Below are 62,760 nucleotides of genomic sequence, written 5' to 3'. Positions count from 1 at the left end.
AGATGTGTGCCAAAAGTGAAGATAATTTTATTTTTTCTCTATATATTTGATTGAAAATCGCATATAGTTAAATTGCTGGCATATGATCAATTTTTGTCCAATCTCATTATTTATTTCAGTACTAAAACCAAAAAATGTGTAGTTATTTTTTTCTAAAAGATCATTACATATTTAGTTGTTAGAAAAAGATAGTTCATCATTTACATCAGTTCTAAAATTCAAGATCAATGTTGACTATATAATTCATTGTGCATATATGATTTAAATTTTCATGTTGCACTTAAATTACAACATTTTTTACATATCGATGCTGATCAGATAAAAACTATTGTTTTTATCAATTATAACAATTTCTTGGATTATCAAGAAAATTGTGGTAAAATCTGTCAAGAAACGTTGTCATTCCAGTGATTTTACAAAATGTTGTTTTCAATGAAATATATAGAGAAAAAAATAAAATTATTTTCACTTTTGGCACACATCTGTAGCATCCTCAGGTAGTGTAGATTCAAGTTTGTTCAAATCATGACCCCCGGGGGTCGGGTGGGGCCACAATGGGCGATCGAAGTTTTACATAGGAATATATAGGAAAAAGTCTTTAAAAATCTTCTTCTCAAGAACAGCAAAGCCATGATTGGTCATATTTACATGGAAGCATCCTCAGATAGTGTACATTCAAATTTGTTCAAATCATGACCCCGGGGATAGGGTGGGGCCACAATGGGCAATCAAAGTTTTACATAGGAATACATAGGTTAATTCTTTAAAAATCTTCTACTCAAGAACAGCAAAGCCATGATTGGTCATATTTATATGGAAGCATTCTTAAATAGTGTACATTCAAGTTTGTTCAAACATGACCCCTGGGGGTCTGGTGGGGCCACAATGGGTGATCAAAGTTTTACATAGGAATACATAGGTTAAATCTTTAAAAATCTTCTACTCAAGAACAGCAAAGCCATGATTGGTCATATTTAATTGGAAGCATCCTCAGATAATGTAGATTCAAATTTGTTCAATTCATGACCCCCCCCCCCGAACCACTTTTATATTTAAACTTTTCAACCTTTCAAGACTGAACTGATTTCTGCTTTTTCCTAGCCATAGTGCTCAGGTGAGCGATGTGGCCCCTGGGCCTCTTGTTGTATTCATATGAAGCAGAATTTGTCCAAAATCTTATACGTGAAAAGAAGAATACACTTCAACTCTACATTTAGATATATCGACGACGTATTGTCAATTAACAATGGTTATTTCCATTCTTATGTCGATACGATATATTCCGGTGAGCTTGAGATAAAAGATACCACAGAGTCTGACACATGTTTCATATTTGGATATTTTACTTGAAAAAGACGTTAATGGTAATCTAACAACCAAGCTTCATGATAAACGCGATGACTTTAACTTTTAGATTCTATCAGAATTACATTTGTGTTCATCGATGAAAATCTGCCTCTTTAAATTATCTTATATATGTAGCTTAACTACATTAAATTTTTCTATATATTTGTAGTTAACAGAATGTACTTTTCATGCATGCAAATATTGAAATTTGTGGGTTTTTTTTCTTTTTTCCTTCGTTTATATGGCAAGGCTAATGTCTGTGAAAAGCTATTGAAGATGTACAGAGCCAAGAGCTACATGCTCAAGAATAGTACGGCCTGATGGTTCTATGTCAGTTTACTGTTTAATGTTGTTGCTAAAGACGGCAAAGCTTTTTGAAAAAGCTATACTTGAATTATGTAGAAAATGAAGCATCCAATTTGAAGTCATTTTAAAAGTTATCTGAATACCTATATTCAATCTTATATTATTGTAAAGAAGACAAGAACATACAAATTACTGTAAATCTGGTTTCTTGGAGACTGTAAGCAATGTGGATGCATTTGCATGAGACAGGAAAAAAGTCCCACATTGTAGCTGATTTTCTTCATTTTCCATTGAAAATTGTAGCTGAAAGCACATTATTTTGTTGTGTTTACCGACAAAAATATGTCTTGGTCCACCTTATTCAACCTAGTCAGGGTAATTAAGCATCATTCAAGGAGTTCATTACTCATATTTGAGAAACTGTAGGCTTCTTTCATTTACTAGACCTTGACATTAAGTTGTACCTCCTAAGGGTTTGGGTGAAGCCAGAATATTGGGTGAAAATTTTACAAGGGAATAAACAGGAAAATCTTTTAAAAACAATCTTACATGTATGTAGAACAGCAGGGCCACGGAATTCTCTTGTTTTATGTATATACAGTGTACATATAAAGGGAGTTTTGACTCAGTAGTAACAGATATGTATTTTCTCAGAAATTTATAAACAAATAAATTAATAACATTCGGCGAACAGTATAGTTTTGAGCCTATATTCGATTAAGTCTGTGGTTAAAATACATTCTTGCGGAAGTTCATGTGCACGTTTAAGGACGCGCTAAGAATACACTACGGGGAAGCAAATAACTTACAACACACAATCATTATCTATTTAAAAATGAGCAAACTTAAGGAAATATCTTTATGTAAATCGAATGAATACACACTGAAAGGTAAAGTAAGATTTACTTTAAATCTTTGGCATTAATATTTATTCGTTTTGCGTTTGGTGCTTGTATTGCTTCTTCCTTCAATCTGTACAACAGAAACATAACACGGATTTGTACTTACCGATTTAAGACCAAAATTGACTAGAGTCATAACCTGGTACTAAAAAATACTATGGTAAACTATAGTTTAAAGGGGCCTAGACACAGATTTGAAGTTAATATTAAAAGTTTCTGTGCAATATCATGACTTATATGTTGCTATAGTATTTCACACGGAAATATAATAAAAAAAAAACTGTTTTATCTGGAAATCATTGAAACTAGGAATTTCGGGACGCGTTTGATTGACACATCCTTGCACTTTCACAAAATAAACTTTATCCTTAATACTTACGAAAAGTAGAAATTTTGTTTTGTATTAATGAAAAATATTAGAAATATATTCCAGAAAATTCAGAGTAGAAATGTGAGAAAGGAAAACCAACTCGCCAGTATTGTCAGTCCGTGCTCAGTGATGTGTGCAGAATTAAACAAATAGAACATACCCGGTGAAACGTAAACTTTTTTTCTTTCTTTGTAAACAGGACATAATAGGGTCTGTTATTGGTAATGTTTACAATAATTTCCAGATAAAATAAGTTTTTTTGTAATATTTCAGTTAGAAATGCTCTAGCAACATAAAAGTCATGATATTATTCAGAAAATTTGAGAAAATATTAACTTCAAATCTGTGTCTAGGCCCCTTTATATAAACCTCACTGGTATAAAACAGAGATTCTCCAGAAAAGTTCTAAAGTTTCATAGCAAATCAAAGTATTAAAGAATGAACCATAGCAAATTATAATTAACTTAAGAACCTATAGTTTAATATAGAGATAGAGTTTAATGTTAGGGAAGGTCAACATACATGTATACGATTGTTACCCCCTTTTTGCACTTGCATAGATTTTGTGTGTGTGTCTATCGGTAAGGAAAAAGACGGATGCCATTGCATACAGTTACACTAGAATTTGACAGTTGCTCTAGATCAATATTCTAATGCACACTATGTTTTTTTTTACCTACCTGCATAATGTAAAGATACAAAGGGGTTGAACTTGGAAATATGATGTCAAACTGATCGTTTCACTTAAAACGCTTTTAGTTTGATAATTTTTCTAACTGCATCTTGTCATGGTTTTACTACACGTTGTCCCTCAGTTCTAACCTAATTATATTTTTATTCAATCGATGAAAATTTGCATTTTTTCATCTCATAACTAAATAAATATTTTTCACAGATAACAGAAGAAGACATATATATGAGACACATAAATATGCTTTATGGGAAGTGACAGTTTCTGAAGTTGTTTGTTTATGAGATTTTGTACTTATAAATTACTTATCCTCCTTATAAAGACAATTACACTTCCTTATGATACCATGTAGACATTATTTTTCATTGCAACAATACATTTCCAAAATGATGCATGCATGTCAGAAAGCCAAAAAAATTCACATTGCGAATTTTGACTTTTTTTAAAAAATTTTAGTCCAAAAAAGCACTGGGCGATCTGATAATAGAATAAAGCACTTAAACATGGAATCCAATAGCATATTAAATTATATCAGTCAAAACATGCGGCATTGACATGATATCTCTTAACTAAGTCACGTCTCTATATGAGTGAAAAATTCTCGAATGGGACGTAAAACAGCATACAATCAATCAATCTTAACTAAGTCACCGTATACCACTAGGATAACAGAAATACTCAAATTTATACATAATCAATGGAAATCCTTCAAATGTTCAAACTAATTCAATCTTAACTATTAAATAAAATAAAGTATGCGTACTTAACTAACTCAAAATGTTAAAATATATTGCACTCGATATTGCAGTATTGCATTCTTACAGTTGCAAAGACAAGTCAAAAACAAGATGTTCAACCTGATCATGAAAATTAAATATGAAAACAATAAAGACACTTTCTTTTAGAGTAAACTTCTGCAAGAAAATCTAGGACGTACTACTTAATTTAGTTTGAGTCTTTTTAAAGTGGATTTTCTGCACACTTTAATTGTATAAAGATCGAGCTGTCGGCCTAGATTTCCACATAACGTTTTACAACATAGATACATGTAACTTCCTGTTTAGTCATTTTATTTCACTTTTCTTTATTGTTTTATTGATATATTCAAAGAAAAAACGGAGAAAGTACAACACTCAGATTTTGTTTTATTTGTTTTACAGATTAAGGAGTTTGAAAAAAGTGTATGGCGACCGACGACCGTAAGTAGTTTGACATTTACAGGGATACTTTGTTTATTTCTTGGTCTTTCTGTCTAAGTTGACATAAATTTTCTTGTCTTTAAAGTGCCAGAAGGAAAACCATATGTATCTAAAAGGAAACTCAAGCTAAAACACATAATATATCAAAGTGTGGATTTTTTTGGTTATGAAAGTTTGCTTTAGATCTGTAGAAAGTAAAAAATACTGAGCACATTAAAACAGGAAAAGCTGATCATGTATCGACGAAACCTGTATCCGTTTGGAAATATACTTTTAATACTGTTATATCATTTCAAAATCATCCATAGGACACAGTTCACTGTTGTTTGCAAAGGCTCTTTTGGTATTTTTTTTCCAAACGTGACTGTGACTATAACATTATATTTAGTTGGGGGTGGGAAGTATCTCACATTTAAAATTGGCTTACAAGCTTGAGTGATAGAATAAAATAAATTAACATTTGCAGTCAATTTCACAATGGATCTAATGATCTCTGATTTTGAAAAAATTAAATATATAAGAAATTCTGTTTATGACATCTCTTCCCACTGACTTGGTTTAATCATATACTTTTTTACGTATACTTTCCAAAGGCAAAGTTTTCAGAAGATGGACATAATACTTTTCCTCTGAAGATAGTTTTCACATCATATATGCAAATTTCTCAATTTGAGGATTTTATTATTTTAGGGTTTGGAGTTGCTGCCTCCGATTTACGTGGCTGCACCGTTCGAGGCTTCTTGGATAAGAAGAGACCAAGTAAGTGGAATATGTACGCTTACATACATGTACATACACAAGCAGGTACATTCTCAACCTGCTTCGTCACAAAGTTCAACACAATTGCTCAGGTCGTCATGCATTATGTAAACTGTACTTATAATTGTATACTTTATCACAAATTGTAAAATTTTCAGTGGACAGGATTGTAAAAGGTAAAGATAATGAACATTAGTCAATCTCATAAATCCAGTAAACAAAACGAATCGTGGACAGGGCAAAAAACACGGAACCCTGGAAACACCAGAGGTGGGATCAGGTGCCTAAGAGGAGTAATCATCCCCTGTCGACCGGTCAAACCCGCCGTGAACCCTATGTATTGCTCAGGCAGACGGAGCACTCCGTAGAATTGGTTTTAAAATTGATCGTATTCTGATGATGCTCATATGTTTGAATTCAATTGGGGGGACATAAACACCATATAGGTGGAAGTGATCAAGGAATAAAAAAGAATATATGAAAATATGGTTCCAGCAGAAAATGTGTGTAACTATATTTTTTTTTATATTTGTAAGGCTCATTCTTACAACTGTACATGTATGTTTTTTTAAGAAGAACTTGATGATATTATACCACATACATGTATGGTAATCCAGCTCAACCTCGCAGTTCCCTTTCTAAGGATAAAATGTTTCAAAATCACTTTTCAGTTTTAAATACTTTAGAATAACAGTCAAAGGAAGTGAACTTCACCTAGAATAAATTATTTACTCTACCTATAGTGGATTCTAAGACTTCATAAAAAAATCTAACAAACAAAAATACAATGCAGGGTCCTATTAAAGTTCAACCAAACACTTAGCTTTACTAACAAAATGTTAACTGACATGAAGGAGAAACAAAACATTCAAGTGGTGTTAACCAATATGGATTCTCAAAAACTCCAAAGAACCTGAAAAATATAAGAAATCACATTTTTTTTTTCAAAATCGATAATATAATAACTCATTGCATTACAACCATTCCTTATGATAAATTAAAAACCATGTGATGGTACATTTTGTTGCCCTGTACCTACTGTCGCCTCCGACAATACCTAACTACCCTCACTGCATATTTGCTGTACACACTCACTGCACATACATGTATTGCCTGTCACGGGAAATAGGTACCATCATAGACCAGGCTTTTGACATCATCAAAAACTCTTATGACAACAAGGAAATTTTCGTATCTTGAAATTGGACATCTTCAAAATAAGTTTTCTTGAAAATTATTCTGATTCTGCACACAAGTTCCCTTACTTTGATAATAACAAGATGTTTGAATTCCTCATGAATAATATCTATGTAGCCTTATCACGTCTTACAACAATCTGTTGGGATACCCATGGGCGATGGACACTAATTTTTCTCCTTGATTAGTCGACCTATTTTTGTATTGTCATAAAGAAGAAATCATTCAAAAACCTTTTCATAGGAAGAGGAAGAGGAAACTTCTTGTTCAGACTTTCAGATCGACATTTAGATATATCGCCGAAATTTTATTAATAAATCGTAATTTTTACTCATACGTCAACTCGATATTTCCCAGTGAACTAAAAATAAAATTCACCATAGTATCTACCACATTTGTTTCATATTTGGATGTTCTGTCGACTTATGATAATGGGATGACTTCAGTTTTTCCATCTCCAACTTCCCCTGTTTATGTACAAGTACTGTTACAGTAGTAACATTCCATTATCACTTTCATATGCTCTTTCTGTCTCGCGGCTGAAAGGGTATGCAAGAGTATGCATTTATTTTAAGTCGAAGGCAGGCTTCTGAAAAATAAATTGATGTTGCTTGGCCTTCAACAGTCTCGAGCTCGTTTTAAGTCCTAATTTTGCAAATTCTGTAGTCGTTATAATGACAATTTACAAATACATCCGATCTTTAGGGTCACATGTTTCTTACGTGGTTTTCCCTGTGTTTTTGTCCTGTTCACAATTCGTATTGTTTGCAGGGTTTCTTTTCATTGTCTTCAAATTTTACAGGAAGCAATATGTGTCACATGTAGCTTTGAACTTTCAATTTAAACTGCAAATGAAAAAAATTGCAAGAAAGTTTCACGTTCACAATTTGAAGCTTGACTTTCTAAACGTTTATTCGATTTTTTAATGTCACAATCTAATTTAGAAATTTTAATTTCCAAAAAACATGTCTAAATATTTAATAAATGTTGGAATGAAATATATTTTCAAGCATAGACTACAAAGTTTGTGCATTGGCACTTCATGGAATATATAGAGGATATTCAATGTTTTGTAGATGAATATGGAATTTATTTCACGAGTGGGACAGGATTTTTTGATATTTTCACGAGTGCGAAGCACGAGTGAAAATATCAAAAAATCCTGTCTCACGATTGTTTATTACATTTTCTTTGATTTTCCCTTTGCCTCTGTCTTTTCCTAACACAGTGTCATAGGCCTGACGTCATAGTTGAGCGGTTGAGACGTCATAGCTTAGAAGTTGTGTGTCAGATTGAAAACATTACATAGCATGGATTTTAGCAATATATTTAGGAAGAAATTTGCAGTTTTAGCTCTATCAAGATGCTTAGTTACTATCTCTATCTTATGACAGGCCAGAAATTATTTTTTTACTTACTTTGATATCCTTTCACACTGTGAGAGAATATCATTTTTGGTATCCTTTCACACTGTGAGAGAATATCATTTTATTCAATGAATAAATCACAGTATTTCACTGTTGAAAATGTAATAAATGACTACATCCAATCTAACTCGTTGAATAATCTGTATTTCAATGTTTGGTGTAAGTTTTTTTTTACGTACATAATGAATACCTACTTTTTTTCCTTTCTAAAGTATTTAATCAAGTACATGGCGGTTTCAGACCACAAGAAGGTTTTATATATTAAGTAATCAATTACGCCACATATTAGGTAATCACTGTTTACATATCAATCATATTCATAATTCGACTTCATTCTGTTGTGAATTTTTGATACAGATAATAAGAAGTTAATTAATAATTTTATGGATTTCTTGACCAATTATTACATAATTAATTACAAGTAATTTCTATAATTAAAGTCACATTAGTGGCAAAGTGCAACATACCTAAGTGTTTTGTTGTTTATGAAAAGCGGTTTCTCAAAATTCTGCGATAGTACAATAACTGTGAATTGGGTTCATGACAGTACACGGAAATGTTAAAGAATGAGAAGTTCCACAGATTAGTTATTTTATCAAACTGAATTTGCATTGGCAATTGTACATAAAGTATTTTCTTGAGTTTTTTTTTTTTTTTTTTTTTTTTTTTAACACAACTTTTTCCTTTTAGTAATTACGAGTTATTTTATGTTATGATTTTTGTATGGTACATGTATGTACACCCATCCAGGTAAAATTAAAAAAAAACAAAAGAGTATATGCACGATGGCAATAGCTTACACAAAGTAGTGTTTAAATAAAAGTTTATTGGGGTTGCAATGTGCTTGGTAAATACTAAACCAAAGACTTACAGATACAGTTAATGAAGGAGTAGTTATTTGTTCTGGGTGTAGTTATTTGTTCTGGGTGTAGTTACCTGTTCTGGATGTAGTTACTTTTCTGGGTGTAGTTATTTATTCTGGGTGCAGTTATCTGTTCTGGGTGTATCTATTAGTTTTGGAATACATGCTTTTGTAATAGATTTGATTTATTATGAAATGAAGTATTTTCTTTACTTTAAACAAATACCGTATTTAAATTAATTATGAAACAAGAGAATAAACAAACAGAAAACTTAAGCTTCATATAAATGTTCAGAATGTTCGATGTATTACCATTTCAATATGTCCATAAATAATCATATCCAAATACAAAAGCATTTTTGTTTACTTTAGGTAAGAAACTTTTGTCAGTGAAATACCAAAGACGATGGTGTGTCCTGCACGACTCCACCCTGTACTACTTTTTTGACCCCAGGGACAGAAGACAAAAGGGATCCTTCTCTTTGATAGGCAAGTTATGTAATTCAACTAAGGAGTAAAAAGTATCAAAATAAGGATTACATCATCCAATTTTGGCGGTCCTTAACCGAAATTTCTTATCATCACAACTTATGACAAATAGTACTTGAATATAAATTTTAAAAGTTTATTATAAATATATTTTTTATTTCCTATCATTAAATATTGCAGGTTACAAATTTTGGCATGGAGGAACAGAGAACTCTTTTTCACTGGTGGCAAGTGGGAAAAGAACGTATGATGTAGGGAAGACAAATCTTTTTTTCTCTGTACAAATTTTCTATCCGCCACTCTAGAAAAAATCCTTTCTTATTTAATATCGATTCCTTCATTCTTAAGCTCTTCTGGTCGAGGACCAACAGAGTGTGAATTCTAAGTGTCTTGCTTTTGTCTTTTCATGTTCATTTGTTGGTAAAAAACGTTGCCCTTTCAGGATTTGTTTGATTTCAGTATTTAGATAGGGAAGTAACTTAAAAAAAATCGAAAGTAGTCCTGTTTTTCAAAGAATATATTAGGTGATATTTTAAAATTCTACATTTTAGTTCATATGTCCAACAAGTGAAGACTTCGAGAAATGGAAAGCTGGAATTCTAGCAGTAACAGAAAATGTCCGTAAGTATTTAAATTCTGTATAATTCAATTACGTGTGTAGATGTATTTAAATAGGCTGGGTAGAAATCTAAATCACAAGGTGTCAAATCGAACATCCTATTCAAATAATCATTTTATATTTTCTCCAGTTTTTTTTAAATATCTTTGTTCAAAAGTGTTCTGGTTAAGTTTTCACACATAGTGATAATTAGGAACTGAGATTAACCAGATTTACTTGCACAGGTCATTTTGAATAGATATGAATATCGAAGTTCAAAAATGTAATAATTATATTTGTCAATTTTGAAAGCTCTCGGACACGAGGTATTTGTAAACAAAAAGTCGATGCATAACAATATTACCTCCTCGCCTACAACAAACAAAAAGACTTTAAGAAAAAAATCGTTATCACGTGAAAGTTCGAGTGACAGTACAGACATGGAGATCCCCCCGTCACGACCCCCTCCTGTGACAAGACCCCCAAAGAGGCCACCGATGCCCCCGGTACCAAAAGCAGGTAAAAATTATCACTATGAGAGCAATATTTTCTAAATAAAAACTAACTTGATGATATTTATTTTTTAACAAGCAAAGAATACAAACTGGTTTTTACTTCGTTTTCAGGGAAAACCCCCGTTACAAAGAAGCAGTCAGAGCCTTCTATAGATGTATATGCTGCAGTAAACAAGTCACAGCTAAGCAGATCTAATACTGCTATTCCAATTACTACACCCAAAACAAATGGTCAGTTTTCATTTACTCAGAGTAATACATTTGTTAATTTTTTAAACAAACGATAATAATACATATATTTATATTAACAATACTAATAAGGATGATAATAATTATAATACATGTAATAAAAATAATAGTTAATAATAATAATAATAAGAAGAAGAAGTTACTTCTTTTATAATTAACAAATTAACAAATGTATTTTATAATCCACTTTAACTGCAGAGTTTGACTCGGACCATATCTTTGTAAGAATGCAAAATGTGTAACTATATTATTAAAAAATAAAAAAATAAAAAATATTATTAAAAATTTTATAATTATTATTGTAACTTTTAAAACAATGTTTTATACACTTTCAAGAGGAAAAAATCAACAGCAGACCTGTTTGAAAGATTGTCTATTCAGAACATATCATACATGCAAAACTACATGTATAGACTCACCACATGCTTTGTATATAGGCTATTTGTGATAGCTGTAATACTACTGATGGATACTATTTTGAGCAGGGTTTCTGAAAGACTTTAAGTACATAATGAAAGGAGTGTTGACAAGAACTTAAATATATGTATCATATGAGCCGTTTTGGTCTATTTCAAGTATGATAAACTAATAATATGTACATAAAAGTACCGTTTTAAAAGATAATGACTGAAAATTAAAATCTACACCAAATGAAATAATTGAAGAAGGAAAAATGACACGATGGAAATTGACAAAAAAGCTTTTTTATGCTATGTCCTATCTATAGCTTAAAACACTGTCGTTACATACGAAGAGATGAAAACATTGTAATAAAATGAATTTTTTGTTACAAAGGTGTCTACATACATTGTATGTCTTTTATAAAGATTCATTTCATTCTTAGTTCTCTAACTGAGTAATGAATCTACAACTGTTTATTTGTTCAGAAACAGATGATCTTGATGATTATGACGTGGTAGAAAATCACATGCTACAAAGTGACGTCAGTAAGTTTATTTTAATAAAAATTAAAAATTGAGTATTCTGGAGAGACAATCATTAATACTGTAATGTTGTAGCTCCGCGTCAGATCGATACCAGCGTTTAAAACTGTTATTGGTTATTGATATGCAGTACAACAGTAGATGTTTTGACCTTTTTACAATAAATTATAGGTTCGGCTCTTAAAAGAATTTATACGAAGAGTTGTGTTAAACCCTTTAATAGCTTTGTCTTTCTATGAACGGTATCACAAACTAAGTTTAAGTGTGATAAGCTGGTCAAAGACCTTCAAGGTGTTCTTAGCAAGTCTTCGAAATTAATTGCTAGCGCGAGAGAGTGAGTCCTCATCGCTTTTGTCCGAGGTTAAATCTGAATTTGGAACTCAAGCTATGGATAGTGAAATATCGTTAAAGTAAAATAAGATTTAACAGGAGCATTAAAACTCATTAATTACCAATCAAATGTTGTAGACATAGATATCTGTAGGTCAGATTAAAGTAAAAGCATTGGATACCAAGCATATTGATGAAGCAATATACCATAAAGTCATGTTTGGTTTGAAAACCATAATGATTTGATTAAAAAATAAACAAATCTAACTTTGTCCTTCTGTAAACATGCAGACGAGATACAGATGGACAGACAATTTAAAGACAAAGGAATCCAAGTTTGCTTGTGTAATATCCTGTTCGAATTTCGAATTGTACGATAAATATCATTCTAAAGGGTTTGTTTTTCTAATCTCATGTACTAAAACACTTTTGTTTATTATGCTCAGAAAAAGATGATCTTGACGATTATGACGTGGTAGATAAACACATGAAACACAGTGACATAAGTAAGTTAGCTTAGATAATGAAAAGTGTAGATCTCTTTTGTAAGACAACTTCTACAAAAACTTTAAACGTTGAAAGTTCTTGCCAATACTGACGACATTTTTGCACTGAAGGCACGGACTCGGACGATGAGATTTATGATCGTGCTGGCGACCCACCAGAACCAGTGTATTCTTTTGCTAGGCAGCACAGCACTCAATCTGTGTCCTCGTCAGGTAAACAGCCTGTGAGAACACTAAAATATGCTCTTATATATACCTGCTACGCTTTCAGAGCTTGCTTTTAATTTGCTTTTAACATGGAATAGCGCACGAGTTGTGGAATTGCAAATGTCATAGTTGGTGTTCGCATCGTTTTTCGGATGGGAAAAAAACTTCTAGATTTATTGCCTTTGAACAAATCAATCCAGGGACGGACGCCATTTGTGCATAATGATTGTGACTTTTGTACTAATCATGAAATGTTTTACTTTTAGTTTGGAACCATCTAGAGGATGTGAAATTAGATTTGAATGCCTTAACTTGGGTCTTACAGGGCACCTGGTCAAATTATTAAATTTTGTAACCCCTAAATAAGGTCGATCCTTCGAAAATTAAAATATTTAAAAAAAAAAAAATTATTAAACTCCTGAAAATCTAACAGCCAAACTTCTAATTATCTCCATCTACCAAATTTGAGACTGAGACATTATGATCTTTGTCATTCGTTATATCATGTATAGAAAATGAAGAAATGTTTTTCTTTTTCAAAATCGTTGTACTTTATTAACATATACTACATGCAGTCATTGCATAGATAAAAAACAACATTTTTTTAAGTTTTAAGATAAAATATGGAGATAACGAGCAGTATTCAACAAGCTCATAGTCCATTTAAACAATACAAATCGGGAGCAGAGCAAATACGGACATCCAAAAACATCAGAGGCGGGATCAGGTGCTATGGAGGAGTAAGCAAATCCTGTCGACCGGTCACACACGTCGTGTGCTCCTTGTCATGATAAGGTAAACGGAATAATACGTAGAAACTTGCATAAATAAATTAAGGCCTTACAAGTCCTTTTTTCAAAATTTGAAATAATATGTCAAAATGTTGAGCCTAGAAGATAATTGCCAACTACACTGTAATAACAAAGCTGTATGACGGAATGATTTCGGCTTTTCCGTCCTCAACTTTTCTTATTTATGTAGCAATATTCCAACATCATCTGCATGTGGTGTTGATTCGATTTACAAGAGCATACTCTGAATACGATCAATTTTTAAAATCGAGGCAAGCTACTAACATCAAATAAGTTGATGTTCCAAGGATTTCCACAATTCAGTTTAAAATAAGCTCTTCGCACATTTCACGGTCGTTATAACGGTATTGTTTGTAAACACAACCTATCCTTGGGTCGTATTTTGTCTGACATGTTTCAAGCCATTTGTTAGGTCATTGCTTTTATACTAAATTTGACCGCGGTGTACTCCATCTACCTGATCAATGCATAGCGCCTAAAGCGGGTGTGAGAGGAAGCTTTATTACGACGTATTATCAATTAACAATAGTTATTTCCATTCAAATGTCGACACGATATATCCAAGTGAGCTTGAAATAAAAGATACCGCAGAGTCTGACACATCTGTTTCATATTTGGATATTTTACTAGAAAAAGACGTTAATGGTAATCTAACAACAAAGCTTTATGATAAATGTGATGACTTTAACTTTTCAACTTCCCTTACTTATGCAGCAATATACCCTTATCACCTGCATATGGGGCGTATATCTCTCAGTTGATTCGATACGCAAGAGCATGCTCTAAGTATGAACATTTCTAAAACGAGGTAAGTTATTGAGAAACAAGTTGATGAAACAAGAATATCAACAGTCTCGTTTAAAGTCATCATTTCAATGTTCGATTCAATGACCTTGTAGCAAATACAATCTATCATTAAGTCATATGCTGATTGACGTTTTTCATACTAATTGTTAGGCCATTATTTACACACTGAATTGTCCGTTATTTACCGATCATGAAAAAGAGCACACGGCGGGTTTGACCGTCACCGGTCGGCAGGGGATACTCACTCCTCCATGATACCTGATCTCACCTCTGTTTTTGGAAGTCCGTGTTTGCTTTACTCCCGATTTGTATTCTTTTATTGGACTTTGAGCTTGAATACTATTCGTTATCTCCATATTTCATTACTCCTCCTAAGTGTTTTCATGGGTCCGTTATTTTTTCCCTGTTCACGATTCGTTTCGTTTACTGGATATATTTGATTGATCACAGTTCGTTATCTTTAACTTTTATATGATACAACGGGTTCTTGGGAAGCAATTTCAGTTTAGGTGGGCTCTACCAAGCAAAAATTCATTGACAAGCAAAAAAAAAATCATCAGGCGTAATTATTGAGGGGGCATATTACTAGTAATACAGTAGATTTGTTTTCTATGCTATATATCCCCACCCCGGCTTCTTCGGCCAAGCACAAAGTTACTGATTTATTTCTTATAAATTCCCTTTCTCAACTAGAAATATTTTCAAATTTCTTCACGTACTTGATAAAGAATTTCATAATTATGAAGATACTTGTCTGTATTGAGATCAGATTTGTGGGCATGTGGAGGTTTAAGTGAAAAGAATATTTAGGTGGTAAGTGGCCATCAGAAGGATAAGTGTGTTGTGGTGTAGGTGGAAATTAGGTGGATAAGTATATTGTGGTTGTCTTAGTTTAAATCCAGGTTTGAATGGGTACATTAAGTCTTTTGTGTGTGAAATTGAAATATGGCGGATGAAAAGAACTTAGGCGATAATGGAACTTTTTTTGTGATGTTGCTTGCATGCAAAGCTTTATATCGTGTTTATATGTACACTTTTGGATTATGCACGATGGATTTCCTTTAAGAAACTATACGATATTGTGATCATCGTTCAGGCCTTTGGACCTCAGCTTTATTGAAATAATCATTTTTCAATCATAGCAGTTCTGTACACATGTATCCATCTTACATACGACTACGTGTATTCATATTTAAAATTGATAATTATAAGTTCATTACAAATACTTCAATACATTTTGCCATGGATTTGCACCGTTAGCATCTAATAACAATGACAATTATAAGTAGCTATTACATATACAATATATTTTAAATCTAAGGTGGAAAGAATGCTACCATAACTGGAAATACATGTATCCCTAAAAGTACATGTATGTTTTTGTCTTTCAAACTTTTGACAAGCATACACATGTACATTCTTTCTGCATTATATTACATATAATATGTAGTCTTCGTGATTTAAACAAAGTTAAAGATGAATTCCATTTTCTATTATAATGTAATCTGTGTAGGAACTGTCACTATACGAGGGTCGTTCAATAAGTAATGCAAAAGGTCATCAGAAAAAATAAATAAATAAATAAGAAAAGCACTAAAAGCAGTTCCTTTATATATCTTATCCTTCACAGTATTTCCTGTTAATCTTTACACATGTCCCAAGTCTCTTTACCCATAACCGAAACACCTAACGCATACTCTTCTATGGGGTAACCCAAAAGAACTGACGGACAGCACTCCCAACGACAGATCTAAAATAGTAGCGTCTTCCTTCGCTGGCTTTCTTGGGTTTTTGGAATTAAAAAAATTGAATTCAAACATGCTTTCTCGTCAGATTTTTCTTGAGTGTTAAGAATAAAATGTCACAATGATTGAGACATAGCAAATAAGGGGGATAGCTACATGTAAGCCCTGTAAACGTTCCACTCTTCAACATTTGCTTTACATCTCTATGCCTGTGACAATATTACAGTGTATGTACATTATAACTAAATATAGTACCCATTTATTATGTACATCAGCGGCCTCAGTAAAATAGAGTCTGATTTTGTACAGCACCTAAGCGATATAGATTACATGTTTGCCGCCATTTGTAAACCATGACACGCCATGCTGTCTTGAATAAACACTCCAATCTCCTTACGAAGACATACTATGACATTGATACATGGTGTCAGAAGTAAAGTGAGTACCGAACTTCGTTTTAATTAACGTGATAGTGTGTTAATTCACAGTAAATAATTGTTTCTGGAGTGCAAAACGTGCTGGACCGAATTTCCTCGACTAGTACGTCCATGTTCCACGTTAGTGCAAATTATACAAGTTGTAGCGAATGAGTAGTGAACCCAGAGACGTTAGTGAATATATCAGATACCTTTACGGAATGGAGAATCAAGCAGCAGCGCCGGCATCGGTCATGCAAAGCCACATACCGCTCCCGCCAAAATTAGAGTTGGCCGGGAATATCGCAGAGCATTGGAAAAGTTGAAAACAGGTATGGGATTCCTATGTCATCGTGACGGGACTTTCAGACAAAGCCAACGCTTACCAGGTAGCAACTTTTATTACGTGTATTGGCCCTGAAGGCCTCGAAATCTATAACGGACTTCCATTTAAAGATGAAAATGAAAGGAAAGACTGTTGGCAGTTGTAATTTGACTCTTACAAATCCAAAAAATGGGGAAACATTCAAGGAGAACTTTGTTGTTGTGAGCAGTGGGTTACACCCTATTTTTGGCTCAAGCACAAGTCAGCGAATGAACTTGATTTCAGTCCAACATGAAATATCATGGCTATCGAGAACCCTAACACAAACAGTCACCTTGATATGGACACAATTACAAAGAAATTTGGAGAGATCTTTACAGGAAATGGATGCTTTAAGGGTCCCGTGCATCTAGAAATAGACAAGACTGTCCCACCTGTGAAACTACCTTTATGCCGTGTCCCAGTTGCAATCAAGCCACTTTTGCAACAAGAGCTGAAAAGACTAGAAGGACTACAGGTCATTGAAGCTGTCAACAAGCCAACTGACTGAGTGTCTAGCCTACTAGCCTTCAAGAAGCCGAATGGAAAATTACGCATCTGCATCGACCCAAAACCTTTGAATAAGGCTCTCCGTCGAAGACACTATCTCTTACTGTGATCGAAGACGTCTTGCCTGATCTAGCAAAGGCTCGCGTTTTCACTGTGTGTGATGTAAAGAATGGCTTCTGGCATATGGAGCTCGACGAGCAGCCCAGCTACCTTACAACTTTCGAAACTCCGTTTGGACGTTATCGTTGGCGCCGCCTACCTTTTGGCATCTCTCCAGCGCCTGAGATTTTCCAGCATCGCTTGGAACTAGCCATACAAAACTTACCTGGAGTCAAAGCTGTTGCTGATGATATCCTTATCTATGGAGAAGGAGACAGTGATGCAGAAGCCACATGCGACCATGACCAGAAACTTGTCAGCTTTTTGAACCGTTGCCGTGAGCAAGGAATCAAGTTGAATAAAGTTCAAACTGCGATTAAAGGAAATGCCATATATAGGATATGTTCTAACCCCAATGGACTCAAGCCTGACCCTCGTAAAGTACAGGCTATTATTGAATTTGAAACCCCTAAGGTTGTTTCAGGTGTGCAGAGGTTCTTAGGACTTGTGAACTATCTGTCCAAGTTCATGGACAAATTGAATGATATGTGTGAACCAATTCGTTCCCTTGTCCACCGAGATGTAGTTTGGCAATGGACGCATGAACATGAAGAAGCGTTTCGTAAACTTAAAAAGACAATATCGCAAACACCTGTTCTACGATACTTCGACTCGAAAGAAGAAACCACACTTCAGTGTGATGCATCAAGCACAGGACTTGGCGCATCCCTCTTACAGCAGGGACAACCAGTCGCTTATGCCAGCAGAGCAATGACGCCTACAGAACAACATTATGCTCAGATTGAGAAGGAGCTTTTGGCTGTCGTATTCGGAATGGAACGATTCAACCAATACACATACGGCCGCAAGGTACTTGTGGAAAGCGACCACAAACCACTTGATTCAGCGCCAAAGCGTCTACAAGGTATGTTTTTACGACTCCAGAAATATGACATTGAGATCACATACAAGCCTGGCAAGAAAATGTATGTGGCAGACGCATTGTCCAGAGCACATCCCAAGAGACAGACTACAGAACTCTGCACAGAGGAAGTATTCAAAGTATTTGAAGATATCAACATGGTGGAATAATTACCTATTTCACAAGCAAGGATGTTGAAGATACAGCAGACAAGTGACATAACACACGACTTACTTAAGCAGACTATTCTAGAAGGAGGGCAAAGAACAAGGAAAGTGCACCAGCTGAAGTGCACCCATACTTTCATGTGCGAGACGAACTATCCGTCAAAGATGGTATTATTTACCGTGGTACCCGTTGTGTCATACCGAAAGCATTACGTGCCGAAGTTATGGGAAAGCTTCACCAGTCACACATTGGAGCAGAAGGATGCCTTCGTAGAGCTAGAGAGTGTGTATACTGGCCGTCCATGAACTCTGAGATCAAAGATCTTGTCTCAAAGTGTGAAACTTGCGAACTTATGAACCATCACAGCAAAAAGAAACTCTCATCTCGCACGAGATTCCAAACCGCCCTTTGTCTGTTGTAGGAGTAGACCTCTTCCAATTACCAGTAAGTGATGACCAATACCTCGTCACAGTAGATTACTACAGCAATTTCTTCGAAATTGACAGACTGGTGTCCAACATCTCAGCTACCGTGATCAGCAAGTTAAAACAGCATTTTGCTAGACACGGAATTCCTGACAAAGTTATCAGTGATAATGGACCCGAATTTACCTCCCAGCAGTTTGAAAACTTCAAAGTCAAATGGGAATTCGACCATAAAACATCTAGTCCGGCATACCCAAAGTCGAATGGAAAAGCGGAAAATGCCGTAAAATCTACAAATCAGCTTATGAGAAAAGCAAAGCACAGTGGACAAGACCCATGGCTTGCGGTACTTGACTTTAGAAATACACCAACACAAGGAATCGGAGAAAGTCCAAGCCAGCGACTAATGAACCGCAGAACAAAGACATTGATGCCACAGAAAGAAACATTGCTATCACCATGTGGTAAAAAAAGATAACATCTTGAAAATGAGGAAGGAAAAGGACAGACAAGCTCGCTATTACAACCGTACAGCAAAAGACCTGCGCGATTTACAACCAAGTGACACAGTGCACGTGAAGCCATTACAACTGAGAGAAAAGGAGTGGAAGAAAGGAACAATCATCGGCAAAGAGGGAATGAGATCGCACAACATACAAACACAAGACGGGACCTATAGGAGAAACCGCTCTCATCTGAAGGCCACTCGTGAGAAACCAAATGACTTTTCTGTTATTCCTGACTACACAACTCCGAATGAACAGTCAGTCGATCATTCCAGACAGACTGTTCTGTGTGGGAGCCGATTTCTGGACCAATTTCTGAGACCGCCAAAAGTGATCGAACTCTACCTTACAAACCGATAGTCGTTTCGAGCCGAGATGTGCCACTGAAGCTCGAGGAACCCCCAACCACTCGTTCTGGACGCATTGTTAAGCCGCCACAATATTTGGAGAACTATGTGCAGGCTGTGTTTTATGTGTAATGAACTGTTTCAGTATTATTTTCATAGACTAGTCAGTTTATAATATTGTTGTTATTGAAATTTCATAATCTTGTAATCTCATTCTTGTTTAGTGTTTAGATCCATTAAAGGATTTTTGTTTCTTTTTTTTTTTAAAAAAGGGAGACGTAATAATCATTACAGTGTACATTATAGCTAAATATAGTACCCATTTATTATGTACATCAGCGGCCTCAGTAAAATAGAGTCTGATTTTGTACGGCACCTAAGCGATATAGATTACACGTTTGCCGCCATTTGTAAACCATGACTTACCATGCTGTCTTGAATAAACACTCCAATCTCCTTACGAAGACTTACTAAGATATTGATACAATGTCTATTTGCAGCAGCGTTGTCGGCCACAAAAAAAAAACACCCTGGGTACTTGTATTTGAACTTCTCTTATAGATCACTTGCTTATCTTTCCTCAGTACAATTTTAATACAAACGCTATCATTGATGGTCCTTCCTTTGAGTCTAGGTACACGACTTGACCTTTCGGAAAAAAAAAACAAGAAAAACCTGCATTAGACCTGTTTGGAGCTATGGGTTTTCTTATATGCATCTTTAAGGAAATAATGCACTCATTTGACAGAAATATTTTTTTAATTCATAAATGATTTCTCGTCAGAACTCACAGAACTCAATCAACAGTTGTAATGGTGAAATGTTTATTGCCTTAGCAACTCTCTCACTGCAAGGTTGCCAAGAAGATGAGATGAGGGCTTATGTCAAAATTGCTTGTTCATCACAAAAATCGCTGAAGAATTAAAATGAAGATAGTGCTTTGATATCTGGAAAGACTAGTCTTTCACGTAGTACGGTGTTCAGGTGGATTAGAAAATTCAAAAGTGGAAAGGGGGACTTTCGTGTAAAAGACTGCAATCGATCGAGATGTGTAGGGACACCAAAAAATATCGATGCTGTGAGCAACATGATATTTGAAAATGCCAGATTTACAGTGATGTGCCTTACCAGGGATTTATACAAGATACCAGAGGATGTTATATACTATATAATCCTATTGGAAATCACTAGCATTGCCAATATTACAATTTTTTGATGTCTTCATTTTGAGAACAGTTTAAAAATCACAAGATAATGATAATTGATTAATTCGTTGTATATTACATGTAAGAAGAGATACAAAACAGCTATTCGAGCAAGGTGTCGTCGTTTTCTAAATCAACTGCTTCCACATTATTATGATATACCGTATATTCGGCATTATTTATGGAACGACCCTCGTATGTTTCTGCAAAATGTTAAAATTTTAAATTTTGACAACAATGATTTAAATGCTTTATTTAAGAAATTTAAAAAAAAACACATGCATGCAATAAAAATGTTTAATGCTAAAAGTGACTTAGGCCCGATGGGTCGTGTGTTTATATATGCTTGTTTGTTTTATGAATGTAAAGTTGATGTTTACACATTTTAATATGATAAAAAAGCTTATTACAAAAATGAATGTAAAAAATGCACTCATTGTATTTACGTTTTTTAAAATTTTCTACAGTGTGTATAAGAATATTTAAGGAATAAATTTAATAACTACCCAAGTTATACTGTATAACCTGGGTTGGGAGAGTTTACGCTTCATAAACCGTGGTTTATAAAACATTAACTGTTCCAAACCAGGTTATACAAGTATTACTAGGGTAGCTATTAAATTTATTCCTTATAATTTAATTTTCTATCATTAAGTGTAACTAATGTGACAATTTTCCCTTCAATAAGAACTTCAATTTCTTCAAATTTTAAATGTAACGTCAAGCGGATTTAAAACTTTTTTTAACGTAAGTCATCGTGGCGTAGGCAACACAGGTTATACAATATAAACAAATTGTTTTATTCAATCAAATGACGTGTTACAACTAGAAATAAATTATATTCAGATATTACAATACTTCATATTTCCAGATTCTGAGGTGGATTATGCTAGGGTAAATCCACGCAGTTCAGACCTAGATGACTACGCAAGTACCACCGAGATCCAAATGCTTCGGCGTACCTCGTCTGGTTATGACAAACCATATGAAATTGAAAATCTGAAAAAGGAGTCCGATTTTCAAAATTCCAGTAATAATATATATTTTCATTAAAATTAAATATGTGTTGAATATGTCTTGGATTATATTTTGGTCAGTAAATAATAGCAGTAATAAGGGTTGTGTGGTGTGGATACCTACTTTATTTGTAGTACAATAAACATGATCATAGATTATCTTTATTTATATGGATTACCGTTTAGAAAAAAAAAGGTTAGGCCACATTGTTAATATCCGTTTATATTTTTTTCTTCTTCAGATGAATCATCATACCTAACTAGTGCTGATCTACATGGTCCAAAAAGTTCTAATCATTCCCCAAACAAACAAATGGAATCCAGCATCGCATCACTGTTGGGCCTAAAACTTAAGGGTGAAAAACAAACAATATCATGTGACGCAGACTTTGATACATACGTGGAATTCATTGCAGAGGGTGTGAAACAAGCTCCCTCATCTAAAAATAGCAAGTCAAAAAAGAAGCGTCACATTGAGGAGTCCGTCTTGAATAGTGTCCCGGAGGACCCGTACATGGAATTTGTTGGGGAGGGAGGACTAGGTGAGGAGGGAGAGGAGGAGGAGGATGAAGACGAGGCTTTCCAATCAGAGGACTCTTCTAAAGATAGTGACATTGTACAGACCAAGAACACAAAGAACGAAGCCAAACAGAAGAAACCATTGTCTCAGATTCATTCATTACAATTAGAATTAAATACCAAACTCGTTCAGCGATTACAGGGGGCAAGACAAGTCACATCACCAGACAAAGAGCCCGATGTCTCTGGGGAGGATGAACCTTTGTATGAAAACTTCTTAAAGATAAACTCTTTGGAGACACGGAGTCTCCCACGTGACATTCTGCCTGCATCTCCGACATTACAATTACATAAACGGAAACAGTCGAGTTTTGAATCCAACAGTGACAGTTCTAGTGAAGATGAATTCCCTCCATGTGTTTCCATGTCACACTAAAGTAGAAAATTACACGCAACTTATTTAAATGAAATTGAAGCTAATGTAAAAGGATGCAATGTAACTGTACTATTTACTTATACAAAATCGTCCCCAAGAAATAATAATCTTACTTTCAGTTATTGGTATGTTGGAAATTGTCTACAGTAATTTTTACAGAAACTGGCATGTTGAAGTCACATTCAAGAGTTGCCTTTCTTAAAGCAGTGTCTAGAATGGAGAGGGGTCAAATATCAATGAAAGAATTGCTGAATAAATGAATGGAAAATCTTTTCAGAGAGGTGTGGTAATGAACATGTATTTATATTATCGGGTAATTGCCAGACGATAATGTTTCCTTTGAAGCATTGTAACACAATTAAGACCATAGTATGATAAGCGAATGGCTTACAGATATGTACATTTAACTCAATGGTGATTTAAATAACATTATACATTCACATACAATGTATCTCTTCTCTTTTTTTGTTTTTCATTTACTAATATGGTGAATTCATGACCGTCGGAAACACAAATTCTATTTAAAGTACATTTCCCAAATCACTAGTACAAAACAATCGGAGCAACCTTTTGATTAAGGAGACTGGGGGGGGGGGGGGGTTCAACAAATTAACCATCAGATATAACTTAATTTTTAGCTCTACTGGTCAGAGACCAGAAGAGCTTATGCGATAGTAAAGTGTCCGTCCGTCTGTCTGTCTGTCTGTCCGTCCGTCTGTAAACAATTTTTTAAAATGCTTACCCTCCTACAGTTTTAGTCTGATTTCAATATAACTTAGCACACTAGTAGACTACACTAAGATACGTAATTCTGTATATCGGTTTTTGATTTCGATGAACGGTGTTGCCATGGTTACTAAAAATAGAGATTTCTGGGATGTACATTCAAAACGCTACTCCTCCTACAGTTTTGGTCTGATTTCAATATAACTTAGCACACTAGTAGACTACACTAAGATACGTAATTCTGTGTATCGGTTTTTGATTTCGATGAACGGTGTTGCCATGGTTACTAAAAATAGAGATTTCTGGGAAGTACATTCAAAACGCTACTCCTCCTACAGTTTTGGTCTGATTTCAATATAACTTAGCACACTAGTAAACTACACTAAGATACATAATTCTGTGTATCGGTTTTATATTTCAATGAACGGTGTTGCCATGGTTACTAAAAATAGAAATTTCCTTGAAATACTTTCAAAACACTACTCCTCCTACAGTTTTGGTCCGATTTCAATATAACTTAGCACACAAGTAGAATACACTAAGATACATAATTCTGTATATCAGTTTTTGATTTCTATGAACGGTGTTGCCATGGTTACTAAAAATAGAAATTTCCTTGAAATACTTAAAAAATGCTACTCCTCCTACAGTTTTGATCTGATATCATTATAACTTAGCACACAAGTAGACTAGACTATGATACATAATTCTTTAAATTGATTTTTGATTTCGATGAATGGTGTTGCCATGGTTACTAAAAACAGAAATTAATGTGAAACTCTTTTAAAACCCTACTCCTCCTACAGTTTTGGTCTGAGTTCAGTATAACTTGGCACACAAGTAGACTACACTATGATAGAAAATTCTCTTTATTGTTTTTTGATTTTGTTGAATGATGTTGTCATGGTTACTAAAATTGAAATTTCTGTAAAATTCTTTTAAAAGACTAATCCACCTATAGATTTAGTCTGATTGCAATAAATCTTAATAATACAAAAATCTCAATAAAACAAAAACAGACTACACCAAGGATCATTATTCTATGTGTTGCTGTTGCAAAGTTTCAGTTCCAAGTATAACTTTTAAGTACAAACCAGTAGAGCTACAGTCTCATCAGAGAGTTCTGGTTTAGATATGATATCTTAAGCTGTCAACTATCATCTGGCAAACAAAAATTTCATACATTTTAGTTTTAAAATTTGATCATTTTTGTATATCTTTATATGGAGCTCTTCTTCTAAAGGAGATCAATATAGTCTGAAAATGGCCACAACCACCCAGCCCTCTTAACATAATCATCTAACTTAGGATCGAAAGTAAACAAAAAGTACTCACTTTAAACGTTAATTGCACTTTGTATTTTTTTTTTCAATAATTGACAACTGAAAGTATGTTAAAAGGAGGAATAAAACACGAGAATACCAACCCCAGCAAAACAATAAAGAAATAATCGTTCATTCTTCGACAACCGCATACCCACCTCCTGCTATTAAAATAAGATTCTTATATTTACTTCTTTCGCCAAGTTGGATTAAATTTAGAAACAATGGACTAAATTATTTTTCGGTTTATTTTATAGACCAAGTTTAGTCAGCTCCATTATTATAATTTTGGGGGCAATGTTTGATTGACAATCTCTAAGTTATCAATCAAATCTTAGTCCTGAGACTGAGGAGTAGTGAAAAGCTGATTAAACTAGACTGAGGAGTAGTGAAAAGCTGATTAAACTAGACTGAGGAGTAGTGAAAAGCTGATTAAACTAGACTGAGGAGTAGTGAAAAGCTGATTAAACTAGACTGAGGAGTAGTGAAAAGCTGATTAAACTAGACTGAGGAGTAGTGAAAAGCTGATTAAACTAGACTGAGGAGTAGTGAAAAGCTGATTAAACTAGACTGAGGAGTAGTGAAAAGCTGATTAAACTAGACTGAGGAGTAGTGAAAAGCTGATTAAACTAGACTGAGGAGTAGTGAAAAGCTGATTAAACTAGATAACATCTGTAATTCTCAACGCTTGTGTAAGAATATAACAAAACTATATCAAATGTGGTTTGATTATGGAGTTTGCGTACACTTTAGTATACACATAAATATGACATCTTTCGAATTTGAATTATGTCAGGTTAGGTAATTCAATGAAATAAACTGGTTTATCTAATCTTACTTGATATATTCAGGACGACTGAAACATTTTAAGGTAAACGGCTATAAAACCTTGTACATATCAGCATACAGAGGTGATGATTTTGCTCTTCATAATTTCACAGACACTTGGAGGAACATTTTTTGACTTTATTGCCCTGTTCACACGGAGAGTTTAATTCGCAGTAAATTAATGCGAAGTAAAATGATTCGAATTAAACTAATGCGAATCAAATTGCGTTCACACGACAGCTAATGCGAAGTAAACTAATGCGAATTATAATTTTATTTCTATAACAAGGCTACTCAGTGAGGCTATTATGACGTCATTTACAAATCACATCATATTTTGCAGAGCAGATATACATTTGACGTAATATCATTTTGTCTGTACACATTTTAGTGATCAACATAATTTTCCTTTGTTTTCCACTCAAAAAAAGCACAAGTACCTATATTTGACCATCGAAATGTGGCCTGTGACTTAATTCTGCCCTTACGCATGCGTCAAAATTTAATTCGAATTAGCTTCGCTTAGCGTTCACACGAAATTAATGCGCAGTAAACTAATTCGAATTAAACTAATTCGCATTGAATTCTCCGTGTGAACGCGGATCAAATTTAATTCGCAGTAACTTACGTTTAATTCGAATTAAACTCTCCGTGTGAACAGGGCATTAATTTGAATGACTGTGTTCTACTTCAGCAGCTGTAATTCCCAACGTGACACACTTTTATCTCTCTAACAAAAACAATTCTAGGTTATAAAATTAACATCTACTATCCGTTAATCATATTAAAAGAAGCTGTACAGGATACATATTTTGTATTTTATTGAGAAATACTGGTCAATTGGTCTTATCGAACAATTCAAAAGACTTCCGTCATCTCTTCAACTAATTAATACATGTAGTAATAAAAATTTGTAATTCAAAACAGAAAATATGCCCTACTCAGATAAAACTACTTCTCAATCAAAACAGAAAATATGACCCACTCAGATAAAACTATGTTATAAAAAATAAATAAATACTTTATATATAAGTTTGACCGACATAACATAATTACATGTCTATGTTTATCTTTAGAATGCGCTGAAAAGGAAACCGAAGAACATTTAATTTTACAATAAAGTTATGTGACGATTCTCTGTCTGTAGAATAGAAGTTTGGAGGAACCGAACACGGTTATATAGTTTGGCTGTTCACGATCACGGCTTATAGCGAAAGGGATAGAGTGAAATAAAGACAATGGCCTTGTATGGTTTTCAAGAACGCCCACAAATCACGTGATGTATAGTATACATGTACAATCAAAAGCTAGACTACAACAACACAAGAATTTTATTCCTTTGATGAACGGGCCATCTGAAATGTTTAGGACGATGTAAAAACTGAACAACTTTATAGATTTCTGTGGGAACAAAACTATAATCCATCAACTGTTCTATATCACGCAATCTGAAATGATGTATGAAAGTCATATTCCCCGCTTTTATTCCGTCATCAAAGAGACCTCCATCAAAAACGGCATATTTACTAGTGGCATGCAGACATGGACTTAAGCACCTCGAAATCTAACTCTGTCGCATTCGTGACATGTATGTGTGAAGGTTTTATTGCATATGAGTAATCTGGTATATATTTTTTAACATTTTTAAAAATTGAAAACATTTAAAACAGGTACAATGTGCATCACTTTCAGATTAAACGAAAAAGCATCTTTTACCTGCTTAATCTTCACAATTTGTGATTTTGCTTGACGATTTTATTTATTTTTTTTTATCCTTTCTTTGTATCATTTTTTGATTTTCTAACATGCTAATTGAGCGTAATATGCCTTTAATTGTAAATTGTTTACTTCTAAATACCTGGTTTGAACCTTCTCTGAAACAATTCAAACTTTCAGATTTTACGTTTTATAGATGTGTCACAAACAAAAAGATCTAGATGGAATATCTTTGTGATTTAACCAACAATACCTTAATTCGCAAAACATGTCACATTCTGTTTATATATCAAAACATGTCACAAGACACCAAATGCGTGTTGTTGCATAACAGTTGTTGTTTCATTAGAGATCCTTAAAATAAATACCCGGCCTCACCAGTCTCATTTTGATGGATTTGTTGACAAAGGTTACCGTTAGAGGTCTCCCTTGTATGGGGTGGTATTTCCTTTGGTTCCTAGACATCTTGTCTGTCAACATGGCAGTTCCTGACACGCACCTAGCGGCCGATCAGGGGAGGTAACCGGTGAAGAATGGATAAACATTCTAGACAAACACTGAGTAGAATTAATAAGATGTTTAATACCTGCTTAATATGCATGTAGAGTAGCGTTTATTTTATGTAAAAATTCGCACCAGGAGACTATGTGTCATTTTTTTTTATTTCTAAAAAGGAACTGCTGATATTATCCCTGTTTTAAAGTACATCACACTTTATTTTATCAACACTTTAATATAGACGAAATTAGCACAAGATAACAAATTAAACTTGATACTAAATACACTGACAGGTTTATATGTATATTTGAACAGCAGGATACAAAATATTGGGTATTAGAACAGCGTCGGACATTATAATTGAATGTATTTTGCTCTAATATCGTTTATGTATACATGTACACTGTAGTTCACTAACATCATTTCCTTAGCTGTTGTTGATTTAACATGTCATGAAAAATATTAATATTCTTCCCATTTTGTTTTTGTGTCGTTTTTGTTTTCTTTGCTTAAAAAGACCATAAAGAAGTCAAAATTGGTTTGAATCATTTAATATATTCTAAAACAATCAATTCATACATAACAATAAAAACCAAATATTTAAAGGGCCAAGTATTTGAGACATCACAAAATTCAAGAGCCTTGTATATAAAGATCACAGAGATTAAGCCAACACTTCAGATTGTGTTTCATCAAGTATATAAACTGAATGATCAGTTGTTGTTACTCTAGTCCGGACTTTTAATCGCTGACGTTGCGTTGTTCCGACCCCTCTCAGAGATGTTAAACGTGTAAAATACAGAACTGTGGCGATTTGTGATTGACAGGGGCTGATATCAACCGGAACCTTACTAGGTACTTTGTAGAACAGAAGGCATATCGAAACGGCTGCTAGCTTCCGAGTGTGTATGCCGAGGACTTGTTAGTGACTTGCTGAATATTACAGCGCATATGAGAATACTCATCTGATTCAATTACTGTGCACTGGTAGTAGAGGAGAAAATTACCTCCTGTGTCGAAGATAATAGACTCAAAACGATTTGATACCATGAGGGAAACGGGACTTATGGAACTAAGATAAACAAATGTAAAATGTATGGGATACTAGTAGTTATTTAGAATTATATTTTTGTGTAGAGATTTTGATCTTTTGATTTAAAATATGATGGTCAGTGTAAAGCTGTTGACGATTTGTTTTGTGATTCTTAATGTGGAATTTTATGGGCACGGATACAGTACGTACCCCAGGAGGTATAACAGGGATAGTGTGTGGGGCACCTGTCCCAAGCACTGCAGATGTATGACCCTCAACAGCAGGGGAACCCGAGGACTTCTTGATACGTGGGGAGAACAGCAAGTGTCTGAAAAGACCCTGAAATATTTCTCCAAGGGTATAAACGACGAAGCCGCTAGAAATGGACGGAGCATGGTGTGCCAGGGTCTTAGGAAACTTCCAGATCCGATTCCGGCAGGTAAGGAGTCGAAACTCCAAATGCTAAAACGGAAGTTAGCATATTTCTATATATTAACATTAAACACCCTTAACTTTCAAATTCTGTTCTTTATATGTACTTCCTACATATTTTTCTCCTATACTCTTAATGTTATCTTTCTTGCAAGATAACTTTATAAACGCAAATCAAAGACAATTAATAATCAAAGATGGAAGATTACAATTAATTACGCAAAGATGAAGAAAGCAATGACGTTAATTGCATCCCTACAGACTGTCATACGATGTATGTCTCGACAGTATCTATACATAAAGAGTAAATGTTTTAGATCATTTCATCAAATTGTTAGTCATTCTCACCACGTGTATCAATGCAATTAACCTAATTAATGCTGTAATAATCACTCTGCAACTTCTTTTGTGGCTTTGGTACATTCTATTGAGAAATCCTTTTTTTAATTAATCGTATGTCAATTCCGTTTGATACATGCAGTTTTTGGGAAGAATCTTATTATAAAACCATTCGTTTTATTAAATTTCGGAACGTATTTAAGAGTTTTACAACTATTACATTGTCCCACTGTTGAAAGCGTTACTGTCTTGCCATCGTTCATCGAAACTTTAATATGTTTAGTTAAGATTCATATTTCACTTGATTTAATGTAGAAGTTAAATAAATAGCCCAGTCTCTTACTGTGATAAACTAAACAGAAAACTGACAAGGGCACATTTTATCTCATTGTGACTTGAGTCATTTAGAGATTCCTCGTGTCACACGTGACACAGATCCAGCGGTCAAGAATCTCCAGAAAATTGCGTTCTCATATAACGATAAAACCTGGGTTGACACAACAAAGCGCCCCGATTTTCTTTAACACGGAGGGCATATATTATTGTTCTATTCAATTAGAAGATCGTATCTAGCCAGTCGTTGGAAAGGAACGATTAGAGAGATGGAAAACTTAACACTAGAAAGATTGCTAATGGCATGGAAACATGAAAACGCGAAATTAGTTATCATTAAGTATACGTTTGGAATTTTTTTTATTCCAGTCCTATTTATTTTTCAAGTAAATCCATTGATTTCCATGCAAACAACTTTGAAAGCTGAACAAAAATGTGTGAGGACAACTGTTATCTATATGTAACAGATTTTTTAAGAGTTCATAAAGTTATTGATGTTATTTTTGACAGATAACGCCAGTCTTCAAACTTTTAAATTCTTTATCTTCTAACTTTGGAAACTTTAGCCAAAGATTCTATTGAAGACCATTAAACATATGAGCTTTCGATCAAATCAGAAATTACATGCTGTTGATGGTACGTCAAAGATCAGAGCGCATGCTGGCTCATAGATATTAAAACGATCATTGTACACTGTACAGACAAGGATGAAGCGGAGATATTTTTCAGAATTTTTTCTCTTCAATACTAAATCATGAATAAAACTGATGTTTGCGATAAATAAATATAAAAAGCAAAATTATATAATAATGTCTTTTATTTGTAAACGGTACTGACTGAACGGACGAAGTACCTTGTGCACTCCACGAAGAAGATGGGGAGGGGGGCTTTAAAAATGAATTAAATATACATGTAAAGGCATACAGAGTAGTGAAGCGTGGCTGACATTCAGTGTGGTGACGGGTCCAAAGAGCAAACCGTCCACTTAACTGGCCAGTGTATTCGACTACGGTCACGCCTCATCTTCTATTTTATGGCGTGATTTTCGCCACCATCTCTGATTACATCTTTAATGTCTAAAAACACCTCTGTTTAGTAAGATATAGCAACAGTGGTCCATCTCAAATGAGTTCAATGCCCAAATTTGACAAAAATTGCCCAGAATAAAACTCCTGTCGGAAAATTTGCTAAACTACGAAATGGATCAAGCAAATGCTTAATTAATGCAATTTCCTTACACTATTCTTTGCAGCTTTTTACTTTTTTTTTAAATTTCTTTTCTTGCTCACACCTTTCAATGTGAAAATTACAATATGACAATGACTTTTTGATACTAAAAACTTGCAACTAGGCCATCTTTAAAATTTCTGTGGTTGCCCTCTCCCGATCGACTGACTAAAAATGGCTCGACTCAAAACTTTTTTTAACCTCCAGGAAGCAAATATTTTTTTTTAATGCATTCTGGAATATATATTAAAAAAACCACTAATGTTGAAATTTTCTAGGAAAAAAAAATATTCCCACCTACCTATCGACCAATTTTTTTCATCCTGGGTCGGGAGAGGGCAACCAAACATTTTTTTAAAGATGGCCCTATATATACTAAGGAAAATCACGATAGATAGAATACTTACATTCATTATATTAGAAGCTACAATCATCACCTTATAAACTAGATAAAGTCTACGTTTTCACCTTGCTGATGGGAAGCTCACCTGTTCGTTTAAAGTATCGGTATAATCTTTATCAGAAGTATAGGTTATACCTAATGTCTTTATTTCACCGATTTCTTGTCATAAGATCTTCCTTCAAACAAAAGTAATTACACTGACTTAAATATTTCGTCAAAGGTATACCCTTTGAATCATGTTAAGCTGCTGGACGACCCAATCTCATATTTGAAAATATGTGAAAAGATTCCGTGTTTATATGAAGTATTTGCATAAAAAGTGCTTCTGATTCGTGGATTTTGAAATAGAGGTTTTTTTTCATTGTTAAGAGAAATGAATATTGTATGATGTTTTGACGAAGAAAAACGAATTGTAAACCTCATTAAGTTACAAACATTTAAATGAAATGAAAACCTAGTTGTATTGAATGCACAGGTGAAAACATTGATTGCTGAGGTTCATTTTGCACTTAGAGTCAAAAGAGTACCTCATCTGTAAAAAATGGTCAAAAGATAGAAATCAATAGAATCTACGTTTTATTAGAGCTGAACGCTAGTCGACATCGGTCTGTTTCTGCTTGGTCGACGACATTCTCCAGAACTCATTTACGATATACGAGTTGACTGTTATACCAGAAAAGAAAGGGGGAGTTAATGACAGTTTTAAGAGTTGAGAATTGATCCCCTATTCTAGAACATTTGGTCAGTTAAATTCACACTCAATTATCAGAATTACCGGACTAAGAGAGCTGAACTCTTTAGACATATAGAATGTAGTTCCGTATAGATCTCTGTAAACTTCATGGGTTTTGTGTGAGGTTCTAGGAATTTAATCATAAAGTATAAGCACGAAAAGTGACCTTTAAGTTCGTTTATACAAACATCAAATCTCTTTTTTATTACCTCTTTGTCTCTGCAAACTGTTTCTAATAGCTCACCCGAAGCTAATACGGAGAATGAATGTGTCGTGTCAAAGTTTGTCTTCTGTTTGTCCCCTATCTGTGTTTCTGCTAAAACTTAACATTTTGTTTTTCTTCAAACAAGAACCACTTGGTCCAATTCATTCAAATTTGTCACAGAGCATCCTTAGGTGAAGTAATTGGTAGTTTATTAAAAATGAAACGGCTTACGCAGTATTCATCTCGAGGAGGAAGTTATTGATATCGTAACGTACATGTATTTAAAATTCTTTCCTCAAGAAGCATAGTCTCAGAATTATTAAAGTTGCGCAAAATATGTCGTATAACGTGTATATAGAAAGACAGAAATGACATGATGTCCATTTGGTCTGTTATGATCAAAGTTTAACATAGGAAAATAAAGAAAACATTTATTAATGTCTTTACTTATATAAAAAAAAATCAGGTCCATAAATAGTGAATCATTAACAAACATGAATTTGTGTTGCTGAAGTCACCCTCGGAGTTAGTGTTATGGATAAATAGCAATACACAATTCAGGTACGTGAACGATGTTGTCCACGGGCCTCTTATTTTAATTATTATGTTAAAGAAGCTCTAAAAACTGCACATTAAAAAAAATTAATTGTAATATAATTTCATGCAGTGATCCGTCCAAAAGAAACGGGAATCTACTTTTAAAAACACAATTATTAGACCAAGATAATGTAATTGAATAATATTATTTACATTTATTTAACCAATGTTCGTAAACATCATTGATTTCTCTTTATATATACACATGTACTTCATTTTCTTTTTCTGGGAAAGATATGACAGGTTCCCTATGTTGACAATGAACTAGATAAACTCAATATGTACACCTTTTCTCAAAGTCCTCAAAACATTTCGTAAGTAATTAGAGTTTCTTTAAGACATTTTTTAAAATTCAATTTTCCCTCTCTGTAAACTATAGCTAAATTTTTCGTGAATGGAATTCATAGTCTACCTGAATAAAGTTTTAAAAACGTAAAAGTAAAAAAAGTCTTGATTATGTAATGCATATTTTTTCATCACATGTTTAGATTCATGAATGAAATTGTCATTTGCTTATTAGATTTGGCGAGAACTTTATGGCATTGTTATATAAAGGAACAACGACAAGTGCTGGGGCCAGCACTTAAAATTAAACGTTGTCTTCCGTTGTAACAGTGGCTTAACTTAATATATAGTACCAAGTTTTGTAGAAAAAAAAATCTTTTAAGCTTATTTGTCGGCGCATCAACCATTTTCATAATGCATTTAAAAAACCTTGGTACCAGAGTTCTTAGGCTCCATATTATCATGATAAAGAAAAGATAGATAAAATAATCTTGTTCCATCTTTCTGAACCTGTTGGTCGATTTTGGTATATCTAATATGTATTTAAAAATGTCTTATTAATATTTTTCTACTAGAGCTGAAATGTTGATATATGTCGGGCTCGTTTTTTTGCCTGTGACCACGTGTCTGTGGAAAGATAATGTCAAAATTGACCTAAGGTTACCCTAACCCGAGCCCGGATAACCGACTACAGCTGTTCTTACACCTAATGTAATCAGTATGTCACTGAATATCAACAATCCTCACCATTACAGTTTATATGCACTTGTTTTATTAGAAAAAAAACTTCCTGAAAAAAACTTCAAAACGTTGCATATATTCTGTCCGGAAGGAAAACTAAAAATCATGACGAAGTACAAGTATTGTTGTATATATATTACTGAAATTTTATCCTTGATAAACATAATAAACAAAACCCTTTTATCTAAATTTTTGAAATTAATCGATTTTCCAAATTCACTATTTCAAGTCTTAATTTTTTTTAACACATTATCTCTTATCTTGTAATCATCGACTGGTTTCTCGAGCCATATTGCAGGAATATACGCAACAAAAACTAAGAATAAATAAATATACAGCACCATAAATCTTTCCGAAAATCAGTAGGATTTTTTTCTGATATGATTTTGGTGAAAAGGTGTTTCATCAAGGTGATATAAGAGTGAGAAAGAAAAAACCTCTAGTATACTTTTTCTACATTTATCAAGGTTTTCTATTCCCAGACTTGTTCTTACTGTGGTCGCGCAGAATTACCACTGACTTATGATATGTTACGAATTTTTTTTTTATCAGAATCGAAAATAAGATATGAGAAATGAATGGGAGCAGTGTATCTACAGAGTACACCTGTGGTAAAGGGAAATACTTGGTTTTCCGAGCACCTGCCAGCCGCTTATAAATATTCTGATATCTTGCACACTGTTCAATGGTTTGAAATTTTACTGTATTGATAGGTATCTACAAGTCGTTAGAAAGGGTTCGTGTCAAATCAACTTTTTCTATGTGTTTAAGGTATTGAAACTAGATACAAAATGTCAGTGGAATTGCCTAATGTAGAGCTTTAGACACCTGCTTATATCGATGTTTGCGATGTGGGGGTTATTTGAAAAAGTTAATGTATGTCATTCCACTTTTTTTTTATTTTATAAAGTTTAAATTAAAATCGATGAAATGCGTTTGTGAATTTTCATTAGAAAATAAATTTCAATATCAATTTTGATTTTTCTTAAAATTGAGATGTAATAACTTAAACCGTCTAGCATTGGTGGGAAATAAGCGAACATTTTTCAATGGGGGTTATGCGTGATATGTACCTTACAAGACACGGTAGACAGACATAATTTCTTTTATATGCTGTCGTTTGATCTCCCAACAGATATACCAGGTAGAAAATTAGCAAAATTCACCAATGAACTCATTATTGAAAGTTTATCACACTTGAGTGGGACTGAAATGACCTAAAATCAGTTGATTATTTCACTTGATTAAACGAGGTATGAATCAGGTGACAGGGAAAAAAAGCCAAGTGCCAAATTCTTTTATTACTACACCGTGAAAAAACATACCAGAGGAGAAAGCAACTTGTCTGTATTTTCAGATTAAGCAATCATGTGTAAGACCTGACAACATTGCAAACAATAGAAAAAAAAAGAATGTTTGTCACCAGATTTCTCTAGTCTTTGACATCTTGTGTACTGTTTTAAATGGACAAGTTTTTTTAATTACCAGGAATAAAGAAGTTTGTCTGGAAAATAAAATAGCTGCAGTTATCTCATTTAAGTTTTCAAAGGAAAATGATTTCTAATTTCGACTCATGTTAAATCGACAAAATGTTCAGAAAAAAAATCTAAAGAAGAGTTATTATACTTTAAGGTTTAAAATAAGCATAATTGTATAAATTAAATTCAAGAAACGTTATTATCTTCTTGAAATAAAAGTTTTTAAAAATACTTAGTATATATAAGCATTAAACTTTTTATAATAATGTTTTCGGAGCTTAATAGTCGAAGCCTTTCAAAGTTAAATGGATGTTGGAAGTTTATTGCGTAAAACACTATAAAATTTTAACTGCATGTAGGAAAAAATTATTTAAAATCGTTCACATCAGCTAGGAAGTTGGATCAGAGGAAGAAATTTATCAGATTAACGGATCTCAGATTTTATATTTCTGCGAACTTACGTGTGGTTTTGTGTGATGCTAGTTACTTAAGATAGAAACCGACAGATAAAGCACGCAGATAATTTCATCTTATTCTAATACAACAGATTATGTTAATTAAATATTATCTTAAAGTAATTATCAAAAGATTTCCTTGCTATCTAAAATTACTCTGAATAAGACGAGTAGTCTTTTTTTATATTAGTGAAATGCAGTTTAAAGGGATGTTTCTGAGAAATTAGAACATTAGAATATAAAAAAAAATGATAAAACTGCGGATATTTCCGAAAGAGAGAATTTGCTAGGAGAATTATTTACAAGGGTTGTTCTGTGATTTCTGATAAATCAATTTAATGGTACACGCACTCCAATGAGAAACAGATCAGGGTACTTGAGGGTCAGTGGCAATATAGGCTGGATCAACCCACCGAGATGTTCAATATGTTTTTGAGACTTCCATTGTCTAAGGTCTACATGCATGGTGAGCGATCCTCGAGTAATCAACATCAGGTGCAGATGTATAGTTTTTTCAGTGAGGTCTTCTTTGGAAGTTTAGACTCTTGTCCTGGGGCGAGCTTTCCGTCTAAAACTGGCCCAAATCTCAGTTGTTGAGTTCAACTTTTTAAAACCTCAATCTAGGCAACACGCATTATAGTTTTTGGACTTCTAGAATTTTACATGATTATATATTTTACGAGTGTGGGATGGTCTGATTCTCTCAGTCAATGATATGAATAAAATCCTCAAATACAATCAGATCTTCGCGGTGCTGATCTTTCCCAATTCATATGAAAGTATATTCTTCATTCCATGCAAATTCTAGATAAAGTCCAAGAACTACAACGAGGTTTGTTTTAGGTTATAAAAAGATTTGGATTTAATGGAGAGGAAAACCGAGAGTTGGAGCAGAATGATCCTGGACGGACATATCGCTCGAATCTGTCGGCCCTTGCTGTAACATATAATTATAGGTATAAAATTCATTCTGAAAGCATGGATTAGATAGTGTCCTCCAAAGAATTCATTATGTTCCTTCCTCTGAAAGACAAAAAAAGATACTGAGCATACATTATATTTGTACGGATGTGTTATTTTAAACATCAGTATAGAGTGCACAATCAGCTAAACACACGAAAAGACGCACGTGGTGCGAACTGTCACATCTTTAATTAAAACTTGATTAGAAACTCAAATGATTGTATACTGCTCAATGTAGTTCACTGTAACTGTGCTTAGACAAGGCGAATCAATTAACCTTGTAAAAGAGTTAATGAATACAAACTGAAATCGTAAAAACGTGATTCCATTATCTCATTAGCTGTGTATAGGTGAGTTTGGGAGTTCACCTTCCTATGAGCACACCACAAACTCATAAACAGTGCCAGAAAATCAGGGGAGAGGTTTTTACTAAGCTCAGAGTCTGAAAACAAACATTAGATCAGCAAAGATTGATGATTTGCATGTGGTGCAATGAGTATAAAAACTCAACACCGAGTAACAAAACATTAGGTCAATGAAAACGTAATATTTCTTGTAGCGAAAACAGAAATTCCAAACCAAAAAACACATTATGAACAGAAATGAAAATATACAACGTTTTGTGTAGAATGTGACAATATACATGAAAAGGCATTTCACCAAGTGTACATTGCTTAGTCCGTCAAAACCATTAGCAGAAAGATTTGTTTGGAAAATCACTTGAACATCCGTCTAAGACGGCACAATTTGTCTTCAAAGCACACTCTTCATCACTGGAATTACATTGGACATGTAATGGTTAAAACACATTTCATTAACCTGCAACAGATGTTCTAAGTGCCGTAATTGCAATTTTTGAGAAACCTCTGCCAGGTAAAAACTGCAGGAATTTTACTTTCCGCTCTATTTATCAAAGGTAAATGAGGAAAAAGCTTTGATAAAAAAGAAGCAAACCTATCCTTCTAATGCATACATGTACATTTATATGCAACCAAAAATATCAGTTTTTTATGGTCCCAGTTTTTTTTTTTTTAAATGCAATTTACATATTGATTCGTCAATTCTTAAGATTTTAAAAATTTACTTTCTACATATAATTTTTATATAAAACATTCTTCAACTTTTTTCCAGATATTTCGAAATTGACAATATTTGGTGACAGCAGCGGAAGAAGGCGCGACGGAAGCACTGACGTCATAGATGATACCCGGATTAAAACGTTAGAGCGGCGGTCATTCCGTGGAAACATGCGTCTGAAGGAGATAACCATGTCTGGCAATAATTTGGGCATTCTTTATCCGTACGTCTTCTACCACCTACGAGATCTAAAGATTCTTAATTTGCCAAACAACAATATTCGCCATATGTCGGCGGCTGCTTTTCATGGGCTGTTTAGCTTACATGAGTTGAATCTTTCAGACAATATGATTCGCTTCCTCCCGACTCCACTGTTTCATTACCTCCGTGAATTGCGAAGCGTTAATTTGAACGGCAATAAAATCAGAGCAATACAAAGAAACATCTTCCGAGCTCTTGGAAAGCTTGAGAAACTCGATCTATCACGCAATAATATAACTGATATGTATGATGACACGTTTTTATATAATACAGAATTAACAGAATTGTATCTTAGCGGAAACAGGCTTTGGAAGCTACGACCGGAATGGTTTCAAAAATTAAATAAACTGAAAAGTTTGTCCCTGAGAGGTAACATGATTAAAACTGTAGAACCAGACACATTTATTAATCTGTACAATCTTAAAGAACTATGGTTATCTGCCAATATGCTCCAGAGTATTAAAGATGGAGCATTTAAAAACCTTAGGAAATTAGGCAATTTAGACGTGTCTACAAACGACTTGACGACAGTGCCCACTTCCTGTTTTGAGGATCTGCAATCCCTAACAGAACTCTACCTTGGGAAAAATAAGCTATCAATTATTCAAAACGGAACCTTTAACTTTGGAGGGAATTTACAACAACTCGATCTCTCCGGAAACTTAATAGAAACAATAGAGCGGGAGGCCCTGTACCCAATAAACAAAGTTCATACAGTTGATTTTTCAAGGAATAAGATTCGAATCGTTACGAAAGACTTCATAAAGGGACTTAATAACTTACAAGACCTAAACTTAGCAAATAATTTCATTCAGGATATTGAGGAAGATGCATTCAGTGGTGCAACGAAATTAACTCAATTAAATCTACATGGTAACAAATTGAAGAACATCACTCAGAAAACATTTGAAAATCTGACAACATTAAAGTCACTTGATTTAGGAGAGAATACTATCAGTGATATTCATTCAGGTGGCCTAACTGCACTAAGAAACTTGCGGTCATTAGACATCAGAGACAACAAACTCACTAAATTAGAAGGAAATTTGTTTTTGTCCCTGTATAAACTACTAGAATTAGATCTTTCAAATAATAGAATCAAGGAGTTATTTAATCAGAGCTTTTTGGGTCTACATAACTTAGAAGATCTCGATCTGGAAGCCAACAACATACATACCATCGCGCCCGAAACCTTTAGATCCCTGCGAAGGGTAGTAACTCTTGATCTCAAAGGAAACAAACTCATCAATTTCAATTTCTCTGTCATTTCCGAACTGCCCTATCTATCGATGGTGGATCTTAGCGAGAATAATTTATTTAATGTAGAAATTGGAGACGAAGTTAAACTGAGGCTTACCGAACTGAGTTTATCAAAAAATAACCTTAAAGAACTCTCTGAGAAAGTCAAGAGGATACTGTCCTCTTCATCCTTATTGATGTTAGATGGGAACCCATGGACATGTAACTGTAAAGTAAAATGGTTGAAGGACCCTATGCTGCCCCGGCAAATCCGAGTCCATTCCTCCAAAGATGTAATCTGCAAAGCGCCAACAAGACTGCACGGCAGAAAGGTATGCGTCGATTCACAAATTTCTAGTGTAACTAATGACATTCCGATGACGATATGTAAACTCGAGTAGTATGCACATATTGCATTTCTGTTAATCACATATTCATTGGCTCGTGTGGCAGAAACATGAAAACAAATATCCAGAGACAAAACAAGGTTCCATGCTTGTTTTACTCTGTATCTTGATGTTTGATGCACGCATGCTCTAATCTTCATTATCAGATTATTAGTACTTTCATAACAGTAATACTTTAGCGAATTCTTGTTGTCTTTGCAGTTATTTGATCTCTTTGACAAGGAACTAGCATGTCAAACGACCAAGGACAGAAACTCAACCGCCGTACAGATATGTGAAGGATCAAACTTTGTTAAAAAGCGCTGGTACTCACCCAGGTAAACCCTACCAAGACAAATTCCACTCAACTATATTTCTTTTTAATGACTTATTCCATTAAATATAGTCATTAATATTATTAACTAACTAATGAACTATTTCCTCATTAATAGTTTTAAGCGTCCATGAATGACTGAAAAAACATGTAAATTTTGTCTACAAAACAAAAACATACTTTGGTTTATATCTGATACAATATTCCTTGAAAGCTTAAACTGTTTATGATTCATTTTTGTGAACAGCTTTACAAGTAGAAAGATTAAATAACCGACAGTAGAAAGATGGTTAATTAAAACAAAAGTGATAAAATATGAAATTCACGTTATACACACTGTACATGTACACATAATATGCAATAAGAGCAAAATATTTTCCCCAAATAAGAAAGTATTTGTAAAACATTTTCTTAGTAAATTATGGAAATTAATGTTGTGTCGTTTTCTTTTCTTAATTTTCCAGATCTGTTCGAAAGGCTTTGTTGTCACGGCATGCAACTATAATGGATGAAAAGAACGCCCCGATTGTAAACGGTATCGTGGTGTCCGAGGACTGGATTCTTACACTGGGAAGCAGTGCCAACGTGATCCTGCAATCAACGAATCCCGATAGTTTCCGAGTGAAAATCGGAAGAACCAAGGGATACCGAAACATAGTTCGTGTATTCAGACACCCTTTAATTCGGTATGGAACTGAATATAATGTGGCTCTGTTAAGGTTAAAATACAACAAGAAAAACCCGGACCAGTCGTGTATAATAACCGAGAAACAATACAAAGTACTAACAAGTATCTTCAAGCACATATCGATAACAACAAGAGTAAAAGGGAAAACAAAGCTAACTAAACTAAAGCCTCGAAGAGGACGCATCTCTAAATCTTGCTCTGAGAAGAATTTAATATGTGCAACAATTAAAAAACCTAAAAGGCCGTTTATGTTAGTTGACGGTTCCCCCATGTATCTAGGACATAATGGAGATTACAGATTGGCAGGGATTGGAGTGAATCTTCCTGCAAAGAAAGATAATAAGTATGATTTCATTCCGTTATGGTCCATTTCGGACTGGATTCAGAGTGTGATTGACGAATACAATGCCAAGTGTCGCCTGGACGCTAAAGGAACAGACGTTTGCTCAGATCTCTCTTTGCCAACCTTCAAAGACATGGCGGACAGAATTCGCAGGCCTGAGCAACACTAATTACGGATTGTGAAATCTTGCAGTGCTGGAATAATGCACTATAATGTGACAATTTGTGTAATGGAGGGTAATCAAGGCCCGGGGATCGCCCCACAGAGAACGATATAATCGATGGAGCACAAAAAAAGTTTCAAAGTAATATGCAATATTACTCAGCCCACTCCATTACCTAGATTAAAAATCGCTGTCATTTATACGGGGCAATCATTGCATAACTCCGATCTTCAATGGAACCTCGTGTAAGTTATTGAGCCATTAGTGATGAGAACCTGTATTTTATTATAATTAATTAATTCAAGTTTTGTTGCTATCATTGTAAATATCAATACACATTGGAGTAGTTTGTCTGGGTGCGCGTGCCTGAATTTCCCGTTACCGACGCTCTGTACATGCTTGTACTATATTGTTTGATGTTTCACTTTATGTACTTAGTAGAAAAGGAGGGGGATCGGTTTAAACTTCTTGACAGCGTTTCCTCCCGTCCCTTCGCTTCATTAAACTGTAGTCCACATAGCGGATGTTACGAGACACGATCCGTAATTGTGACTCCTCTATTTTAATTAAAACTCGGTTTTTAATATACGACTTTGACTATATATATCATATTTTGTGGTTTTGTCAGAGAATTGTTGTAAAGTGACTAAATTTTCGTTACATTTTTAACTGTTTTCAATGGATTAAAATTGTAAAAAGTTTGTATATTCATGTTTATTGTAGAAGTTAACTTGATTGCATTGAGAGGTTTACTTTGTTGCCATTATAATACCGTATATATTTATACACAAAGGTACATTAGTGATTCTTGATACCTCTGCAACCTCCCCCAAATGTTTGTTACTTCTCGTCACAGACCCCCGGAGTAAAACAGACATGACATCCCTTGCACTCAGAAACACCTAATGAAGTATTCTAAAACTAGAAGTGTTGTCAATGGAAGATCATATGGTACCTAAGATATGGAGTTGCAAACGTTTTCAAATCAATCCATAGGTACAATAAAACCTTTGAGAGCCTTGGATCAAGTACATTACAACCACCTAAAGGAAAGAAAAAAATACTTCATATTAGGAGAAATTATGTGACAAGGATGGAATTTATCTCATTTGATAGAGGCAACTCTGATTTTATTATCTTCAGTTAGCCTTCACCATTCCCCGTTTTAATAAACAGTTTTCAAAATAACAAAGAACCAGACTCAATCAGTGAAAAAGGGAAAAGGGAATGAAAAAAAAAAATGCATAGATCATTTAGCCCTGGGATGTATATTATAACATGAAATTGCAATTGATATAATAGTATTATTTTATCATTTGACCAGTCTTTTTGTATGATGCATTATTTAAGTTAGACAACTCACAGAAAAAAAAAAACCCTGTACTTAGGTAATAAAATGTCAGGAATTGTCATTTACGTACTCTTCTGCTTGGATTTGTGATGGATTGCTTGTTCATCATGTAGAGTATGCATCACTTCGAATCTTTGTTGTTAGATCTGACATCTTGGTTTGTTGTTTTAAGTCATTAATTCGCATTATTTTGCCATCAAACTGAAAGAAATACAGACTATTGAGAAAAGCTGAAAATGCACATGTTCATGTAGAAAGGATCTGGAAAAAAGAATTCTGATGGCCTAAATGCCATGTAAATGTATCATGTCAACGCGTATATTCAAAACAAAGTGAGGATATCTACATCACTGTAGCAAACGATGGTTCCTCTATAATAGTTAAGTAGAATAAATGTCCCTCCCCCTTTCAGAAGCCCAGGTTTTTATTTTATTTTATTTATTTATTTATTTATTTTTTTTTTTTTTTTTTGTATTCTGTGTACCACGTTAACGCTTTTTCACTAGAATTCTAACAAATATGATCAAGTAGCAGTATTTATTAAAAAAATCAACCTTTGGTTAAAAAAAGATTCTGGCAAGACTTTATTAATAGTATTTCAACCTGTAAAATTTGGAGAAAGTATTCACAAAGGCAATCCTTGACAGTTTTGATACAGTAATAAGTTTCGATTATTTGTCTTTTTTTTTTTTACATTATATAATGCTTTTCTGTTTGAAAAAAATAAGATGAATTTACCTGTCATAATTTGAAAGTGAAAAAACGGAGGGAAATGAGTAATCAGTTATAATTGTGAGCAACCAGTTCTGCATGTGTGTAGGGATACATATATACAGATATTGCTAAAATTAAATTATGACATTCTACACCCACGCCTAGTGCCACAATTAGGAGCATCCCGTCAAAAACAAAAGTTTGACACATGGAGTTAATGATCATCATGGATGTCAAGGGTGGTCTTTGTAAAATTTGCCACAGATTTGCTACTGCTCTACTGATATATCTCGTAAATCAAACTCCATAATCCGAGAACAACAGAGAGATAAGTGAATTTCAAACGTGTTTTGTTTAATTGAGTTTTTGATATCACATTAATTCTGATGAGAATCGCTCGGTGCAACAATTCAGCGTAAAGAACAGGTAAATGAAAATTTAACAAACAATCGATCTAAAAAAAAAAAAGGTCAAACAATACAAAGCATCCCCTTCGACCGGTGTCGCATAATATTTGGTCCGCCTCGTTTAAAGGTCCGGGGGGACCTAATACGATAACATATAAGGTCCGGCCTGCCTCTATAATAAAAGGTCCGCCTTCGGTTTAATATGCAGATTTTTCTCCTTTATTGATTCGAAATTAATTTGCTTAATTAATCTTTTTTAATTATTTAAGGTATAGTTGTTATAAAAGTGTCCCTCCCAGCAAAATGGAGTTCCAGGGACGTACATGTATGTACATTGTATATATACTAACAGAATCAAGTCTTGCGATATCTCGCTAGTTGCTGGATTTCGTAAGTCAATTTTAATTAATTATATTTCTAATACTATGATATATTTCAGTACAAAACCTCAAATTATCTATCAAAAAATTATTCAAAATTTGATGTTAGCACTGATTAACTGTTAGCTCCTCATCGTAGTACATACATGTACCTCCCAGGTACTGCACAAAACAAAAATTATAAAGATGCAAAGATCTGTTGATCGAGTTACCTTATGGGAAAATCATGTACAACTTGTGTCTTTTATAGTTTAAGTGATATCAATATTATCATTGCAAAATAAAAAAAAAAAATACATATATATAATACGTATACCTTCACTGGCACATTGTTCAGTATATAGTGTTCGTAAGTCCAATTAACAATGATCATTTCATTACAGTCTCTTTCCTAAAATCGTTCGACTTCCACTTCCAAAAAAGGATTTTCATATCTTTCGAAAGATATTTCATTATATTATTAATAATAATTATGCATAATTCTTACGATTCATATTGTACCTAACTATAAAATAATTGGAGGGTCACTGTGACAGGGACTTGTGTTAAGGGGTACTAGCCTATCCCGTTGTTGTTAAAACAACATGTCTGTGCATTGGGGGTAGGCCTATTGTCTCACTTGACGAAACTTGAAGCCGCATATCCCCCATGTTTTTATAACCACCGTTTCTTATCCAGTTAAAGACTAACGATTATTTCATTCTGCTTGACATTACCCCGGGATTAACACTGGTTAAGGAAGATGTGCATTAATTGGCAAGATCAAACCAAAGTCAATCGAGTTGAACATTTTAAGCAATAAAATACCCCCCCCCCCCCCAAAAAAAAAAAAAAAAGAAAAGATTATAAATGGTCTTGTTGTATTTTTGGTGGGTGGGGTATAGCAAAATTATGCTGATACATGTCAAATAGTTTAAAAAGTACTGATATTGTAGACTTTCCTCCCGCATTAATATTTTTCCCGGAAAAACGAGCTTGGGTTTAAAGACCCCCCCCCCCTTTTGGAAAATGAGCCTAGCATAGGATTTATTTCCGGATTTTTTTTTAAATATTGTTCATTTCATTCCCTACGTTTTGTAGTTTTCATTTCTGACATTTTAAAATTTTCATCTCTGACATTTATCACCATAAAGTACTTTTCCGGCAATGAAAACAGAATTGAAATTTCCCTTATAAAAAAAATTAAAGAATAAATCAAGAATAATTCATTGATTTCCAAATAATAAGTTCTGCTTATATTCAAAAGAAGCTTATGATGATTTTATCCTCGGACACATGTAAGTCTTGTGAATTTTTTTTCATCTTTTCAAATCAACATAATCAGATTGAATTGGTTAAGATAGAATTTATGACATAGAGAAACTATGTTTGAGGGAAAGAAGTAATAAAAGTTGAGGGGATTCTGTTTTTCGGTGCTTTCAAACACATATAATTTAGTGGGCATTAAAATTTGGTGATCAAAAATTGCATGTTTTATTATTGAAATTATTGCATTTTATTACTAGACTTTGTATTTTTACTAGATTTAGTGTTGATTGTATTGTAAAATGAAAACAAAAAATGATGGAAATGCAATGCATAATTTCGGAAAATTTTTTAATGACATGCAGCGAGCTTGGAAGAAACAACCCTGGCTTTATTATCCACCATAGGAAATACTCAGTACGCTTCAGTATAGAATTTTCTCCTTTTCCACCTTCTTACTAGGGAGAATCGTATCCACCAATACTATTTACAGAGGGGTTTTACAGAGCAACTTGACATGTATTTCCCCATAAAGTAAAAAAGGAAAGTGTCTGTTGAGATCGTGGCCGATATAAAAATTCATAAAACACCACCAAGTCGTGTTCTTTTGTTAATATTTTTATATTTATTTTGATTTTGGTTTAAATTAGATTTTCTACGACTTTTAGCGGCTATTTCTTCTTTATTTTATTTATGTGTGTGTGATGGGGGGAGGGGGGGGGGGGTGTTGTAGTTCTCTTGTTGCACGTCATCAACATTACTAATTAAATAATAATATATATCCTTGGTCCCTTCAGACAGATGTTTATGGATGCATATAGATATACAATACAGTAGACACATGTCATCTCCTGCAAATGTACATAGATGGATAATTAATTTACATTAAAGTTTTGTCTTTTTGTCAGCATAAATGAAAAAAAAGTACACTACTACATGTAGTATATGCAATGCTTATGCACAATTAGGCCATTCCAAGAGTTTTCTAAGTAAATTTAGCGTCCATCCTAAAATTAAAACCCTAATTATCTTTTTACCCTGGAAAAACACACGAACCAGCAAAAAAAGGAACTTACAGCATTTCCATAATTTTTGCTTTGTAACAGTGAGATACATGTATCTGGGAAAAAAGGAAAACAGAGGGCGGACCTTTTATTATACTGCGTTTTAAGGTCCTCCCTGCCATTTTAACGAGTTTTTACGCGACGAAAACTTTTAATAAACCCTATTCAAAATATTCGCCTTGTAATAGTAATAGTTCGCCTTGTAATAGTCTGAAATGCAGAGGGCGGACCTTTTATAATACTGCGTTTTAAGGTCCGCCCTGTCTCTTTCTCTAGTTTGTATGCTACGAAAATAAACCCTGTTCAAAATTTTCGCCTTGTAATAGTAAGATATCTAAAATACAGAGGGCGGACCTTTTATAATACTGCATTTTAAGGTCCGCCCTGTCTCTTTCTCTAGTTTGTATGCTACGAAAATAACCCCTGCTCAAAATTTTCGCCTTGTAATAGTAAGAAATCTGAAGTATAGAGGGCGGACTTTTATTATACTGTGTTTTAAGGTCCGCCCTGCCTCTTTCTCTAAATTTTATGCTACGAAAATAACCCCTGTTTAAAATTTTCGCCTTGTAATAGTAAGATATCTGAAACATAGAGGGCGGACCTTTTATTATACTGCGTTTTAAGGTCCGCCCTATCTTTTTCTAGTTTGTATGCTACGTAAATAAACCCTGTTCAAAATTTTCCCCTTTGTAATAGTAAGATATCTGAAATATAGAGGGCGGACCTTTTATTATACTGAGTTTAAAGGTCCGCCCTGCCTCTTTCTCTAATTTTTATGCTACGAAAATAAATCCTGTACAATGTTTTCGCCTTGTAATAGTACGATATCTGAAATACAGAAGGCGGAGCTTTTATTATACTGCGTTTTAAGGTCCGCCCTGCCTCTTTCTCTATTTTTTATGCTACAGAAAAGAACCCTGTCTATAATTTTCTCTTTGTAATAGATAGATCAAAACGGGGGATAAAGGTTTTACATAGGAATATCTAGGAAAAAGTCTTCAAAAATCTTCTTAAGAACAGCAATGTCATGATTAGTCATATTAATATGGAAGCATCATTAGTTAGTATAGATGTACGTTTGTTCAAATCATGACCCCCGGGGTAGGGTGGGGTCACAATGGGGGATCAAAAGTTTTACATAGGATATATATATCGAAAAATCTTCAAAAATCTTCTCCACAAGAACAGCAAAGCCATCTTTAGTCAGATTGATATGGAAACATCCTCAGGTACTGTATTGTAGATTCAAATTTGTTTATAAACCATAATAAACGGTCATATAAAATTAATTTTCCGCCGAAATATAGCCGACTCGGCGTTAAACCCTAATCAATCAATCAATCAATCAACCAAACCATGACCCCCTAGGGGCAGGATGGACCACAATGCACTATCAGGGTTTAGCATGTGAATGTATAGGAAAAAAATTCTAAAACCTTTTTTTCAGGAACAACAAAACCATGTTTAGTCACATTGATATAGAAGTATCTTGAGGTAGTGTAAATTCAAGTTTGTTTAAATCATGACCCCGAGGGGTAGGGTGGGGCTAGCGCTACATCTATAAAAATCATGGCACCTGGGGTAGGGTGGGGTTCACAATAGGGATTAATGTTTTACATTGGAAGATATGTTAGAATAAATTTGCTGATGAAAAACAGCAGGGCCTTATTAACTCAGGTGAGCGTTGTGGCCCATGGGCCTCTTATTTTATATCAAGGTCTTGGAAAATCGTAGGACGATTCTTTTATAAAAGGCAGTGACGACTCTGAATGTATAATGGTAGTACAATGTATATTTATCTAGAATATATTCGCCACATACAATCAAAGGATATGAGGTCAGATTTATTATCCATGTATATCACAAAAATGTTATGTTAGAATGATCATTAGTTGTACTGTATCCGTATCTATAGACTTTGGTTCATATACATGTAGCATGAAAAAGAGGGGGTATTTTTTCTGTATTCATACAATGAATTGGGAAAATAATCACCTTAAAAATAAGAAAGGGGGTCATCAACACTACGTACATAATGTATGTGGTAAATGCCTTGTGTTACAAGTAACAAGAAATCTGTAATACATCAGATTAGATTAATTGAAGTTGGTGTTTATTTTCTATGTACAGTGTACCTGATACGCAAGGAGCAGATGGAAATATAAAGAAGGTGTTATTGCCACCCCCTCCCCCTGTTCCTCACTCCAGCCAATACCGAAATTATTCATATAACATGCGCGGATCTGGGGGGGGGGGGGGGTCGGGGACCCCCCATCCGGAATTTGCAGAGTTATTAAAAGTATATACTGCAGTAAATAAAAAAAATTACTTTGGACCCCCTTAAAAAACGTGGACCCCATCATCACCACCACGAAATAGGTGTTTTTCACGTTTGGGAAATGGATTTTACGTTTTTTTTTCTTCCTTGTCAAGAAATTTTGGGGTTAGAATTTTTTTTGACTGGGATGGAACCCCCCCCCCCCCCCGGAAAAAAAAATTCTTGATCCGCGCCTGTATAATCATTATTCAAAATTGTTAGGCAATATCCGAAACAACAAACAACATATGTGCAATGTATAGCATTTATGAAAGTCGAACTTCAAAAATTCTGTCATGACTAAATGAGACCGATTGTGTTATTTCCTCCATGGTTACCACGGAGAATGACTGAGGACTTCGAAAAGGATAATTTAATGACATTGGCAAAGTTCCTAGCTTTCGTAAAGAATTTTTCAAAAACTTGAGCAAGTGTAGTGGTACTAAACAATACACTTTATTGGTTTTCACCGCGTAGAAAATTCTACACGGGAGATCACTCTCAATCAAGTTCCAGACAGCTCGGTATTACTCCATATCATTATTCGTAGGGAAAGAAGTCCCGGAGAGTATGGAGTATGACTCTCAGTCATTCTCCATACAGTGTCAATTCTCCGGGACTACTTGGTATGGAGTTGTAGCGTAACGTAATACTGAGCTGTCTGGAGCTTGGACTCTCATGATGGAAAACCCGATGAATTACCTTTTTTCTCCGGATAACCGTGAGTTGCCACTTTCCATAAATGAATAAAATAAATAATCATTGGGTTATTGCACAAATTAATATAGAAAATAGAAATTCCTTGATACGCAAAAAAAGGAAGAGGATCAACTGATGTTCCTTCCCCCGTTCATACAGACGTGAGATACATAAATGACTTGTATATAGAACTGGACATTCAACTTTGCCCAAAATGCTTCATGTCGGTAATAAAAGAAACTATTTTACAATAACGATTTCAAATTTTAATCGGTCATGCAGTACAGCCTGCTAGATTATCCCACAGTATGGTATTATAGTCACAGTAAAATGTGTAATTTCTTTTTCTTTCTTTTTTTTCTTTTGGCAAAAAAAAAAAAAAAAATTACAAACATTATTTCATGTGTAGTTCATTATGACGAGGAAGAGTGATATGTTTATAAGAAAGAATTAAATCCAAACCATGATTATACTTTAAATCTGATGTATATGTTTTCAACATTGAGTTACCTGTTTTAAGCTTTAACATTACATGTACATGTATTTTGTTTCTGCAGTAAATATAGATCGAATACAACATTAGGCTATATATTACCCTATCCACAAATAAAGGGCCAAAATATGATTATAAACTGAAAACAAGTTAATTGTTAAAACTAAAGGGAAGCATATATATATATACTTTTATTTTTTATCGGTCTTAGTATTAAACTCTACACTTGGAATAAGAAATTTCTTTAAATATTGTATTAAAAATAGACTATATATAATTATATATATCACAATTTTGATTTGTACGCATGAATATCATAACAGTATTATAATTTGTTCTTCGGCATAATTTATTAAAATAGAGAATTCATATCTATTGATTTAAAGCAAAACATTGTCATTGCTATCTGCCGCGGGCTCTATCTGCGGGTACCTGTCAGGTATACGAATATTTCACACCCCCATTGTTTTATTGCCTATACACACCGGCAGATTTCACACCTTTAATCGTCCTAATTTACACAAAGCAAATGCTGGGAAAAAACAAACACAAGCCAAATAAATGCGACATTTTAAAAAAAAAAATCATTGCCCTAAACGGCATTGCTAAAAGCACACTAAACATGGAGTAGCAAATCCTGCCCTAAGAGATATATTGTCCAAAAAATAAACACAACAGCTAGCCTGAGGGTAAATCCTTAATCTTTCTTCATATGATGTAAACAAACTCTCTATAATTTTATGTGTTTAAGTCAAGATTAAAACATTTTGCACCACCCGGACCTTTAAACTTAGGCGGACCTTCTCTTATACGGACCGGACCTTTTCTTATAAAAGCCGGACCTTATATGTTATCGTATTAGGTCCCCCCGGACCTTTAAACGAGGCGGACCGAATATTATGCGACACCGGTCACATCCGCCCGACGTGAATCCTATGTATTGATCCGGTAGACAGAATATTCTGTAATTAAATTTAGTATAAAAACAGACCTAAAAATTGTGTATGAAATATATCAGTCAAAATACGACTCAATGATAGGTTATCTTTGCCAACAAGGTCATAATAACGACATAGAATTTACAAAATGTTGTCTTTAAATAGGTTCGCTCCTGAGCTTTTAAGCAGATTTTTGTCTTGACCTATATTTCAAAAATTCTGCATAATATTTTAGTTTTTACAATAAATTTGGATTCTTCAATTCCAATTAAACTATATTCATTCAAAACCCCATGATTAAATTCCATACCAAAAGCATTATGTGAGGAACTATATTTTGTGGCGGAAGGTTTTTTTGTTAGAAGAAAATGATCATTTTTCGTTATCGAAGTATTTAAAGTATTGTTAATTTTGGATTCCTATTTTTCCATGCAGCCTGCACACAGAGTTATTTTGTGCCATGAAATGTTTCATGCTGCTCCTTAATTATATATCAAATAAACTGTCATGAATTCCATCATCATATTCGACAAATATAGCAAATATATTGTGAAAATCCAGAATCAAAATAGCCCATTTAAGCTTAAAATCAACACTATTCTAGTAATATCTAAAAATTAACATCACAGACCCCCATTTTTAATTTTCTTTTTTGAATATATAAGGTACTTTTAACCATTCTTCTTAAATGCTGTAAAATGTCATTACTTTCAAATGATTTATTGCTTGTTAAATAAAATTACATTCTTTTAGTGCAGAAAGGTCAAATAATTGACCATGCGAAGTAATTTGAAACTTTTTTTGTAGTCACAAATTTTAATGTGTCTATTCAAGATGAAAAAAGACTGTGTTTGTTCCCATAACTTATTTGAATAAAAAAATATTGGAGTAAAAACTTTAAAAATTGAACTGACGTAGACGTAATTACAGTGCAAAATGGTCATACTAAATGCTCCGTAGTGCCAAAAGAAGCGCATTGACCCCCATTTATTGTTTGATTTTTAATTAAGCTATGTGTGCAGATTCTAAAAATATACTTCAAGTTGATAAAAAATTCTCATTACTTTTGATGTTAGGATCCAACCTCCTTAAACGAGGTTGTTGAAATCCCTGTATCATCAACTCATCTGTCAGTAGTCTGCCTCGGTTTAAAAATTGATCGTACTCAGAGCATAGAATGCTCCAGCGTACTCGAGTATGGAATAAGTTGGGAGCCATATGCAGGTGAAAGTGGAATATTACTACATACATGTAAATAAGGAAAGCTTACGGTGGAAAAGCTGAAGTCATCTCGTTTGTCATACACTTAAGTTTTTAGTTGGCCCTTGTCGTATAAAACATCGAAAAAAAATTGAAACAGCTATGGTAGACTCTGTGGTATTTTTTTATTTCTAGTTCGAATGGAAGTAACTATTGTTAATTGACAAAACGTCGTCGATATATCTGAATGTCGAGTTTAAGGCCGCAGCAAGGGTTTTCTTCTTCGCATGTAGAAGTTTTTGAAGAAATTCTGCTTCATAGGAATATGAAAACACAATGTCGGCTAATAAAAGAGCACTTGTCAATTATACCCATCGGAATTCCAACAGTTTGTTGGGAGACCTGGTCTCTGAAGACTACATAAATGTTGTCAATGAGAAACTCCAGCTTCCTTTTAATATCAATTTCAGCATATCTGTATGTAGAATCAGAGTGATTTTTAACAAAATAATTTTGTTGATTATCAATCACAAGATATGAAAATTTCCGAGTTCTATCTTTATTGAAGAAGCAGCTGTCTATGACATCAAAAGTTGAAGTCCCCACCTTGTATATCTTACAAATATACATCGACTATAGCTTCCAAACTTTTTAATTTAAAAAAAAAAGAAGAAAATCTGACACTGTACATAATCCCCCAACGTGTTCATGTTCATCCTCACCCTACAACTATAGTCCTTCTGGACACATCATTACTGGTGACATACATAATGTAAATATAGTTCTGTTGAAAATTACTCCAGGCCATGAACCAAACATGAAAAAGAAGACCTTGACACTTTGTCAGAATGGAATAAAAATATCAGATGGATGTTAACATTTTGCATTTAGCGGCTGATTACCAATATGCATGAAAACCATATATCCTTCTGTTTTCAATAATTCAGAAGTGAAAAAAGAATTAAATTACACGATCAATATGTCAAATATGTACTGGTCCCAGTTAACAAAGCAGGTAAAAACACTGTCTTTGTTAAGGCTCATTATTTTAAGTGTATTTTAAAGGAATTTGGATTTAATTCTGCATGTGGTAATCTAACTTAAAGTCCCCTTTTTAAGGAAGAAATTCTTCAAAATCATATATCAGTTTTAAATATTTTTAATATTCCCAACAATCAAATATTGGTTTCATAAACTACAGGTACGTAAAACTCCTTACAAACAAAGATACATAGCGGGTTCAAGTAAATGTTCTACCAAGCCTCACAAAAATATTCAACAAGTGGTGTAAATCTATGCGGATACTTACAAACTCCAAGGAACTTTTAGAAAATTTGAAATGACAAAATTTTATCAAAATCAATAACATCAAAACGTACGACTTTTCAACACTTTATACAACTGTTCCCCCATGATAAATTAAAGTCCAAATTAACAAATTTAGCGATTAATGTCCAAATTAACGTATTTCTTTTTCTTTCCCTTTATTTTACCTGAACAAGAGAATACAGAGTTGAAGTATTTTACAGTCTTCGGACTATACACTTCCTCTCTTTTTTTGATTGGTAGGAATTGCATGATGTAAAAATTTTCAATTATTTCATTGGTTGAAATGCTGTTCTCGGCAAGGGAGATGATTTTTTGGTGATCTAATTTTCGTACGACTTAACAATTGTTCAAGATTTTTAATCTTAAAAAAAATGACAAAACGATCAGAGGAGGTCTGATAGGTATAGCTCAGTTTACTGTTTAAGGTTGTTCCTACTTCTAGTACATGTATTGTTCGCATGTAGCACATAGTTTACTCAGCGAACGATAAGCATATTTACGAGTGAGCACTTCTTGCGGAGGTAAGAGTTATCTCGCTTGTACCAAATTTTTAATAATAAAATGAGCGTTGATTTAAAAAAAATTACTCAACACAGTCTGTTTTTGGAGTGCAATTAAAAAAAAATAACTGAAGTCAAAGAATAATTGCGTACTCAAACAAACATGACTATCTTAGATTTATAGTTTTTTTTCACTAGAAATTTGTTGGTCTCGAAAACGATATCTGTTTCTTGTTTTAAATGATTAGAATCCATGCTTTGATGATAGGCACATTAGCTTTCTTTGATAGAGATCATCTGAAGATACAAGACTTAAAAGATCGTATATAAATTCTTTTAGACAGAGAGAGCAGGATTAAGTCTTACCTTGTGTTTTAAGTGCATTATTTTTAAATGTTTAAAAATAACCATATTCCTTACTTAATAGCATGATACTGGGCAATAAAACATGAAAAGTCCTGTTTGATGAAGATGTCATTAATACTTTATAATCTAAATGCGGTTAAAAGGCAATTGCAATTGAATATTTTCAAATTGCAATCAAAACATTTCTGAATGCCAAAAAGGAAAAGACTGGTTTGATGTCGAAGATTTTAATCGGTGGATTATTCTAAGTAATTCTGAAAATGTGAGCCCAGTTATTTACAGAAAGAGCAAACATTAAAACTGTTTTCTCGAAAAATGGTTGCTTTGCAAAACCACTTATGCCTTAAGATGAAGGTCCTTCATAAATCGGCTACAATGTCACACATATCAGTTAACACAAGTATGATTATCATGTTTCCTTTTCCTTCACAAATGAGATAAAACAGAGATCAAAACACAGTGTTGAGTTTGTGTCCTCATTTCTCTTTATATTATGACAAAAATACGTAATTTGTGAATAATGTATATATATTAAATCAAATATATTTTTTTTAGAATAAGGATGTATAATGTATATCTATTAAATCAAATAATTTTTTCTAGAAGTTAGATATTATCTTCCAGTATTTAACTGTAAAAATGTTGGGGGTTTTTTCCATATTTTTCGTTTCATGCTTAATTTTCACATTTTAGGAAAATCTGTTCGAGACATTTACCTTTAAAAATATTAATAAGTTTGTTCTTATATTATTTGATTGCAATAATGATATTTACACGGCAAAAAGATGGAGGAAACACTAAGTAAATGCATGTTAGAAGATGTACATTTTTTATTACCACATAAGTAAATCGTCCAAAAATAAAACAAAGTTATAATCTTTTTCTTCGTCAGGTCAGTCATGGCCAGTGCTTTTCATAGAAAACCTCCCTAAGTTAACTAAGCACAAATCACTGTTAGAAATCATTTTATGTATTACTGACAGTGTGTTCTTATAAATTTTGTTTTGAATTTTCCGTTCCTTAATTTCTCCCACATGACAAAAGTTTACTTACATAAAAGTGGTCTTGTAAAACTTTGACAAACAATGTCCTCATAAATCATGGGGGATTTTCTGGTCGAAAAATGGGTTACGACTTCGACAGTCTATCATGTATACAATGCTCATACAGTCAGATCAAATTATCTTTCAGTGTCTTTTTTCAAGGAATATACATGTAACATAATTTCTTTAAGGCTTTGTGTGTCTAAGATTTAATTGAAACTTTTTTATATGTTAATATGGAAGTAATTCCAGTCGTTTAAAAGAACATTAATACCACTTCCCAAACAATCGGAATAATCTTAAAGGTCAAGGTCATCTGAAATCAAATACGCAGCAAGTGAGTTCATATTATACATAATCTCAAAATAATTATGGTGTTATGCGGTTAACGTTTGAGAATATTCTATGTCTTAAGACCTCCTTATGAGTTTTATCAATACATAAACTATGTAATAGCGTATAATACACATCAAACAATTTTATTAATTAAATTGTCATCAATTCATTTTTTGTAGATTTGTGCTCAAATAACAGCCAAAAGACATGACTGTTACAATACAATAGATTCCAAATAGGCTGATGTCGCTCAAGGGGTTATTGTTATACCCAGAAAAAAATGCAAACATCGCGTGGGTCAAACTTATCAACACTGCGCTTTCACATCGAATTTTAATCAATTAGAAGCAAATTTTATTGTGATTGAATTCTTTGTATAGGTACTCATTACCCTGTGGTCCCCAGGGCACAATTTTTTTTTAACATCTTACGGTAAAATTCGTAAAATGACACGAACCTTTGAAAAAGTTATAATTAGTCCTTCATAGTCTGCCAACCACCACAGTTAAAATATTTTGACAAACTTTAAAGATATTTTTTTTAGTTCAACAGTTTACTTTGAAAAATTCATTTATTATTTGTTTAATGCTTTCATTCGACTTAATTCGTTATCAAAAGAAAGTGAAAAATTACATTCTTTGCGGATGATTAATCATAAAAGATTATACAACATTGAAACCATATTAGATTTTATTTTGTTATGTTTATTGATGTTCTCCCAGGTGTGAGAGAATCACATTTTTTACTTTCTCTGTAGCCCTGCATTGGCAAAAAAACCACCTATTATCTAAAATGTAATTCCACCTAATAATGCAGTTTGAGGTCATTTATTTATTTTTTTTTCCGGGTACAACGTACCAAGACGTCTGGGTAATAGAAAACTGTTGCAATGCATCCGGTCCAACACCTGTAGAAAATTACTTTGACTCATTCAGCATGTTGCCTTCACCTAGAACAGAGGTATCGTTTGCAACCTTGTAGCATTATTTTCCATAGTTAGCCAAATGTTTCTTGAAGCATGTGACACGTGTAAAATTGTGTTGCATTTTCTGAAAAGACAGGTGTCTGCTGGATAGATTTCCCTTAGGACATCATATCTGGGTATCAGACTCTAGCCAAGTCGTGTTGTCACTTATGTTCACAGAGTTTTGTTTTATTGTTTAGCTCGCGTTAATTTCTCGGGTAAAGGAATTGCATTTCTCCTTAAAATGACTTACACCTACATGTAAACCTTAAGCTGTGTATTCCAAAACATCCCAGGTGTGTATTTGTACCCTAGTGGCATGGAATCGAGATGTTCTGGTGGGCTCCAAGTCTTTGTCAATGAAATATTTGGTATATATATGTGTGTGACCCAGAACCTCTGCACATGTAAATGGTTTTTTTTTCTCTTATTTAAATGTGGAAAATGTCTGATCGCAGTTTTTCAGATACCTGTTGCAACTTTTAGGTATAGTACTGTATACTGATGGTGATAACAATTAAGTACAATGTTATTGTCTTCAGATAGAACGTTTTCCAACATAAAAGAAAACGAGAAGGCTCATGTAGAGAATGTCTGCTGCTTAATCTAAGTATGCATTTTACATAACAAAATATGTTCAAATCAAAACATATAGACATACAAGTAGCTAAAATAAAACAAACATGATTGTCAGCATTATGGAAATATGTGTATGGTTTTTTTTTTTTCGATACCCACCTCAAGTCTATGGAGTATAAAGAACAAAGAAAGGATTCACGACCTTTTTAATTCGTACATGATTATATCCAAAGTTTTGACCGGATATCATCAGACAGGCAATACAGTTTTAATTATATTGCACTACACAACACAAAACCTGCTACTAATGTTTGAAAAAGGTGAAGATCTAAGAAAAAATCTACAAACAATACAAATCTGTGAACAGGGCATAAAACATGAACCCCTGGAAATTCCAGAGGTGGGATCAGGTGCCTAGGAGGAGTAATTATCCCCTGTCGACCAGTCACACCCGCTGTGAGCCCTATGTACTGATCAGACAGACGGAACATTCCGTAGTCAAATTTAGTATAAAAACAAAGGCCTAACAATTGGTATGAAACACGTAAAACATTTAATGGAAAATGGTGTTCGTGATCTCATCAGATTTGTATCTGTAATGTGTTACACTGTCTGTAGATTGAAATTCCAGAGCTCTGATGGATTGTGATTAATGATACCTTTACGTATATAATTCTCATTTTATGTAATAATCTAAACAGGAAGTTTCTTCTTCACGCCGAATCTCCTCCAAATAATAAACAAATATCCTTAATGATTATTCAAACTGTTTTAAATATTTACATAATCAACCTTCTCTGGCTTGTCGTGGGGTTATTGGACCCTTTTCTGTATTAGCTCTTCATAATCGATCTGACCCCACAAGGCCCGATGTGTCTCATCAAGGGTTAAAAATTTGATGTGTATCTTGATTTAAGCAGGTTAATTTGTATCTACTGCCAGTAAACTGTAGATGTCATGACGTCCTATGTTAAGAGAACGGAGTTTGAATCGAATTAGCGCGTCTACATCTTTATACACTGACATTTATTGGTTTCAGAACAATTCTACAAAATTCTTTATTTGAACATTGAACTTTTTGTACATAATTTGTGAAACGAGAGAAATCAAAGTGAGAAACTATCGTCGTAACTTAGGTGGGGATGTATAATTTTGTCGCCCTGAAAGTACCATGTTTTAAACTGTTAATTCCCGTTATCCAAGAGTAAAATGTCATACCATTTATATTTCATTTTATGTTTTGCAAACTGTATATCATTTATTCCAGCTCATTGTCGGAGTGTTAAAGAGGCACGGTCTAATTGACCACGAAAGTGTATGTATAAAAGTTTAATTAAATAAGAGTCCCAGGAGTCTGAAAATTCAATCTTTCTATGTGTAATGATGTGAGACACGTGCACCTTCAATTCACACATAATAATTTCTTCCTTTGTTGCCCTTTTCCAATCAACCTTAACATTTCTTTTTCCAATTTAGTTTTTCAGTGACCTTGATGTTGTTAAAACAGATGTGAGTCAAGGTCACATTTACACCCGCCTGTCATATGTATACATCTTGTTTAAAACTATAGTGAGTTCTTAATGTTGCTCGGCTTGCAAAGGAAAATTCATCTGTTTCTTCAGGCGACTTACATATGCATGTAACCTTATTCAAGTGACCTTAACTTGAATTACTGCTGTGACAAGCTCCTATAGTTATAGACAATCTTTGTTTCAAGCATCAGTTCTAGCATTCTATCAAACAACCACACTTTATGATGAAACACAAAGATGATGATTCATGTGGAACCAGCTTATAACCGTGGAGTTTTGGTATATTTTTACATCGTACAATAACAAATCTATTTTGTCAAACTTTTAGAAGTGAGATATTGGTAAATTATAATATTAGTTCTATCCTTGGAGGCTAATTTGCTCATCTGGGGAAAAGAATTTCATAAAATTTGTGGAGGGCACATTGCTTTTAATAGTAAGCTGTCATTCAATCAGGTTTTGAATAAACATCCGAGAAGAATATAAGATTCTCAGACGATTTATATATAGAAAGATATTGTATATTGATAATTGTATTTAGATACAGTATGCAATTACATGTGTACAAAAACAACTAAGCCCCACCCTTAGGACTGGATCCAGGGTCAAAAATTGCACAAATTTGATACTGTAAATGAATAAATTATTATAATCAATCACACCTGCATGGATTTCAAACTGCGGAATTAAGATATAATGCAATTTAAATACAAGTAATTAAATTCTACTTCAGGCGTCCAATCCTAGAAGTCTTGAATTTGATATTTTTGGTAGCTGGCTCTTTTGTGTGCCTGATGTTCAGGAGTTAAGATTTTCGAAAATTAGTTTTATGTATTTTTAGGATGTGAATCATGAACATAGGGTCATGAAAACCATATTGATGTACAATGTATAGGTTGTTTTTTTTTAACTTATTTTAATTAAATAGAGAGTTTGCCTGCTACATGTAGGTGTCTACGAGAAAAGATTTATTTTCTCGAAGACAACAATACAGAAAATACATTTTATTTGAAAATGTATTATCAATGTATGGCCGGTGTAACCTGAACTTTGAACCAAGGGATCACGAATTTCACAGATTTGGTAAAGGGCTTCTTGTTTAATACATTAAAGAGTTCCCAAAAAAAGTTTTGAAGATTGCATTAATATCGATGCTTCAGGCCCCATCTCTCGAAACCCTAATGTAACAGAAAATTCAAAAGATTTCCCCTTTTAGCATAAACTTGGGATACTGAATACTAAAATTGGACGGATAGTACTGGGTCACTTTAGTAACTTTTTTTTTTTTTTGAATTTTTCAGACACATTAACTGAACAACTCTGTTTTTATTTTTCTTTACAGGCTTTCTTACCTTTATCCCTATTTGCAATGCTCATTAGTTTTTAGAATGCTAACACTATATAAAGGCGACAGCCAATAGCTCACAATTCAAGCAAGTCTTACTCTTTCCTGCTCATAAAGTTCTTACATTTAAAATCGAACATGGTTAGCAAAACTTCGAGTCAGGGAGTTTATTATCATTATCCATACCTCAAAAATTCTGCTTCCAGTCGTTTTAAAAGAAAGTAACAGGACATAATGTAAAACATAACTTCTAGACAGGAAGAACTAAAGGAAAACGACCCTCGACGTCACCTTAAAGATTATCAAATCAGTACACTGGCAGAGCTTGATGTGGTGGTGACAGACTTTACTCCGCACGTGCAGAACAAAACACCTGAAATAACACCTGCAAACCAAAATTTCCAAAGTTCAAAGAGACCCGAGAAACCGTGCGAAAAAACCCAGGTATTTTGTTTATTTTTGCTGCTCTAAGACATGGTCACTTCAGTGACAGTTTTGATATTAAAGACATTTCATAGTCTATGTTTATCTCATTTTAAATAAAACATTTACATTGTATTTATCTTGATTGACAAAATATATACCCAATATTTCTTTGACCGAAACAATCAGTTTCAATTTGAATCTGAAAGTTCATCATATGCGTAATTTGAGAAAACAGTATTATTAGATGATATAAGACCTTTTTATCTATCAATATCGTTTTAAAATATAACAATTTAAACACTGACATATTTCATAAGCAGTACAGAACCTTTGAACAGATACCGTTTATGACAATCTAATCCAAAATCAAGGGTTTGGAATTCCTTAGTAGAATTTTCTGTTTGCAATAATATGCATGTGAGACGATTCGCTATTGAAATATTTCGATAAAGTGACCTTGTACAGTGCAATTGCATGATTCCCAGATACTTTAAAAAAGCATTATCAACTTTAAGCTGGGATCTTTCTATTGGACTTATTTAGAAATCGCTAATCTCTAGATATCAAAATATCACTATAGTTTATTTAATTTACAAGTAATTGACACTTTAACAATGGTTGGAATCTCTATTACTCAGTGCAATGATAGTTGTTTTACTTTTATAGTAGGAGCTTGGCCTCTCTTCTCTAAAATGACAAGACAATATTTACACATTGACGTGGGAACTTCCAACAAGGGCTTATACTTTGTTGCAAATTTTAGTCCGCGTTGCTACCTTACTAAAATTTATACTCACTACATTGTTTATATTAATATCAAATCTATGGAAGAATGTACAAAATAAGTGTCTATCTGCGTGCATAATTGTTCCCCCTCGTAATATTTAGTCTCTGACTTGAACCTTTTAATCGTATTTTTGTAATTAAAATTTTTTTTTCAAGAGTTCGTTTGTGTTAGTAAGCTACGGTACATGTAGTATTGTATATAAGACAATATTTAAAGTGGTACCTAGATATCGGATTAACAGGTTGGGAACAATTCCCCTGTAGAGAGATCATCTCGCTAGAGCGCGATAATCCCTCTATAGCGGAAGAATAAACATTACCATAAACAGGTGTTTTGTTGTTTTGATTACAAAATAATAAAAAATCTCGTGCTTTTTAAAAATCCGGGACAAGACTGCATTGAAGCTTGAATTTCCTACATAAAACTGACAACCTGAGCTAGAAATTTAAGACAATCACTGCTGCATGTGAGAATAGGAGGTGAAAATCAAGTGTAAATCGTGCATTTTTTTGCAACGGTTTTAAAATTTACAGTTATATATGTTTATGAAGCAATATAAATTATGAATAGATATCCAAATTATATTCGTTAAGGTTTTAGCTTTCCCTTCGTGCACAGAAGGTAATAATTACGTTCTCCAGAAACCCATGACCATTGCTGAAATACTTGATCTTTGGTGGACTACAAGAAGTACGGAAGCGCAACAGGGTTGTAACATTTGTTTAAAAGTCATGATTAAAAAAAA

The 62,760-nt window shown here is 33.7% G+C and overlaps 2 protein-coding genes across 3 annotated transcripts; both read left to right on the top strand.

Moving 5' to 3' along the window:
* The first annotated feature begins 4,771 nt into the window (after positions 1-4,771).
* Positions 4,772-23,642, top strand: LOC133178634 (uncharacterized). 2 transcript variants are annotated; one of them, XM_061313370.1, is made up of 12 exons: positions 4,772-4,815; positions 5,506-5,574; positions 9,433-9,549; positions 9,730-9,800; positions 10,101-10,170; positions 10,460-10,666; positions 10,774-10,893; positions 11,805-11,858; positions 12,632-12,691; positions 12,803-12,904; positions 22,096-22,254; positions 22,483-23,642. In XM_061313370.1, the coding sequence occupies exons 1-12, from the start codon at positions 4,800-4,802 to the stop codon at positions 23,193-23,195; spliced, it is 1,758 nt and encodes a 585-aa protein (XP_061169354.1). In that variant the 5' UTR covers positions 4,772-4,799; the 3' UTR covers positions 23,196-23,642. The 2 variants fall into 2 exon arrangements, with proteins under 2 accessions (XP_061169354.1, XP_061169346.1); XM_061313362.1 differs by having other exon boundaries at positions 11,799-11,858.
* A 5,366-nt stretch (positions 23,643-29,008) lies between these two features.
* LOC133190322 (insulin-like growth factor-binding protein complex acid labile subunit) lies at positions 29,009-42,703 on the top strand. The gene is made up of 4 exons (XM_061325880.1): positions 29,009-29,757; positions 38,641-40,418; positions 40,695-40,810; positions 41,271-42,703. Exons 1-4 carry the CDS (start codon positions 29,448-29,450, stop codon positions 42,004-42,006), a joined length of 2,940 nt encoding a protein of 979 aa, XP_061181864.1. The 5' UTR covers positions 29,009-29,447; the 3' UTR covers positions 42,007-42,703.
* The last annotated feature ends 20,057 nt before the right edge of the window (positions 42,704-62,760 follow it).

This window comes from Saccostrea echinata, unplaced genomic scaffold, assembly GCF_033153115.1.
Source record: "Saccostrea echinata isolate AGI-Se365-2 ecotype Australia unplaced genomic scaffold, CSIRO_AGI_Sech_v1 ptg000001l, whole genome shotgun sequence".
In the NCBI taxonomy this organism is placed as follows: domain Eukaryota; kingdom Metazoa; phylum Mollusca; class Bivalvia; order Ostreida; family Ostreidae; genus Saccostrea; species Saccostrea echinata.
Note: the sequence above shows the minus strand (reverse complement) of the source record. Positions and strands in the feature narration are given on the sequence as shown.

Coding starts and splice junctions, on each gene's coding strand:
- LOC133178634 (XM_061313362.1), top strand. Junction 9,801..10,100: donor GTGGGAAAAGAACGTATGAT/GTAGGGAAGACA, acceptor TCTACATTTTAG/TTCATATGTCCAACAAGTGA. Junction 22,255..22,482: donor GTCCGATTTTCAAAATTCCA/GTAATAATATAT, acceptor TTTCTTCTTCAG/ATGAATCATCATACCTAACT.
- LOC133190322 (XM_061325880.1), top strand. CDS start 29,448: ATGATGGTCAGTGTAAAGCTGTTGACGATTTGTTTTGTGATTCTTAAT. Junction 29,758..38,640: donor TCCAGATCCGATTCCGGCAG/GTAAGGAGTCGA, acceptor ACTTTTTTCCAG/ATATTTCGAAATTGACAATA. Junction 40,419..40,694: donor CAAGACTGCACGGCAGAAAG/GTATGCGTCGAT, acceptor TTGTCTTTGCAG/TTATTTGATCTCTTTGACAA.